General features: G+C 34.3%; 1 protein-coding gene across 1 annotated transcript; it reads right to left on the bottom strand.

The window, feature by feature from the left end:
• Window positions 1-46,503: 46,503 nt before the first annotated feature.
• On the bottom strand, window positions 46,504-47,935 carry LOC139856931 (protein DOWNSTREAM OF FLC-like). Its single transcript, XM_071845640.1, has 2 exons — window positions 47,794-47,935; window positions 46,504-46,907 (listed from the first exon to the last, which is right to left on the bottom strand). The coding sequence occupies exons 1-2, from the start codon at window positions 47,933-47,935 to the stop codon at window positions 46,585-46,587; spliced, it is 465 nt and encodes a 154-aa protein (XP_071701741.1). The 3' UTR covers window positions 46,504-46,584.
• Window positions 47,936-72,089: the final 24,154 nt, after the last annotated feature.

Genomic DNA, 72,089 nt, shown 5'->3' with positions numbered 1-72,089 from the left:
GCGGGCCATCTTAAGTCTCGCCTGAATCTGAGAAATCATCTCCGTCGTTTCATGGACTATCTCGGGTCTGGTGATTTGCACTTCTCCTAACTCGGCCCAACAAATAGGAGAAATTCACTTGCGTCCATACAACGCTTCAAAAGGCGCGGTTTTAATACTCGAATGATAACTGTTGTTGTAAGAGAATTCGGCTAGTGGCAGATGCCTTTCCCAAGACTTTCCGAAGTCAAACACACAGGCACGCAACATGTCCTCCAAAGTCTGAATCGTTCGTTCGCTCTGACCGTCGGTCTGGGGGTGATACGCGGTGCTCATGTCGAGACGAGTTCCCAAGGCTTCTTGCAAAGAACGCCAGAATCTGGAAGCAAAATAGGGATCTCGATCGGAGATAATTGATAAGGGCACACCATGACGGGATACAACTTCTTTGATGTACAGTTGAGCAAGTCTCTCCATTGTATCTATTTCTTTCATTGCTAGGAAATGAGCAGATTTGGTAAGACGGTCAACGATAACCCAGATTGTATCGTATCCGCCCACCGTTTTTGGTAGCTTCGTGATGAAATCCATCGTAATTGCTTCCCATTTCCATTGTGGGATTTCTAGTTGTTGGAGTAATCCAGATGGCCTCTGATGCTCAGCCTTAACCTTCGAGCAAGTCAAACACCTCCCAACATAAGTTGCAACATCCTTCTTAAGATTTGGCCACCAATACTGTTCCTTAAGATCGTGGTACATTTTTATGGCTCCTGGATGAATCGAATATCTCAACTTGTGGGCTTCATCAAGTAAAAGGCTTCATAAATCCCCATAACGAGGTACCCAAATTCTTCTGGCATAACATCGGAGTCCAGACTCCTTAACCTCAAATTTAGAGACCAGGATGTTCAGGTATTCACGAGATATGTTCTCCTCCTTGAGAGCCTCTTCTTGGGCTACTCGGATATGGCTATTGAGGTTCGAATGAATGGTGATGTTCAGAGCCCGAACACGAAGAGGTACCATCCTCTCCTTCCGACTCAGAGCGTCGGCTACAACATTGGCTTTACCAGGATGGTAACGAAGTTCACAATTATAGTCGTTCAGCGTCTCAATCCATCGTCGTTGTCTCATGTTCAGGTGTTTCTGGTCAAAGATGTGTTGGAGACTTTTGTGATCGGTGAATATGGTACTCTTTGTCCCATAAAGATAATGTCTCTACAACTTCAAAGTGAAGACAATGGCTCCAAGTTTGAGATCATGGGTAGTGTAGTTTTGCTCGTGTATCTTCAGTTGACGAGATGCATAAGCAATGACCTTCGTTCTTTGCATCAATACACAACCAAAACCATTCTTCGAAGCATTGCAGTACACAACGAAGTCATCACTGCCTTCAAGAAGAGATAAGATAGGTGCGGTGGTTAACTTCTGCTTCAGGGTTTGAAATGCTGCTTCTTATTCGGTTTCCCAAACAAACTTCTTTCCTTTGTGAGTCAGTAAGGTCAAAGGACGTGCAATCAACGAAAAACCTTCAATAAACCTTCTGTAGTAACCGACAAGACCTAAAAATTGGCGGATGTGAGTCGGAGTAGTGGGTGTCTCCCACTTTCTGATAGCTTCAATCTTGGAGGGGTCAACTTTGATACCTTGATTACTCACAATATGACCCAGAAATTGGACTTCCTTCAGCCAAAATCCACACTTAGAGAATTTGGCATAAAGCTGCTCTCATCTCAAGAGTTCAAGCACTAACCGAATATGTTGCTCATGTTCTTCTTCGCTCTTGGAGTAGATGAGGATATCATCTATGAAGACGATAAAGAATTTATCTAAATAAGGCTTGCAGACACGATTCATGAGGTCCATGAACACGGCTGGTGCGTTGGTTCATCCGAACGGCATCACGAGAAACTCGTAATGACCATAGCGAGTTCTAAACGCAGTCTTCATCACATCACTCTCTTTCACCCTCAACTGGTGGTAACCGGATCGCAAATTGATCTTAGAGTACACGCTCAATCCTTGTAGCTGATCAAAAAGATCGTCAATTCGGGGAAGAGGATATCGATTCTTGATCGTCAATTTGTTGAGTTCGCGGTAGTCGATACACATGCGGAAGGATCCGTCCTTCTTATTCACGAATAAAACGGGCGCTCCCCAAGGCGACGAGCTTGGTTGGATAAACCCTCGGTCGAGCAATTCCTGAAGTTGACTCTGCAGCTCTTGCAGTTCGGAAGGTGCTAGTCGATAAGGTGCGCGAGCTACGGGTGCAGCTCCCGGCACTAGATAGATATGGAATTCCACGGCTCTCGGTGGCAGTAATCCAGGCAGTTCTTTCGGAAAGACGTCGGGGAATTCATTGACAGTTCGCACATCATTCACACTCTTCTCCTCTGTTTCTAAAACCTTCACGTGTGCTAAAACAGCAAGACGTCCTTTCTTCATGATCTTCTGCACTTTTATACAACTAATGAGGTTCAACTTCGAGTTACATCTCTCTACGTAAATAGTCAATGGCTCACCGTCTCCTTGTGGTATACGAAGAGCTTTATCTCCACAGATAATATCGGCCCTTACTTTAGTCAACCAGTCCATGCCGACAATCACGTCAAAGCTTCCTAATTTGATGGGTATCAAGTCAATTTCGAAATACACGCCAGCTATGTTAATAATAGCTCCTCGGCCAATTTGGTCAATTTTCTCAAGTTTCCCATTGGCTACCTCAACTAGCATATTCTCCTCTAAAGGCACTAATGACCAATCTTTCATAGAGCAAAAGTTTCTACAGACATAGCTTCTATCAGCACCAGTATGAAATAGGACAGAGGCTAATAGTTTGTTGATAGTGAATATAAATGTAACCAAGTCGGGGTTCTCACGGGCATCCCTTGCGTTTACATTGAAAGCTCTTCCACGCGGGGGACCGCCATCCTTTCGCTTGTTGGGACACTCATTCCTGAAGTGGCCCTGTTGTCCACACTCATAACACTTTCTTGGTCCATTGGGGTTGGTCCTCACAGCTGGGATGGGAATCTTGCAGTCCATGCCAATATGCCTGGTCCTTTTTCACTTTTCACAGACCATATTACAGTACCCGGTATGGTGCTTGTAGCACCTCTTGCACTGCGGTAGAGTACCCTTGTAGTTGGGGTTCGAGCTAGGGGTCGGGTTGGGGTTCCTTCCGTCGTTATGCCTCTTAGCGGGGGTTTGATCATAGGTTCTCCCTTGTTGTTGTAGTCCCACTTACGCTTCTCACCACTGGCTCCCGATTCGGATTTACCCTTTTCCGGTTCTTTGCTGATAATTTGGTTCATAAGGGTATGCGCCATGCGCTTAGCTACCGGGACGTTGGGTGGATTAGAAGAGGTGACATTTTCTTGAATGGACTTGGGAAGTCCCCACAAGTATCGTTCCATTCTCTTAAATTCCGGGGTGACCATCGTGGGACACATCAGTGCTAATTCCAGATACCTACGGTTGTAACCATCATGATCGTTGCCCACAACCTTTAACTCCCAGAACTCAGCCTCCATCTTCTGTATCTCTGTCTTGGGGCAGTACTCTTTGATTATGGCCCCCTTGAATTCTTCCTACGGAATGGCATAAGCCTCATCAATACCCTTAGCTTGAGCCAGTGTGTTCCACCAGGTTAGGACGCCGTCTGACAGTGTACATGAGGCATACTTGGTTTTGTTCGCCTCTGAGCAGTTGCTGACGCGGAACACAGCTTCTAATTTCTCAAACCACCTAGTCAAACCAACTGGCCCCTCAGTGCCACTAAAGTTGTGGGGCTTGCAGCTTTGAAACTCTTTGTAAATGCAACCGTTCTGGATGTTCTGGTTAACCGGTGGGGCTGGGGGAATAGCATTTGCCATGGCTGCGGCTAATCGTTCCGCAATCATTTCCTCAATTTGTGCTGCCGTGGGCGCTGCTCTTCCGTTTGCCATTGCTCTTCTAAACAGAAATTTTGACTTAAGTCAAAATCCAGCATTTAATATATAATAATATAGTATATGGTAAACAGGGGAATAACGCAACGCATGCCAATTAAGTAACGCAACCAGGTACAAATACCGCAAAACCAACATACAGTAACATAAATAGAACACTGTGCAAGAATTGAACAATACAAAGTTCCATTCATTAATAAAGAGTTGCATACATTCGCATAGGTTCGTAAAATACATAAGTAAAACAAGAACTACAAACGAGATTACATAATGAAATCTATTACAAAGCCCTATGGTGACGGTGGGTAAAGGATGTCCATTACGTGGGACATCTGGTCCTCGAGCTCAGTTACCCGAGCACGAAGGATCTCCACCTCTCTAGTCAGTTCCTCAACAGAGGGAGGGGCTGGCAGAGCATGCGGTGCTGCTGGTGCAGGTGGTGCCGGTGATGCAGATGGTCCAGCACCAGGAGTAGATGCTGCATAGCGGTAAGGCTTACGTACGAAAGGATCAGCAGGGTAAGGCACAACCCGCTTACGGGCAGTAACCCTACGACGCTGACCATGTGCGTCAGTGAACGCTCGAGCTCCGTTGATCCCCGGAATAACGGTGCCGTCGAAACGATACCGCTTCTTTGGCGGGGTGGAGGGTGGCTGTACAGGTGCATCATTATGGTCCTGCTTGTCGGAGTCATCATCACTAGAGTCGTCTATGGATGAGTCGTCGGATGATGAATCGTCAAAAACAGTTGGAGGTGGCGGCGCTCGACGACCGGTAGTCATGATCCGGTATCTGAAAGGTGGGATCGGTATGACACGTCCATCATGTGACTACCCGTCCTAATCCATCCGGAAAAGGTCCATATCGATTATAAACGATTCACAACAGTTGATTACATCGCGAGGTACTTGACCTCTATATGATACATTTTACAAACATTGCATTCGTTTTTGAAAAGACAATCTTTCATTACATCGGAAGTTGACAGCATGCATACCATTTCATAATATATATCCAACTATAATTGACTTAATAATAATCTTGATGAACTCAACGACTCGAATGCAACGTCTTTTGAAATATGTCATGAATGACTCCAAGTAATATCTTTAAAATGAGCAAATGCACAGCGGAAGATTTCTTTCGTACCTGAGAATAAACATACTTTAAAGTATCAACCAAAAGGTTGGTGAGTTCATTAGTTTAACATAAATAATCATTTCATAATTTTAATAGATCACAAGATTTTATATTTCCATTTCTCGTAAACATACGTCCCATGCCTAGAGACAAAAATATCATTCATATAGATTGAACACCTGGTAACCGACATTCACAATATGCATATTAGAATATCCCCATCATTCGGGAATCCTCCTAAGGACAGGATATAAATTTCGAAGTACTAAAGCATCCGGTACTTTGGATGGGGCTTGCTGGGCCCGATAGATCTATCTTTAGGATTCGCGTCAATTAGGGTGTCTGTTCCCTAATTCTTAGATTACCAGACTAATAAGGGGCATATTCAATTTCAATAATTCAACCATAGAATGTAGTTTCACGTACTTGTGTCTATTTTGTAAATCATTTATAAAACCTGCATGTATTCTCAGTCCCAAAAATATATATTGCGAAAGCATTTAAAAAGGGAGTAATGAAACTCACCATACTGTATTTTGTAGTAAAAATACATATGACGATATTGAATAACTAGACAATGCAGGGTTGACCTTGGATTCACGAACCTATATCATTTGTATAATTATCAATACTCATAATCGTGTTCGAATATATATATATATATATATATATATATATATATATATATATATATATATATATATATATATATATATATATATATATATATATATATATATATATATATATATATATATATATATATATATATATCTTATATTCATTTTGGTAAATAAAAATATTAATTTTTATTATGTTTTGTTTATTAAATATGTTGTTAATTATATATATATTATTTGTGTATTAAATATAGTAGTTATGATAATATCAAAATAATATTATTAGTGATAAAAATGATAATAATTATAATACTTAATATTACTAATAATGTAATAATGTTAATAATCTTTTTAACGATAATAATAATGATATTAATAATTATAATTGTAAAAAAAATATTAATTTTTACTGTTAGTGATAGTTATAATACTGATAATAATTTTAACTATAAAGGTAAAAACTTTACTGCTAAACCAAGTTAAGATAATGATATTATTAATGGTATAATAAATATGATAATCATGATTTCATTAATAATGATACTTACAATAATCTGGTTCATATTAGTAACAATAATAATAATAATAATAATAATAATAATAATAATAATAATAATAATAATAATAATAATAATAATAATAATAATAATAATAATAATAATAATAATAATAATAATAGTACGTAATGATAATACTAATAGTTATAGAATGATACCAATACTAAAATTAATGAAAATAATGATAACTCGTATTATTTTCATAATAATAATAATAGTAACAATTATCCTAATCATAATAATAATAATAATAATAATAATAATAATAATAATAATAATAATAATAATAATAATAATAATAATAATAATAATAATAATAATAATAATAATAATAATAATAATAATAATTCGATTATTAGTGTTAATAATAATAGTATTCGTACTTGTAATTATAATCCTATAAATGAAAATCTGTATCATCATACTTTTATTAGTAATGATAATATTAATGATTAGTTTTTCACAATATTAATAATAATAATAATAATTCTAATACATATTGGTAATAATAATAATAACGTTAATGATAAGTGTAATAATAACAATAAGAATATCAATAACAATAATAATAATCAAATTAAAACTTGAAGGCTACCTCAAAAAATTCGATATAAAAAGAATTGTCTCAGCAGGGTCTCGAACCCGAGACCTCTCGAATACCCTAACACCCTCTAACCATTCTGCTGCTTTAGCTTTTCTATTTTTATATCTAACCTATATGTTTATATCTTATCTATCTGTTTATCCCTTCTTCTTCCTCATACCATAATCGACCAAGGATCAATCTTCACCAAAGCTTTAAATTCGTTTAGGATGTGGGGTTAAAACAGAAAATAAAAGGTTTATAACCGTTTAGAATTAACAGAAAGCAGATAAAAAAAATAAATTCATACAGCTTGCTGTTTATCACGAAAAAAAAAACATAAATCATGATTTCGAATTCCAGACACTTACAGGTTGTAATTACAACATGACATAGGTTTTAAATCCATCCTATAACTTTCTGAAATCCTCATTTTAACTTAAAGTATAACAAATAATTCAAATTCGTTCAAAGAGTAATCGATTGACTTTTAAATCAAAAACTTTGACTTCTCAAATTCAAACTCGATGGAACAAATAGGACCCTGGAAACTTACAGATAATTTGAGTATTAGTTTTAAAACACAACCACATTTATAGATTTTCAAAATTCATTCGAAATCAAACTTTTGTGAATTTTGGTCAAGAACAGAGGTCGGCCTATTTTTTTCTGTTTTAATTTTCGAATTTCAGTGGAAATAGGGTTGTATGAGCGGTTGGATGAATTGATGTAACTCTGTGAATGATTGTAGTGATAATTAAATGACAAAAGCATCGGTCTATATATCTTTTATTCGACACACAGAATCAAAGAACAGAAAGGAAAAGTTAAAAAAAATATAAATATATAAAATTTTGTATCGTTCTGTAATAGATTTTTATGTTGAAATCTGATAATGATTCTGTGTTATAATCGATCCAGGGACAAGAAACAATTTTATGCACAGTTTGATAGGAACGTAAGAGTGAATGGAATCCCTTTCTCAATTTATATATATAATAAATATAATAATAATAATAATAATAATAATAATAATAGTAATAAGAATATAATAATAATAATAAATAATAATTAACAATACAGATTTCCTAATATATCTGTATCTATTTTTATATATAAATCAGTAACTGGATTCTATATATATAAGTATTTACATATACCTGATTATTTATAGTTTGTATTAATAAATAAATAAGTATATATTAATACTATTAATAATTATATAGGTAATAATAATAAAATTAATAATAATGATAACTATAATAGAAATAATGATTTTTAATGATAATTGTAATAATAATCTCTACAATAATAATAATACGACTAAACAAATAAGGTTATATACATATATTATATATGTATTTTATATTAGAAGTAATATCATTACAAATATTAATAATAATATTAATAACAATAATGATAAAGGAAGTAATGAAAATAATATTAATATATCAATTATATGCAAACTTGTAATTTAATATAATACCATTTATAAATTATGTAATATTATATTATGTGATGCCATCTACAGAATAGTTAATATTATATATATTTTATGTATTTTATTTAATAGAAAACCTATATAGATTCATAATAACATATATATATATATATATATATATATATATATATATATATACATATATATATATATATATATATATATATATATATATATATATATATATATATATATATATATATATATATATATTTCTTTTAACAGTAACTTAAATATCCTAATTATTACATTCCAATTAATTAAAGTATTCTTTGTTAAATCATAATATTATATATTCTTATATTTATATTTATATATTATATATACATATTTTTATTTTTTTTACAAATAAATGTTCGTGAATCGTCGGAGATGGTCAAAGTCAAATGAATTCATGTAAATAGTTCAAACATTATGAAACTCAATTTAATAGACTTTGCTTATTGTGTCGAAATCATGTAAGATTAAGTTTAAATTTGGTCAGAAATTCCCGGGTCATCACACATCAGGAAGGCGTCGACACCAATGGTTATGCTCATTACGGAACGGAACGTCCCCGTATTCCCCAGGAATCACAACACTACCGGAGCGGGGCTGTGGCTCCGAGGGTCCTGGGGCAAGTAGAGCTGGAATCTCCGGGGGGTCCTGGGTTCCGTCTAAGGTAACCACTGGGGCAGGTGTGACAACCCGGAAATTTCCGACCAAATTTAAACTTTATTCTTATATGAAATCGACACGATAAGCAAAGTCTATTAAACTGAGTCTCAAAATTTATGAACTGTTTACATGGATACATTTAACCTTTGATCATCCTCGGCGATTCACGAACAAATGTATGTAAATATTATGTATATATATATATATAATAAATATTCAATAAATTTTATCATTAATAAATGATGATATTAAATTACAAGTTTAATTTCAATGGTTATCATTATTGTCATTAAAATTATAAAATGAAATTCGTTACATGTATTTATTTATATTAATATTATTTTGATTATTATTATCATTATTGTTATTAACAGTATTATCAAATCATTATTATTATTATCTTTATTAATATTAATATAATTAATATCATTATTAATATGGGTACTGAAAATTTTCATTTTTTAAATTACTTTCATTATTTCTTTTAACATTATTAATGTTAGTATCTCTATTATTATTATTACTAGTATTTCAATTATCATTTAATATTATTAATATAATTATTATTAATTAGTATTATAATTATTAATACCTTTATTAATTAAATTATAATAACATATAACAAGGACAGATATCATAATTTGTTTGATTGTATATGTCTGTTCTATTTTTTTATTCGTTGATTGAAAGCTGGGTAATCCTTGTCTATAAATCGATTCCTGTCAATTTCAAAAATCAATTAGGATCTAGTTTAACTATTAAATCATGTACTAAACATATAATATATGTATACATTATACATAGGCATATGCAGAGGAACACATACATATACTAACACCATCTTCTTTCTTTACTATCATTACCGAGAACACCATTAACCCTTCTTCTTTAACATCACAACCACCATCATCTGTTAAACCACAAGCATAATCATCGCTGTCGAACTCCATTATCAAACCCTTACAACAACACCACCTTAACCACATCCGCCACCCACCTCAATAACTATTACATTTTCTGTTTTGATTTCATTATTTGAACAAATCATAACAACTTCGGATATTTCTTGTTCATGCTACCACCACCGGATTATCAATTACCATTACACCTCAAAGCTACAGCTGCTGTGTATTGTTAAAACGCGAAAGTAATAAATAGAAGAAATGATTAACAGTACTCAACTGTTACTACTACGCCACATGCTTTCTGTTTCAGTTCCATACAGACACAACCCAAACAAACCCATTTCCATTTCGACTTTTCTATTTAATGGAACACCTTAAAACCCACTACGTTTGTTTTCTGTTTACTGCTTTGATAATTAAACCAGGTGATCTTTCTTGTTCCTAACTTGTTTATAAACTGCTGCTACTGTAGCATTTTATTCGATAAATAGCTGATCAAACTGCTATAGCTTTCTATTGGAACTAAAAAACCTAGTGTATTAAAATAGAAAAGAAATATAAAAGGTGGTTTAGGTGACCGACATAGTTAGTGGTGGGGGTACATATATCTATCATGTACATGACTTTCGGGTCATGCTTATGGCTTTTAGGAAGTGGATAAATTAAATACAGACAAAAGGCTTTATTAGCAAACAATATTAAATTGTTAGGACAAAAATTGGATTAGATCTTTTTATGAGTAGAGAACGATAGGATGATGGAAGAATATGTTAATAATGACGATGATGGTTTGATATGGGTTATGATCAAACGTAAACTATGATGATGAATGAAGTATGTTGATGAGGTCATATAAATATAAGATAATGGTACGTAATACAGATAATGAAAGTGAACCGAATGATTAAGGGTTTTAACTCTTTTTATGGCTGTTGGGCTAACCTAGTTGTCGGGCTAAAAGAACTGTTTTGGGTCGTGTGACTGTTGGGCTGAAAGGAAATTGGGCTAAGTTATAGAGGGGATAAGGGTTATATAGTTTAATCAGCGAATTGAAACAGATACAGTGAATTAGAGGAATGGTTAAGGGGTGTTGTGAGGTTAACAAGAGGTCATAGGTTCAATCCTGAACTATGGCGTTTTTTTTTTTAGAAAATGAAGAAGAAGAAGAAGAAGAAGAGGCAACAAATACGGGATATATATATATAAAGCTCACCTGAGTTAAAACAAAAAGTTGATATAGCTCAGATGGTTAAGAGGGGGTTCGGTTATTCGAGAGGTCACGGGTTCGAGCCCTGCAGTGGGCTATTTTTTTCAGAATTCATTTTTAAGAAGGTTCGTGAATCCGAGGCCAACCCTACAATTGTTCAATGTCGTAATACGTATTTTTACTACAAAATACAATAGGTGAGTTCATTTTCTCCCTTTTACTCTTTACATTTTTGGGACTGAGAATACATGCGCTGTTTTTACAACTGCTTTATTAAATGCCTTTGAAATATATTTTTAACTGCGAATACATGAAATGCTTTTATAAATGTTTGAAGAGATAGACACAAGCAAAACATTCCTCGAATGAATTATTATGCAGACAGAAGTTCTGCGGATTATTATTGAATTATGTGGACATGATAATTGCCACCATTGAATTATGTGGACATGATAATTGCCACCATTGAATTATGTGGACTTGATAATTGCCACCAATTGATGTGAATGTTATGTATCGAGAGAATGATTTTTATACACAGGTTATGTGTATTAGTTTTTGTGCACGAGATATGTGTACGGTTACTAAGATTTATGAAAAATGATTTGTGTACACGAAAAAGGTGTACTGTATTTAAAAGATATCGCATGTACATTATAGGTGGGTGTAGGATTCGGGCCCATTTGTACCATGCAGGATTTAAATCTTGTGGTCTATCAAAATGATGAATTTTATTGTTTTATGATAAATTTATGAACTTATCAACCTTCTGGTTGACACTTTAAAGCATGTTTATTCTCAGGTATGAAAGAAATCTTTCGCTGTGCATTTACTCATATTACATGAAGTCGTTCATGGCATATAGAGGTCAGAACCTCGCAATGGGACCAACTGTTGAAGACTTCGTCCAGATGGATTAGGACGGGTCCTTTCAGCAGGCGTATGGCTGCTGGTTCCGGAGGATGAAGCGCCGGGGTCACTGGTGGGTGTCGTCGACGAGATCGGAGGATCGGCAACAGTGGTAGGTGAAGTGGCTGAAGAGTCTGAATCGCTGCCCAAAATGATGACAGGTGGAATATCCGACATCTGAACAAGGAAAAATAACTTTTCCATGTCAGTAAGTCATAAAGCAAGCACGTATTAGGCAATACAGCAACCTAGCATGGCAGTAATAATAACAGTGCTAAACAGAAATAACATGTGAAAGCAGATAGTAATCATGCAATAGCGGAAATAAGCATACAACAAGTTCTCATGGCAGTGAAGATAAGCAATAGCATGCAGTAAGATCATACAGCAGAAAAAAAGTAGACAAAAGCATGCAGTAAGTTTTGCAGAAACAAGTAAACTAGCAAGTTGTAGATTAGTCCTATTAGTGAATCCTACTTAGGTTCGGTCTAGACTCACTAATGCAACATAATTCCCTACAACCAATGCTCTGATACCAAATGTGATGCCCCGTACAAAACCATCGTATACGATTCATCAACAACAGGATCTTCACACGGTCAAACACTATATGCTGTTTGAAAACCAGTTTGCATTCATAAACGATAGCGTTTTACAAAAGATAACGTGCATCCTACGAATAGGAGCATAAACATAAGTATTTGACCCTAAGGTCATTACAAAGCCATTGTTTGAAATTAACATAAACTACGAATGCAAAAGAAAAGTTTCATGAATGAGACATCTCTAGTAATGCAGCGGATAACTAATACAGCAGGTCCTTAACAGCAAGAAAGCAAATCTAACAGCGGAAGCAAGAAACCTCTAGGCACCTGAGAAATACACGCTTAAAAGTTAACACGAATGCTGGTGAGCTAGAGTTTAAGTTGTGACAGTAACGTAAGGTAGGCCACGAGATTTCAGTGTAACAAAATACTATGAAAAGTATATGTATAACCGTGGGCACCCGGTAACTAGACTTAATGTTTATAACCCCCTGAAAGTACACTTGGCGAGTGCGTATGTTCACAAAGTATTAAACACCCATTAAATGCTAGTGCAACTAGCCCGAGTGGGGATGTCAAACCCTATGGATCCATATCTAAGATTCGCGTTCACCGGTTCAAAAACCAATGACTAAACATTACCGTGCTAAGGGGAATGTTTATGCCGTTGTATAACCCACACACATATAAAGTTTAAGTACTCATGCCTAGTATGTAAAACGTAAAAATCACATGTATTCTCAGTCCCAAAATAGTTAAAGTAAAAAGGGATGCTATAACTTACAGTGATAAAAGCGGTAAAGTCGGTAATGGAAATACGCAAGTAGTAAGTCGGTCCGAAAGGTCGTCAACCTAAATAAAGGGTTACTAGGTCAGTAGGTTGTCTTTATAAATTCTAATAGTGCATAAAATAAGTTTAAGTGTCATCATCATCATCGTTCATTATCATAAAAGCTAAGTAAGTTCGACAAGAATAGAGATCGAAACAATAGGCTCACTTCGGTCAGCTGCTACGACCTATACGTAAATCGAAAAGACGCATAGTCAGTGGTTATGGCTCTGTATATGAGTCCCCTAACCGCTGACCAATTTTCAGAACCTAACTCGTCTTCATTTGACCGTGGCGATGGTTTAAGTGCGAGTAGGTCCGAATTTTCAGCACAACGTTACAAAGGAGTATTGACTTTCGGAAGGCCATAGATCATAAACCGTAACTCGGATTAAGACAAGGTCTAAATGGAAAATCATATACTCGAAACGAACTAACTGAAAATCAACTTTCCAGTAGCCCAGGTGGTCTGATCAGATACGAAAAACAGTAGGTAAGTGCTCCGGTGGGGTTCTTAATGCTTGATGCTCATCACAGTTCTCATCCTTGATGCTTGTAGCTTCAAGTGTACAACTCGTTGATGGATTAGCATCACCTTGACTAAGATTCCACCATCAACACACAATATGTTAAGACCAAGTAAGGATACAACTCAATCAAGAGTCTTAGATGGATGATGAACCAAGGTTACATCATATCCTTAGTCTTAACACAAATACAAGTCCTATTTACAAACAAAGTAACAAAATTTACATCAATCAAACAAGTATGAACATGATCTAAGTCAAATGAAGTGATGGAACCCTAAGCTAGAGAGCTTGGATCCCTTTCACACAATTTATAAGGTCACAAAGCTAGAAAGCTTGAACGTTTATTGTTCTTGAAGATCTTGAAGCATAAAGCTTGGATCTTTAAGTTACATGAAGATAACAAACACAAGTTTGAATCTTTCTAATAAAATAACAAGATCATAAGTTAGAAAACTTAGATCTAACAAAAATATATGGAGATTCAAGCTAGAAAGCTTGCATCTTGATTGTTCTTGAAGATCTTGAAGCATAAAGCTTGGATCTTTAAGATACATGAAGATTACAAACACAAGTTTGAATCTTTATAACAAAATAACAAGATTAAAGTAACAATAATCTAGATCTACAAAGTTGGTGAAGATTCAAAGCTAGAAAGCTTGAATCTTCCATGTTCTTGAAGGATTCATGCTTGAATCTCCAAGATCTAATCAAGATCAAAGCTAAAAAGCAAGATCTTTAATGATGATGATGACCACGAATTAGAAAGGAGAAGAAGAAAAAGCAAAACTTACAAGTTTCTAGAGTGAGAAAGACTAGAAAGGAAATAAGAGAGCAAGTGTGTGTGAAATTCAAATGAGAGCAAGTGTTAAATGGATGGGATTAGGCTAGTATTTATAGGCAAATGGGGGAGGGGGAGGCCTTTGTGGCCGTGATTTTGGTAGGGGGAGGGGGGGACACAAAGTTGCTTTTTGGTTAGTGGTTGTCTAAAGTAGGTACTTATGCTAGGATCCCATGTAACATTATGGATAATACTTGACATTTTTGCTAGCATGTTCCCTCTAATTAAATGGGTAATTGTCTTATATATTAATGGGTCACTAGTAATTAATAAGTGGGCTAATTAATTGGGCCACTAGCTAGGGTAGGGTGGGCTTAAGTCCAACAAGGTAGAAAGTCCAACAAGACTAACTAGTAAGCTTAATTAAATTCCTACGCGTAATTAAGCATCCAAAAACCCAGGTAATTATTATTATAAAATAATAATTAATATTTCGCAGTCATAATATTCCGGTGATCATGTTAAGTGTCCTACGTACTCTAAGGCACGTTTTAACATATAATTGGAAGTAAACCACGTATATCAAGTTTCCAGAGTATAAAGTAACACAGTACGCACAAATACGCAGTTTCGCAAAAATACAAGGCACGAAAGCAAGTCGAAAAAGTCGGGTCGTTACAAGACCAGTCCCCAAAACACACACATACCCAATTTTCTGCGAAAATACCCACAAAAACCCTCTTAAAATCACGATTTTTCACCGTTAATCATCAAATTTTTTGCTAAAATCATGCTGAGAAGAATCCTACCAAACAGTTTTTCAAGGAGATCGGTAATTTCTACATCTAAACACTCTTTAATCGAGATTTTTAGTGTTCTTGAGTAAAATTATACCTAATTTGATTTTGATGATTTCTAGTCTAATTTGCTTAGATTGTTTGTATATTATGCTTGTATAGCCTAAATTGATGCTATTTAACATGATTAGAAGCCTTAAACTTCAAATTTTGAATAATCTAGGATTTGTGTTCTTTAGCAAAATTGGGGCTTTTTGATATAAACGGGTTATGGCCGAATTTTGTTGTTAATTCATGCTTAATTAAGTAGTGTAACATGTTTAGGTTGCTAAATAATCAAAAAGCTTAATCATAAACATGATTTTTGAGCAAGATTGTTGACTTTTTGAGTCTAAAGTGCATGAACTTGATTTAATTGACATGAAAAACTTGTTTAATTGCTATAATAATTATTTTTGACATGTTTTAAAAGATGAATGCTAAGAAACATTGTATACATTTTCATATATGTTTATTTGTAAAAGTGTAGAATTGTGAATATTATGAAAATGTGTATAAGTTATTATTGTTAAAACATGTCATTATGGTTATTTTAAGTAATGATTTTGTTAACACTAATGCATATTTGGATGCAAAAAATATTGTGTTTAATATGTTTTGCAGACTGAAAGGGGTGAAACTTCATCCGCTTCCCAGGCTCACAATGCTCCTCCTGAGAATGCAGACGAACAGGAGATTAACGACCAATACAGACAAAATCTACCGCATCAATTCATTTCATATTCAAATATACAATTGAGACAGATTTACACCCTAATTTAAGATTTGACAGATATTGGATAGATTATCCAAAATATCAGAGGAACTTAAACATTCTTCAGTCAAATAATGTTGAAGTACCCAGGGTAATAGATTGGGAACCTTTAGAAATAGTGGGATTGGCCGAGCCAATCAGAGAATTACTTACACAAATGTATGGTAATTCTAGTTTTAATGATTAGGAATGATTATTCAATATACGTAGGCCTGTATATAGAGAATGGTGTGTGGAATTATTATGTAGTGTTGAAATAAATGATCGAGTAGCTACCTTAACCGATCGGAGCTTTATTAGATTTTTGTTAGGAGGTGTGATGGGCCATATGTCTCTATTAGATATGGCTCAGGCTTTGTGTATATATACGCCTGAGGAACTAGCATCTACTAATTGTCAAAGGTTGATAATTAATGGTAGGAGGGTTGATGAAAATTTTGATATGAATGGAATATGGAGTAGAATGTGTAGTGACCCGAACTTTTCCATGTTTATATATATTAAATGAAATTGTTATTTACATGATTAAGTGTTTCCAAAATGTTAAGCAATCAAACTTGTTAAGACTTGATTAATTGAAATAGGTTTCATATAGACAATTGACCACCCAAGTTGACCGGTGATTCACGAACGTTAAAACTTGTAAAAACTATATGATGACATATATATGATTATATATATAGTTAACATGATATTATGATAAGTAAGTATCCCATTAGGTATTTTAACAATGAATTATATACATAAAATTGAGTTTATTGAATTAAGAAACTCGAAACGATATATATAACGATTATCGTTATAACAACGTCTTACTAAATTCATATGAATCATATTAAGATATTGATACACTATGTTTAATCATGATAAATGATAAGTAAACATGTCATTAAGTGTATTAACAATGAACTACATATGTAAAAACAAGACTACTAACTTAATGATTTCGAAACGAGACATATATGTAACGATTATCGTTGTAACAACATTTAACTGTATGTATATCATACTAAGATATATTAATATATCATAATATCATGATAACGTAATAATTTAACATCTCTTTAGATATAATAAACAATGGGTTAACAACATTTAACAAGATCGTTAACCTAAAGGTTTCAAAACAACATTTACATGTAACGACTAACGATGACTTAACGACTCAGTTAAAATGTTTATACATGTACTGTTTTAATATGTATTCATACACTTTTGAAAGACTTTAAGACACTTATCAAAATACTTCTACTTAACAAAAATGCTTACAATTACATCCTCGTTCAGTTTCATCAACAATTCTACTTGTATGCACCCGTATTCATACTCGTACAATACACAGCTTTTAGATGTATGTACTATTGGTATATACACTCCAATGATCAGCACTTAACAGCCCATGTGAGTCACCTAACACATGTAGGAACCATCATTTGGCAACTAGCATGAAATATCTCATAAAATTACAAAAATATTAGTAATCATTCATGACTTATTTACATGTAAACAAAATTACACATCCTTTATATCTAATCCATATACCAACAACCAAAAACACCTACAAACACTTTCATTCTTCAATTTTCTTCATCTAATTGATCTCTCTCAAGTTCCATCTTCAAGTTCTAAGTGTTCTTCATAAATTTTATAAGTTCTAGTTTCATAAAATCAAGAATACTTCCAAGTTTGCTAGCTTACTTCCAATCTTGTAAAGTGATCATCCAACCTCAAGAAATCTTTCTTATTTATAGTAAGATATCTTTCTAATACAAGGTAATACTCATATTCAAACTTTGATTCAATTTCTATAACTATAACAATCTTATTTCGAGTGGAAATCTTACTTGAACTTGTTTTCGTGTCATGATTCTGCTTCAAGAACTTTCAAGCCATCCAAGGATCCTTTGAAGCTAGATCTATTTTTCTCATTTCCAGTAGGTTTATCCTTAAAACCTGAGGTAGTAATGATGTTCATAACACCATTCGATTCATATATATAAAACTTGATGGAATTCAACATATCAACAAGTTCATAATGTTAACTTGATCATAAAACCCATTCATGTAAAGTTATAACAAGCGGAAGCATGATTATTTAGAAAACAAGTTTATATGTTTAACCATTTAAATTGACTTCCATGTTAATATCAAGTCTTGAATATATGCTTACAATTAAGAACAAGAAGAGATGATTCATACCTCTTCAAGCTTGTTGAGGGTTGTTTACAAATGTGCAAGATGATGATGAAGATGAAGGCAAGAAAGCTTCTAACTTAAAGCCTCAAGTGTGTAATACCCCAAGCTATAACCCCAACACTCTTGACTTTAGTTAGGATTTGTTTGACACTTGAATTGAGCTTGTAAAAAAACAAATTAAGAACCCTCCTTTGAGTAAAAAAGGCTACGGCCCTAACAGCATACAGTAGCAGAATTTTGCAGTTTTTACAAGCTCTTATTTTCTAGTTTCACTTGAAAGAATAAGTCAAATCTTTGGTCTAAGAGTTGCCCATGCATATATGGACTTGTGTAGTCTTAAAAGTAACAAAACAAAGCAAGCATGGGAGAGTCTAGGAGTCCCCAAAATCTGCCCAATATTTTTTTATAAAATAATTTTTTTAATATACATATATATATATATCTATATATATATATATATATATATATATATATATATATATATATATATATATATATATATATATATATATATAAAACATGCGTTTGTTATGTTACTTTCACATTTTATAAACCTTTTATAAAATATAACACAATATAATCATTTAAACTTATAAACAATTATATATAAATCATCCAAATAATTTATCTCAAGTGATAACATTTTAGAAAACCGATTTTATAAAATCCAAGTGTCGTGTATTTATTTAACGACCCAATCTTTAAGATTAAATACATATAAAGTGTCGGTAAGCTTGTTATTGGGTATGACCCGACTTGGATCATAACACATTAGCCACATGAATTTAATATGTCTCTCGGGCATTCGAAATACCTTCAATCTCCTACTTGCACGAGAAACATAAGAAATTAATGCAAGTGATGGATACCAACTAACGACCGTCCATCACCCCCAATATGTTATGACTTTGTGCCATTCAATAACATCATCCTTTTCGAGTTCCCATCTTGAATATGAATAGGTGAATCTTTTCATTATATCCTTTCTACCTAGATGTCATGTTAAATCCAAGAGACACAGAGTAATCACTCTCTTCTAGATTTAACTTTATCAGGCCTTAGACATCTGACTCTCAACGAATAAGAGGGACAAATTCCATCTTGACTACATACGTCCTAAATATATACCTTGCATTATACCTGAGCTCTTCCTTATGACCTACCATATTTCATAATAGCGAAGGAAAGAATCAAGGCACAATACTTGGTAAATATCTGAACCCAATATGTATCTCAGGTCAGAGGATACAATGATATTCGCCTTTACTCAAGATTACGTGTGATCAACCACAAAGGCTCCATTTAGTAAATCTTGAGAGCGGGTCTTCCAATATTTGTATCCGACAAATATCTATGAACCTTGGTTGCAACCTTGCCCCACATTCATCCAGTGAATGTATACCAATCCAAGTTCATAATAGTCTAAACCTCACACTTGTTCCTACAAATGTAATCGACTACGAAATTTAGAATAATTACTTATTCATGGATGAAATATGCAAAATAGGAACATGACTCAAGATTAATAAATTAATACCATAATTATATTAATGAGTTTGGACAAATTCATTCCATTACAATACATAAAACAGATCACAACCAATCACTAGAATATCGAAGCCCTAATGCACTAACATGCCCTTGATGTTTTGCACCATGTAAGAGCTTCGTGAGTGGATCAACTATATTAAGATCTGTATGAACTTTATGAATACATATCTTTCCCTTTTCAACTTCATCCCTTATGTAGTTGAATCTCTGCTCAATGTGACGGGTCTTTTGGTGAGCATGAGGTTCCTTGATTTGAGCAATCGCACCCTCGTTGTCACAAAAGATCTCAAGAGGGTCCTGAATGGAAGGGAATACTCCTAAGTCATCGATGAATTTCTTCATCCATGCAGCTCCCTGAGCTGCCAATAAGGCGGCAATGTACTCTGACTCTGTAGTGGATAAAGCAACAACATCCTATTTTGAACTCTTCCAGGAGACCGCACCTCCATTTAATGTGAAGACATAACCGGATTGTGATCGTGAATCATCTCGATCAGTTTGGAAACTCGCGTCCACGTAACCCTTTACTGTGAGTTCTTCTTCACCAGACCCATATATTAGAAACATATCCTTAGTCCTCCTAAGGTATTTCAATATACTTTTAACAGAAATCCAATGATTGTTTCCTGGGTTATTCTGGTATCTACTTGTCAGGCTAAGAGCGCATGACACATCTGGTCTAGTGCATATCATTGCATACATGATTGACCTAATAGCAGATGCGTACGGGACTTTTTTCATTCTCTCTTATTCATCTTTCGTGGTAGGACACTGAGATGAACTGAGAGGCGTTCCTCTTTGAATAGGTACCAAACCTTTCTTAGAGTTGTCCATCTTAAACCTTTTCAAGATCTTTTCAATGTATGTACTTTGATTTAAACCTATCAGTTTCTTGGATCTATCCCTGTAGATCCCAATCCCCAAAACGTATTGTGCTTCTCCAAGATCCTTAATGGAGAAGCATTTACTTAACCAAGTTTTAACTCCTTGCATTGCCGGAATATCGTTCCCAAATAATAATATATCATCCACATATAATACAAGGAACATGATAGTGCTCCCACTAGCTTTCTTGTATACACAAGCTTCATCACCATTTTTAATGAAGCCAAATTTCTTGGCCTCCTCATTAAAATGATGATTCCACGTTCTAGATGCTTGTTTCAATCCATAGATTGACTTCTTTAACTTGCATACCTTTTTAGGATATTTTGGATCAACAAAACCTTCAGGCTGAACCATATAGACATCTTCCTCAAGATGTCCATTTAGGAAAGCGGTCTTGACATCCATTTGCCATATTTCATAATCATAATGAGCAGTAATGGCAAGTAATATCCTAATAGACTTTAGCATTGCCACAGGCGAAAAAGTTTCATTATAGTCAACCCCTTGAGTTTGAGTGAAACCTTTTGCTACAAGTCTAGCTTTATATGTATCCAAGTTTCCATGTATGTCAGTTTTCATTTTGAAAAGCCATTTTCAATCAACTAGCCTGGAGCCAGTAGGTTGTACAACCAGTTCCCAAACTTGGTTGTCATACATGGATTGCATCTCGGCGTTCATGGCTTCCTGCCATTTATCTTTATCAATCCTTGATAAAGCATCTTGGTAGTTTGTTGGTTCATCCAAATCGACCACATAGCAACCATCCATGAGAAACCCATATCTCTCAGGAGGATTACTAATCCTACCAGATCTGCGAGCGTCTTGTATACTTTGATCATCCATTTGATCATTCTCAACACTTTCATGTTGAGCGCTAGTATCAACCAATTGTGTATTATCTACTTGATCTTGAACCTCTTCAATATCTATCTTCCTTTCACTATTTCCTTCCATTAGGAACTTAGTTTCAAGGAATTCTGCTTTCGAAGCAACAAATACATTTTGCTCGGATGGATCATAGAAACAGTATCCCATATCATCCTTAGGATATCCTATGAAGATACACTTCGTGGATCGAGCATTCAACTTATTAGGGACATAACACTTAGGGTAAGCTTCACATCCCCATACCTTTAAGTATGATAGAGATGGAGATTTTCCAAACCACATCTCATGAGGTGTTCGTTCCACTTTCTTGGTTGGGGCTATATTTAAAATATAAGCTGCGGAGCATAGACAATAATCCTAAAATGATAGAGGTAATAAGCTTCTATCCATCATAGATCGAACCATATCCATTAGGGTTCGGTTCCTCCTTTCGGAAACTCCATTTAGTTGGGGTGTTCCAGGAGGAGTAAGTTGCGAGATAATCCCGCAACTTCTAAGATGATCTTGGAAAGCATCGCTTAGGTATTCACCTCCTCTATCGATACGAAGTACCTTGATTGTCTTATTGAGTTGATTATGTACTTCGTTTTGATACTCTTTGAATGCGTCAAAAGTTTCGTCCTTATGTCTTAACAAGTAGACATATCCGAAACGACTGAAGTCATCAATGAAAGTAACGAAGTATCTTTCACCATTCCTAGTTATGGGCTTAAATTGTCCACATACATCCGAATGTATTAATCCCAATAAGTCCTTAGCCCTTTCATAGGTCCCTTTGAAAGGTGCTTTAGTCATTTTGCCTTGTAAATAAGATTCACATACATCAAACGAGTCTAGTTCATTTGATTTCAATAGTCCATTCTTTTGAAGTGTATGCATTCGATTCTTGTTTATGTAACCAAGGCGACAATGCTATAAGTAGGAGTCACTCAAATCCCTTTTGAGTTTCTTGGTGTTTGCATGGAACATTGAGCTATTGTATGATGTGTCATCATGAACCAATTCATAAATACCATTTGAAGGCGAAGCCTTAAAATAGAACACATTATCTAAAGAAACATGGATATCATCATTAATAAAATTAAGATTAAAACCATAATGTTTCAAACGGATACAGAAATAATATTTCGAGACAAATCGGGTGCATACAAAACATTTTTCAAAATAAGCTCCAAACCACTTGGTAGCTTCAAAACAAAGTCTCCTTGAGCTTTCACTTGCACCCTTGCTCCATTTCCCATGAAGAGACTTGTTGTTCCCGCATCCTGATCACTTCTTTTGAACCCCTGCAAAGAATTGCAGATGTGAGTTCCACATCCTGTGTCTAATACCCATGTATTAGAAGAAGTAATACTAAGCTCAATGTATACCATATATACATTACCTGAGGTTTGCCCTGCATCCCTCTTTTCCTTCAACTCCTTTAGGTAGACCGGGCAGTTGCGTTTCCAGTGACCCATTTCACCGCAACCAAAGCACGGATATTCCTTGAGGTTAGCTTTACCGGCAACCTTTTGCTTCTTGTTGTTATTGGTTGGGGTAACCATCTTCCCTTTTCCCTTGCCCTTGCCTTGGTAGGCGGGTCCTTTCCTCTTAGCCACCTTTGGCTTAGAAGTGTTATTGGTTTTGGACCCGCCTTCATTGATCATAAACATGGGTGAAGCCCTTTTACCCATGCTCGCTTCAGCCGTCTTAAGCATGGCGTGTAATTCGCCAATTGATGTGGTAGCATGAGGGTACGAAATAGTATTATTTTTAATACAAAATACTACAAAATATGACACAAGTTTTATTAATTTACGGATGGGATATACCTAAACCTTGCTACAACACTATAGGCAGTGTACCTAATCGTAGAGTAGTGTAGTTTTTAGTAAGTCCGGTTCGTTCCACAGGGAGCTGGTGAAGTTAACGCTATATTATTAAGTTTATTTGTAAAAATATATATATAAATAAGTAGTAGTATTATTATAAAATGGGGGTTTTACCGTTTAATAATCGGTTTGTCGATTTTAAGCGTAAAAATAAATGACAAAAATTAAAGTGCATAAAATAAATTGCGATAAATAAAATGACAGAAAATAAAATTGCGAGTAATAAAATGACAGTAAATAAAGATACGATGAGAAATATAATAAAAGAATTATGCTTATTTAAACTTCCGTAATCATGATGTTTGACGTGTTGATTTTAATTTATTACCATGGGTTAATTGTCCTTTGTCCTGGTTTATTTGATACATCTATCTGGTTTTTATCCATAATAGTCCATCGGTCATAAATATAAAGTGCGAGTATCCTCGTCAAATTACCCTTATACCCGAAGTCAAATATTCCAACTGATTAAGGATTTAAACTGTGACGCAGTTATCACTTCTGTCAACAATTACACCAGTTATCACTGTATGTAATCCACCCCTGTTTTAATTAGTTTATGAATATTAATTCATCCACTTGATCAGAATGAATAATCAATTACCCAACCCAATTGATTAATTAAATGATTATAACAGATTCCATATGAACATCACTAAATAGGACAACCATAATCATTATTAATTATTAGGTTAATTAATTTGAAGATAGGTTCGACAGACTCCAATGAGTTGTCACTCAATTAGACAATACCCCCCATCTATTAATAGTCAATAGTTCAATTTCCACAAGTGTCGGTCTTTTGCCCAAACCTTAATTATGGTACAAAGCCCAATTACCCAATTTTAGTAATTAGCCCAACATCATGATTACTTCGTTTTAAATAAGCATAATAATAACTTAGCTACGAGACATTAAATTAAAAAGGTTGAACATAACTTACAATGATTAAAAATAGCGTAGCGTTACATGGACAGAATTTCGACTTACACACTCAAACGATCTCTATCATAAATCTTATTATTATCATAATTTAAAATTAAAATTAAGATTATTGTTATATCTTATTAAGTTAACATTATGATAGAGATATAGAATATAGATATTGATATTTGATATTAAGGATAGAAAAAAAAAAATCGAATAGAAAAAGGTATCGATTATTTCATCGATTTACATAGCCTTTTATAGGCGAATTGTAAATTGAAATTTTCACTTATGACCCCTTAACTATGCTCAATTAACAACTTTTTATTATTTAATATTATTCTTATTATGAATTATTTAAATATTATATTTTATTCTTGTGCATAGTTGACTCGTAATTTTTACACCGTTGCGTCGAGCGCTGAAAGTTGGTTCATGCCCCGGTTCCGGATTTTCGAACGTCCTTTCGTATAATTTAATATCTTGTACTTTGCGTTTTGTAACTTGTACTCTTGTCATTTTTAGACGTTCTTCATCAATAATTTGAACCTTTTTGATTGTATCTTGTACTTTTGAGCTTTTTGGACCTTTGCGTCTTCAAATCTTCGTTTTCGCCTTTTGTCTTCGCACTTATTTAAAATAAACGAATATTACTCGAAAATGGAACAATTGCAACTAAAATCTTGTCTTTCTTGGGGGATTTTGCTATGAAATATATGTTCCTTTTTAGCCTTATCAATATCCCCACACTTGAGCGTTGCTTGTCCTCAAGCAATACAGAACTTGAAATAAAAACATACATGAATCACTTTTTTATTCATCACACTTTGTACATCAGTGATTTTGATATAGCGGTATAAACAATGACAGTAATGATGGTTAAAGGTGGGTGTGTCATCCACAGTTGCCTCGGGTTTAGGTCAACGACACTTGCAATCAAATAGCCGATTTACTTTCGGTTTCCAAAGCAAAGTGCACATTTGAAAGGCGGTTTACAGTCCCACATGACTATAAAAATTTAGATCCTTTAGGAAATAGGATCTTTATGAAAACATTTGATCTTTTGAAAATTCAATCTAGCTTTTACCCTAGATAAGTTTTCTGATTTGATCCACCATTGGTGTTGCAAAATATATTTGTGGATCAATATTTTGGCTAAAAACATTTAGGTTCGTGTAATCCACTGCTATCCCGGTATCGGAAAGCACACATCCAGTTTACTTGTTCCGTATATTACCTTTCGGTAAACTACCGTCCGGTTGTAAAGGAAAGCGATGAACAAGAAACTGTTAAGGCAATGTCCCGTGACATGCAGATGATTATGGTCTTTTAACGTGTCGGATGCTAGAACTATCCTTGGTAGGAGCGATAGTAAAGATCATCCTATGATTTTTCGGTCTGGCACAAGGTCCTGTATTTGACCATGCTATGCAACCACCGTTCTTACGGTTGACACCCGATTTGGTTCAGGTGACCTAATGAATTCTGATGAATTCTTAGGATTTTACGTTCAATGGTAATGAACGCATTGAAAATGGGTTTTCAGAAAACAAATCGGTTTGTATTTTTGATCAAAATATTTTCTCGTTCAAGCTCGAGTTTAGATATCATTGAATTCCATGAGTTTGAATTCTCAATCTTTAAGGTCAATCTCTAGGATTGAGTAATATCAGTCTTAAAAGCTGATTTTTAATCTTTAAGGAGATTATCCTTTCTGGGGATCTGATTCATTAGTCTTATCAAGCTAATTTGCACGGTGCCCTCCCCAATTTACAAGATAAATCCTTCTCATGGTTAGGATAAATCTGACCACATGGCGACCCTGTTTGATGCTGAGGTCCGTGGATTTCCTGCTGATTTTAGTGATGACTTTTCTAGGTTTTTCGTCAACCTACAGCTGGTCTGGACGACAACTTCATGACCTAAATCAAGAAGCGCGTGTCTTTTTCGGAAGACTTTACTTCCTTTTAATGATGGAATTGATTCATCGTGTAGATCCATCTTTCTTTCAAATGTATTACAGTAAACCGGGTAAAACTGATTAGTATCGTCCAAAGCAAAAGTACCTGCAATAATCTTGTACAAAAATATGTGATATATGTTTTAAATTGAATAACTTGGTACATTCTTCCCACACTTAGTTTCTTTCTTTGCCTTTTTATTTTCTTTTATTTCATTTTAAATGAATTCAAGCGTTTTAGGGTGTTTCTCAATTTATGTCCTTTTCGAGGTAACGATAATTTCGGTATTATCACCTAGTTTTCACCGTTCATAAATATGTATAAACATGATTTTAAATTCATTTAGTTGAAAATTTTTCAAATTTTCACAAAATTTGGCAAATAAACTAAGTGCAAACCCGAGAGAATTTATAACCCTTCCCCACACTTGAGATCATGCAATGCCCTCATTTGCATGAAATCTGACTATAATTATAAATTCATGAGGGTGATTAGTGTAGAAAAGTGATTAAAAATACCCAGTTTGTAAGCATATTATTTTACATCACATTTGATATTTTGCTTATTGTCGTTAAAATCAGTAGCTATTGCTGAACTTAATGTTAGCCTTTGAAAGTGCGTTGTTCTACCCTGTTTTGTACATAATATAAAATACAAACATATATATACATATTTTTGAAGTTGGGTATATTACCCCACGTTTAAAAATTTATAAAGTCTAATATCTTTTTGGCATACTTTAGATCAATAAAATTAAAAATAATGATAACAAAATTTGTCGTCCCACCCTTGGGTAAAGCAATTTCGGCTTAATGACCTAGTCTTCAACTCACGACGAATTTTAGAAATCATTTTTTCAACTTAATGAATTAAAGTAAATTTTGTTTTTAAATATCACACAAAACTTAAAAGCATATTAATTTCATATAAAACCTAAAAAAAAAAAACAAAAATTCAGAATGGGGGGAGAAAACTAGTTCTTTAGTGTCTGCTAGCGGAAAAGACCAATCGGATTCCATTCTCGGAACTACACGAGAACAGAACAACTAACTCTAGATAACATTTTCTTAGAACATTTGAATCTCCCCACACTTAGGTAGCTGTGGTGTCGAAATTGTGATTAACTTCATCGTCAATTTCTTTTGGTCCATAATCAACTTGCCTATCTGTGACTTTTTCTTTAAGCCAGTGCCCGGCTTCTTCCGTAATATCCCAAAATTCAACTAGTTTCGCCTTTTCTTTAGGCGACAGATTGGATACTAACCGGTTACATAACTTAAAGTTCCCCTTACTTCTAGCATCGATAGCCCGTTTAAAAAGTTTCTTCATTGAACTGTTAATAACGGGGTCATTTAATTTCGTATCAACAACGGGGTTCTTTATTATCAAGTCATCATTAGGTTTTACTTCATTTTCCCCACACTTAGGCGTTTTATTATTGCTAAGCACTACCGTTGGAGTTGGTAAAACAACATGGTTATTACCAATCGTTTTTACTGGTTCAACGGTTTTAGTTGGTGGAGATTTAGACTTTCGAATCATAAAGGTGATTGATTTGTTACCACTTTTAAGTGTCATTCTTCCATTTCCTACATCAAATAACGCCCCGGTGGACGCTAAGAATGGTCGACCTAAAATTAGAGGAATGTTTGGGTCCTCTTCTATGTCAATGACAATAAATTCGACTAGAAAGGTTAAATTGCCTACTTGAACGGGTAGGTTGTCAGCAATTCCAACTGGGTGCTTAATGGTTTGATCAAAGAGTCGAACACTCATATCCGTTGGATTTAACTTACCTACACCTAATCTTTTATATAATGAAAGAGGCATAACACTTACACTCGCACCTAAATCTGCTAGTGCATCATACATGACACAATCACTAAGTAGACAAGGAACAATAAATTCACCCGGATCACCTACCCTAGGTGGAGGTTTTGGTGGAACTGTCTTCACCGGGTTTATATTTACGGCTTTTATTTCTTGCACTTTCTTATTCTTTTTCTTCTTCTTCTTTCCAGAGGTATCACAATCTTTATTACCTATCACTTGCTCATACTCAACTCCTTTTCTTGGAAACGGGATGGGTGGTTTGTATGGTGCCACCACTGGCTTTACATACTCGGGTGGTGGTGGTGTAACTTCTTCATTGTTACTCTCATCTAAAACCTTCCCATCTTCTGGTGCTGGTTTTTCAGAATTCGTTGAAACCATATTAACATTCTCATTCCGAGGATTTACTTCAGTATTACTCGGTAGCTTTCCTTGTTCCCTCTCACTCATCATGCTAGCAAGAGTACCTACGTGTTTTTTAAGATTCAAAATGGAAGCTTGTTGAGTTCTTAATGACTGATCAAACCTCTCGTTCGTTTGGGTTTGAGTTTCAATAAATTGTGTTTGAGATTCAACTAGCTTGAATACCACGTCTTCCATATTTGACTTTTTCTCTTCGGTTTGTTGTTGTGGTTTATATAAGCCAGGTATTTGTTGATTGAAAGTGTTGTTTTGAGTTGGTTGGTTATTCGGACCTTGTTGGTTATACCAGTTATTTTCGGGTCCTTTTGGATTGTAAAGAATGTTTTGATTTCGATTGAAGTTTAGCTTTGGCGGTTGATAATTATTTTGATAATTATTTCCAGGCCTTTGGTTCATATAGGAAACATTCTCTCGTTGTTCCAATGTTGGTTCAATGTGACAATCTTTCAATAAGTGTGGTCCACCGCATAGCTCACAACTGATTCGTATTGCGTGAATATCTTTATTCATCTTTTCCATTCGTCTTTCGAAAGCATCTATTTTTGCGGAAACGGAATCAAAGTCATGGCTAGAATCGGCTCTAGCCACTTTAGATGAACGAAAAATATCTTTTTCTTGGTGCCACTCATGCGAGTGGGAGGCTGTGTTATCAATAATTTTGTAAGCTTCAGTTGCGGTTTTCTTCATAATGGAACCACCAGCTGTTATGTCGATGTCTTTTCGTGTAGCAACGTTGACACCTTGGTAGAATATTTGTACTATTTGGTAAGTGTCTAAACCGTGTTGAGGACATCCTCTCAACTTCCTTCCGAATCTTGTCCACGCCTCATATAATGTTTCATTTGGCTTTTGCGCGAACGTAACAATTTCTCCTTGAAGTCTCACGGCTTTAGATGCCGGAAAGAATTGTTTAAGAAATTTTTCAACTAAAACATCCCATGTGTCAATCGCCCCTTCAGGTAACGATTCTAACCAATCTTTGGCTTCTCCCTTTAAAGTCCAGGGAAACAACATGAGATAGATCTGCTCATCTTCCACTTCTCGGATTTTGAATAGTGTACAAATTCTTTTAAACGTACGAAGGTGTTCGTTAGGATCTTCATTCGGTGCACCACTGAATTGGCATTGGTTAGTTACCATGTGTAGGATTTGTCCTTTAATTTCATAATCTGGAGCATTAACTTCTGGTTTAATAATGGCGTGACCTTGGCCCGTGCGTGTGGCTCTCATTCGATCTTCCATACTTAGAGGTTCCGTTACTTCCATAATTGAATTTGTTGAATACGAATCACTAGAGGATTCTGATTTAATGGTTTGTGGCTCAGGAGGAATAATTAGTGGTTCAAGATCTTGGAATTGTCCTTGAATATGCTCCGGGTTCTTAATTGTGAAGTCGGGTTCAAAAGATGGATTATCGGAAATTTGAGTTGGAGTTCTTGTTCGACTAGATGACGATTCTAAAGAAAAATCAACTGCGACAATATTTGCTAGATGTCTTGATCGAGTTACAGGTGGTGAACGTATGACCGGCGGCGAACGTCTTGCTCGGTGCATTCACTGAATATCCTATTAGTTTTTAAAAAGGAAAGAAAAATTATAATAAGTTATCCAATTAATAGACTTTTCTGATTTTGCCCACGTTTCGAATAGCCAAAAGATGCAGCAGAGGGGCAGGATTCGTTTGGTCTCAATATAATTGAGTACTGTTTGGCTCCAATAACCCGGTCCACGTACAAATCCAACTATTACTACGAACCAGAAAATTTTGATGTCTATCAATTTAACCACTTAAAATAAATTTTCGTAATTTTAAGAAATTTAGAGAAGAAGTAGAAAAAATTCTAAGTCCTAAAAACTAGAATGGCGAGAAATAAGAGAGAAAAAGAGTGCGCGTCGAAAAGTGTCGAAAAATGAAAAAGACGAAGAGTGGTTTGTAAACACGCGGTTAATCCAACCTTATAACGATCACTATCTTAAAATTAAAGCTACAAATGGAGATCACTAATTGAAATTGTAATTGATACATAGGTAAAAGGCATCGAAAAATAAAAATAAGAAAATAACTATGGCAAAACTAAACTTAATATTAAAAGTTGCGACTATAGTCTAAAAATCTAAAGGTAATAAAACTATAAAAACATTTTTTTTTATAGACAAAATCTTAAAAAATATATTTTTTTTTAATAATTTTTTTTTTTTTTTTTACGTTTTTTTTTTCTTTTTTTACGTTTTTTTTTTTTTTTTAAATGATTTTTTTTTTTTTTAACTCATTTACTATTCATGAATAGTAAATGAAAAGAAATTAATTAATTTATTATTCACATGAAAGCGACATGATAGTAATTATTAATTACAAGTTACATAATATACCCCTGAAGTATTTAATAAATACGACTTTTTTAAAACTTTTACGATTATATTTTGATTCTAAAATATTATTATATTATTATATTCTATTTCAATATTATTATATTATTATATTCTATTTCAATATTATTATATTATTATATTTTATTTCAATATTATTATAATTAAAAATATAGCGTTTTAGCGCTCCCCGGCAGCGGCGCCAAAAACTTGATGTGGTAGCGTGAGGGTACGAAATAGTATTATTTTTAATACAAAATACTACAAAATATGACACAAGTTTTATTAATTTACGGATGGGATATACCTAAACCTTGCTACAACACTATAGGCAGTGTACCTAATCGTAGAGTAGTGTAGTTTTTAGTAAGTCCGGTTCGTTCCACAGGGAGCTGGTGAAGTTAACGCTATATTATTAAGTTTATTTGTAAAAATATATATATAAATAAGTAGTAGTATTATTATAAAATGGGGGTTTTACCGTTTAATAATCGGTTTGTCGATTTTAAGCGTAAAAATAAATGACAAAAATTAAAGTGCATAAAATAAATTGCGATAAATAAAATGACAGAAAATAAAATTGCGAGTAATAAAATGACAGTAAATAAAGATACGATGAGAAATATAATAAAAGAATTATGCTTATTTAAACTTCCGTAATCATGATGTTTGACGTGTTGATTTTAATTTATTACCATGGGTTAATTGTCCTTTGTCCTGGTTTATTTGATACATCTATCTGGTTTTTATCCATAATAGTCCATCGGTCATAAATATAAAGTGCGAGTATCCTCGTCAAATTACCCTTATACCCGAAGTCAAATATTCCAACTGATTAAGGATTTAAACTGTGACGCAGTTATCACTTCTGTCAACAATTACACCAGTTATCACTGTATGTAATCCACCCCTGTTTTAATTAGTTTATGAATATTAATTCATCCACTTGATCAGAATGAATAATCAATTACCCAACCCAATTGATTAATTAAATGATTATAACAGATTCCATATGAACATCACTAAATAGGACAACCATAATCATTATTAATTATTAGGTTAATTAATTTGAAGATAGGTTCGACAGACTCCAATGAGTTGTCACTCAATTAGACAATACCCCCCATCTATTAATAGTCAATAGTTCAATTTCCACAAGTGTCGGTCTTTTGCCCAAACCTTAATTATGGTACAAAGCCCAATTACCCAATTTTAGTAATTAGCCCAACATCATGATTACTTCGTTTTAAATAAGCATAATAATAACTTAGCTACGAGACATTAAATTAAAAAGGTTGAACATAACTTACAATGATTAAAAATAGCGTAGCGTTACATGGACAGAATTTCGACTTACACACTCAAACGATCTCTATCATAAATCTTATTATTATCATAATTTAAAATTAAAATTAAGATTATTGTTATATCTTATTAAGTTAACATTATGATAGAGATATAGAATATAGATATTGATATTTGATATTAAGGATAGAAAAAAAAAATCGAATAGAAAAAGGTATCGATTATTTCATCGATTTACATAGCCTTTTATAGGCGAATTGTAAATTGAAATTTTCACTTATGACCCCTTAACTATGCTCAATTAACAACTTTTTATTATTTAATATTATTCTTATTATGAATTATTTAAATATTATATTTTATTCTTGTGCATAGTTGACTCGTAATTTTTACACCGTTGCGTCGAGCGCTGAAAGTTGGTTCATGCCCCGGTTCCGGATTTTCGAACGTCCTTTCGTATAATTTAATATCTTGTACTTTGCGTTTTGTAACTTGTACTCTTGTCATTTTTAGACGTTCTTCATCAATAATTTGAACCTTTTTGATTGTATCTTGTACTTTTGAGCTTTTTGGACCTTTGCGTCTTCAAATCTTCGTTTTCGCCTTTTGTCTTCGCACTTATTTAAAATAAACGAATATTACTCGAAAATGGAACAATTGCAACTAAAATCTTGTCTTTCTTGGGGGATTTTGCTATGAAATATATGTTCCTTTTTACCCTTATCACCAATGCTCTTATCCCATCCATTCATGTTGTAATTCATACAAATGTGTCAAACCTCTTTGACAAGGAATTAAGGATAAGGTCCGTGGCTAATTCATTAGACACGTTGCAGTTTAGACGGTTCTCTCGATCAATTAGGCTTTTCATCTTAAGGACATAAGATGAAACGGATTGGGAGTCGTCCATCCGACATGCATGAAGCGCTCAGACCGTTTCAAAGCGCTCGACACGAGCTTGTTGAAGGAACATCTCCTTCAACTGTGTGATCATGTCATATGCACTATGATGCTCGAAGTCCTTTTGGAGTTCGGGTATCATAGTCCCAAGCATGAGGCAAGAAACTTTCACCGAATCGGTGCAATATTTCTCCCAATAAGCCATGCCTTATGTATCATCCTCATCCGGTTGATCAGGAATGGGGTCTTCCAACACATACGCCCTATCCTCTAGTTTGAGAACAATTCTTAGATTGTGGAACCAATCCATGAAGTTCGTATGGTTGAGTTTTTCCTTTTCGAGGATTGACCTCAACGATAGGTTGTTAAAGTTGATTGGTGCGTTTGGAATGTTGTTGTTATTGGCGGCCATCTACAAAATTTAACAAAGTTGTTTAAGTATTAATTTTAATTTAACAATCAATACCCTTTAAATCCAATTGATATTTATTAAATTTTAGAATCCAACGGTAAACCAAATTTCGGTTAGGTGACCTTTATCCCTTCATTTGATTTAGCTAGGTAGTCATTGTATGACAATTACAATCCTTTTGCAACTTCTAAGTTATGGGATCATGCAATCCTTTTGCATGGCATATTTATCCCGTCAACGCCTATTTGTTCCTCATGCTTCGGTGACCCTAAGTTCATGATTCCCAAATCAAGTCGTCCTACTTGTGTAAACGTGTAAATTTAACATACAAGTGGTTAGGTGACCTTTATCCCACAAGTGTGCGAAATTCACCTTAATCATATTAGTTTGCTCATAACGGTTAGGTGACCTTTATCCCATTATGAGTTCCCTAATATTTTTAAGTGTCACACAAAAGGATGGCGTTTAACTCGTTTGCCTTGTTAATAAGGGATTTTAAGTTTTCATTATTTCTAGTTTAAGAAAACTTCTATGCCATACACCAACATGCATTTAGTGTGTGGTACTTATGAAAAACCATTTTCATGTCTTGTAATTAAGCCAATTACTTGATATAAACCATTATATATATATTATCCTTATCATGTTCTTAATAACCGTTTATTAATGTCCTCTTAGCCATTTTTAATTTAACCAATTAAATTGTCATTTTGCATGTCGTTAATTAATGTCTAATTTAACCAATTAAATTGCCATTTTGCTTGTTGTTAACTTGTGTGATTAACTTGTAGCATACAAACATACAATCCACATTCATACAATAAACAACCATGCATGCAAAACAAATATGTTCACAATCAAGCCAATTTGGTAGATATTTGTTTAGGCGAAAACAAATGCCACCGGTAAGGGTTATAACACAAAGTAGGAGATTTCAAATCTCCCACTTAATCTTGCATCTTCCTTGTCTTCATCTTGCATCTTCATTTTTACAAAAAAAAATATATCCTAATACATTTTTCTAAAAAATGAAAATACAACCTAATCTATTTTACATATCAAATATAAAATAAATTGCATAACCAAAATAATATTATTACAAACCAATTGAATAAATATTATTACAAACCAAATGAATAATAAATAATCATCAAACATGCAACCAAACAAACACAAGGTATAGGCATTGATTGTGAACATTAACATACAACAAAATATGAAAAAATAGAAGCACCCAAAACCATTTTGTGGTCTCCAAATTTTCGGCCAAAATTAGATACCCACCCAAACCCGACAATTTTTGTATTCCATTTTCATGCATGTACTTGGAATGCAAATATAGAGGGTTTAAAGACAATATAAGAAGCATAATCCATAGACCTCGGCTCTAGATACCATTGATGGAATTCAACATATCAACAAGTTCATAATGTTAACTTGATCATAAAACCCATTCATGTAAAGTTATAACAAGCGGAAGCATGATTATTTAGAAAACAAGTTTATGTGTTTAACCATTTAAATTGAATTCCATGTTAATATCAAGTCTTGAATATATACTTACAAAAAAGAACAAGAAGAGATGATTCATACCTCCTCAAGCTTGTTGAGGGTAGTTTACAAATGTGCAAGATGATGATGAAGATGAAGGTAAGAAAGCTTCTAACTTGAAGCCTCAAGTGTGTAATACCCCAAGCTATAACCCCAACACTCTTGCCTTTAGTTAGGATTTGTTTGACACTTGAATTGAGCTTGTAAAAAAATAATTAAGAACCCTCCTTTGAGTAAAAAAGGCCACGGCCCTAACAGCATACAACAGCAGAATTTTGCAGTTTTTACAAGCTCTTATTTTCTAGTTTCACTTGAAATAATAAGTCAAATCTTTGGTCCAAGAGTTGCCCATGCATATATGGACTTATGTAGTCTTAAAAGTAACAAAACAAAGCAAGCATGGGAGAGTCTAGGAGTCCCCAAAATCTGCCCAATATTTTTTTATAAAATAATGTTTTTAACATATATATATATATATATATATATATATATATATATATATATATATATATATATATATATATAACATGTATTTGTTATGTTACTTTCACATTTTATAAACCTTTTATAAAATATAACACAATATAATCATTTAAACTAATAAACAATTATATATAAATTATCCAAATAATTTATCTCAAGTGATAACATTTTAGAAAACCGATTTTCTAAGATCCAAGTGTCGCGTATTTATTAAACGACCCAATCTTTAAGATTAAATACATATAAAGTGTCGGTAAGCTTGTTATTGGGTATAACCTGACTTGGATCATAACACATTAGCCACATTAATTTAATATGTCTCTCGGGTATTCGAAATACCTTCAAAACTACCTTAGTTAATTCTAAACTTGTTCGAAAACAAAAGTTAATCCTTCTAACTTGACTTTTAAAATCAACTAAAAACATGTTCTATATCTATATGATATCCAAACTTAATGATTTAAAACCTGGAAACACGAAAAACACCGTAAAACCGGACATACGCCGTCGTAGTAACACCGCGAGCTGTTTTGGGTTTGATAATTAAAAACTATGATAAACTTTGATTTAAAAGTTGTTCTTCTGGGAAAATGATTTTTCTTATGAACATGAAACTATATCCAAAAATCATGGTTAAACTCAAAGTGGAAGTATCTTTTTTAAAATGGTCATCAAGACGTCGTTCTTTCGACTGAAATGACTACCTCTTACAAAAATGACTTATAACTTATATTTTTGACTATAAACCTATATATTTTATTTTTAGATTCATAAAATATAGTTCAACATGAAACCATAGCAATTTGATTCACTCAAAACAGATTTAAAACGAAGAAGTTATGGGTAAAACAAGATTGGATATTTTTTGATTGTTGTAGCTACGGGAAGTATTGTAACAAATCTATATTAATCATATCCTAGCTAACTTATATTGTATTATACATATATTCTAATATATTATGTAATCTTGGGATACCATAGACACGTATGCAAATATTTTGACATATCATATCGACCCATCTATATATATTATTTGGAACAACCATAGACACTCTATATGCAGTAATGTTCGAGTTAGCTATACAGGGTTGAGGTTGATTCCAAAAATATATATACTTTGAGTTGTGATCTAGCCTGAGATGTGTATACACTGGGTTGTGGATTGGGTCAAGATAATATATATCAATTTATTTTCTCTACATCTAACTATGGACAACTAGTTGTAGGTTACTAACGAGGACAGCTGACTTAATAAACTTAAAACATTAAAACGTATTAAAAATGTTGTAAATATATTTTGAACATACTTTGATATATATGTACATATTTGTTATAGGTTCATGAATTGACCAGTGGCCAAGTCTTACTTTCCGACGAAGTAAAAATCTGTGAAAGTGATTTATAGTCCCACTTTTAAAATCTAATATTTTGGTATGAGAATACATGCAGTTTTATAAATGTTTTATGAAATAGACACAAGTACATGAAACTACATTATATGGGTGAATGATCGAAGCCGAATATGCCCCTTTTGCTTAGTAACCTAAGAATTAGTAAACCGATCTACTAATTGACGCGAATCTTAAAGATAGATCTATTGGGCCTAACGAACCCCATCCAAAGTACCGGATGCTTTAGTACTTCGAATTTGTTTTTATCATGTCCGAAGGATTTTCCAGAATGATAGGGGATATTCTTATATGCATCTTGTTAATGTCGGTTACGAGGTGTTCACCATATGAATGATTTTTATCTCTATGTATGGGATGTATATTGAAATATGAAATCTTGTGGTCTATTATTATGATTTGATAATATATAGGTTAAACCTATAACTCACCAACATTTTTGTTGACGTTTTAAGCATGTTTATTCTCAGGTAATTATTAAGAGCTTCCGCTGTTGCAAACTAAATTAAGGACAAGATTTGGAGTCCATGCTTGTATGATATTATGTAAAAACTGCATTCAAGAAACTTATTTTTGATGTAATATATTCTTATTGTAAACCATTATGTAATGGTCGTGTGTAAACGGTATATTTTAGATTATCATTATTTGATAATCTACGTAATGCTTTTTAAACCTTTATAGATAAAATAAAGGTTATGGTTGTTTTAAAAATGAATGCAGTCTTTGAAAAACGTCTCATATAGAGGTCAAAACCTCGCAACGAAATCAATTAATATGGAACGTTTATAATCAATATGAACGGGACATTTCAGAATGACTAGCCATAACCGATTCCTTGGGGGATATTACTCTTATACTGATATTAATAGAGCTGAGCTAAGAGTGATCTGTAGGTTTTTAGCAAACTCGATTACATAGCGAGGTAGGAACAAAGAGAAGGTAAATGAAAATGATTTATTTTACCTCATGTGAATTCGAGACCCACAGAGCGTTGTGAGTATACCTTATTGTGTGGGTTATTATTTATCAGTAATTGTAACAACCCAGAATTTTCCAACGTTTATTATTAATATTTATTATTAATACTTGCGCTTTAATAAATGTATTTATATACATTTACTTGTTATCGTATTTAAATTTTCATGGCCCGACTAGTCTTTGTGACACGCGTACTTTTCACGAATAATATTTTTGAATATTATTTACATTCATGATTAATTAATATTAGTCATTTTTTTTAATTAACCAAGGTTAGTGGTTAATTACTTGGGCTTTATGTATTTAATTGCATTCTTACTTGGACTTGGGCCTCTAATTAATAAACTTGGACTAGTAAGCCCACCCTACACTTATAATGGACTTGTAAGCCCATTTATTATACTAGTATTACATTAGACATAAGCTTGGATTAATTAAGGTAATTATGGGACAAACCTTTCAAGCATGCAAGACCATTCTCCCATGCATTTAACTTACTATCCTTTCCTAGCATACTACAACATCCCATACTTGAAAGTGGCTTGTTGACTCCCCTCTTTTGCCTCCAATACCGACGGTTTCCAAGCAAGCAAGAGGAGATCATTTTCATTTAACTTTGTTACATATTTGCTTGCATTTCACTTCCATTTCACACACACAAAAATACTCACAGCTCTCTCTCTCTCAACTTTTCTCTCTTTTTTTTGTAAGTGAAATGTTCATTTCTTCCTTTCTTTCTTGAATAAAAACAGAACCATGTATCTACATCATCATCATTTTCTTATCTTGTACTTGTTGTTGTTTGTTGATTATTATTCAAGATCAAACTTCCTAGTTTGAATCTTCATATATCTTGGTTTCTTCCATCTCTTTTGTTGAGTAAAACCAAGAACAAAGAACCTAAAACTTACTAGTTTATTTTTCTATACTTAAGTGTTTTCAAGACTAAAAGTTCATAAGTTTATAATCTTCTTTGTTTTCATGTTTGTAGACTTGAACTCTTAAGATTCAAAACTTTAGTTTGAATCTTCTCAAGTATGAAGCACATATAAACATAATACTTGTAGATCTAGTTTATTTCTTCATTTTTACTTACTTTAAATTTGTGTTTGATTGTTCATGGTCAAATATTACTAGTTAAAACTTGATCTCATACTTCTTGAAACCAAAATTAACTTTGTAAGTTCAAGAACATGGAAGTTTAACTTTCTAGTTACAACTTCATATACTTGTGTTGGATTTAACTTAAGAACTTTAGGTCTAGACTTTTAGGTCTACAATCTTCAAGATCTAACTAAGAACTATGTTCTACAACCTAAGATCTTGTTTGCTTAAGTTTAATTTCAAGTTGTAACTTAATATTACTTGTATAACTCTTGTATGTGTTGGATCTAAGATTTGGATGTAACTTTGGTTCATCAAACTTCATACAACTCTTAAGTGAGTTGTGCTACATGTCTTAGACTTACATTGTGTCATGATAGCCAAAACTTGGTTAATATTACTTTTAGAGTTCATGTATGTGTCGGATATAAGATCTTGATGTAACTTTGGTTCATCAAACTACTTGCAACACTTAATTGAGTTGTGCTACTCATATTAGAGTTACACTTGTGTTATGATGGTCAAAACTTGGTAAAGATGATGCAAACACATCAACGAGTTGTACACTTGAAGCTATATGCATCAAGGATGAGAACCGTGATAAGCATCGAGCATCAAGAACCCACCAGAACACTAAACCTACTGTTTTTCGGGTCTGATCAGAATACCTGGGCTACTGTAAAGTTGATTTTCAGTTATCCCTGTTTGAGTAGATAATTTTTTGTTTAAGACTTGTCTTAATCCGAGTTACGGTTTAGGATTTATGGCCCTCCGAGTGTCACTATGTTCTTTTAACGTTGTGTTGAAATTTCTGACCTACTCGCACTTAGACCGTCGCCACGGTATAACGAAGATGCGTTTGCTTCTGGAACTTTTACAGTAACTAAAGGACTCATATACGGAGCCATTACCACTGGTCTCACCTCAATTCAGTAGGTATAGAGGCCGTGGCGGCTGATCAAAATCAGCCTTTGTTTTAAACTCTTTTCTAGAATGAAACTTACTTTATACGTTTTGTTTGATGATGAATGATGATGACCCTTAGGACCTAATTTACATACTTATAAACCTATTGGGACGATTTACTAACTTAGTAACTTTTGACTTAGGTTGAGGACCTTCCGGACCTACATACTTGCTTACTTTCCCGAGTCAACTTTACTACTACTTTACCACTGTGAGTTATAGCATCCCTTTTTACTTTAACTATTTTGGGAACTGAGAATACATGCGCATTTTACATTTTACATACTAGGCACGAGTACTTAAACTTTATATATGTGTGGGTTATACAATGGCATAAACATTGCCTTTAGCTCGGTAACGTTTAGTCATTGGTTTTTGAACCGGTGAACGTGAATCTTAGATATGGATCCATAGGGTTTGACATCCCCACTCGGGCTAGTCGCGCTAGCATTTAACGGGTGTTTAATACTTTGTAAACATACGCACTCACCAAGTGTACTTTCAGGGGGTTATAAACATTAAGTTAGTTACCAAGAGCCCACGGTTAAACATATACCTTACATACTGTTTTGAAACGCTCTTTGTAGCACTGAAATCTCAAGGCCTACCTTACATTACTGTTATACTTAAACTATAGCTCACCAACCTTTGTGTTGACGTTTTTAAGCATATTTTTCTCAGGTGCTTAAGGTTAGCCACTTCCGCTGTTGTACAAGTCTTGCTGTAGACACCCGCTGTTTTAGAGATGTCACATCATGAACATTTATTTGCATTCAAACTTTATTACATTTGAAACAATGATTTGTAACGACCTAAGGGTTACGTACTATTATTACTTGCTTCCATCCATAGAAGCATACTTATGGTTGTAAAACATTTGACGTTGGTTAAGACGTCACCTTTTATCACGAATGCCAACTTGTTTTGAAAACGCATATAGTGTTTGACCTTGTAATGATCCTGTTGTTGATGGTCCGTACATGTTGATTTAGTACGGGGTGTCACATTTGGTATCAGAGCATTGGTTGTAGGGAATTAGGTTGTATTAGTGAGTCAAGACCCGACCGAGTAGGATTCACTAATAGGACTAATCTATAACTTGCTAGTTTACTTGTTTCTGCGAAACTTACTGCATGCTGCTGTTTACTTTTACTACTATATGCCATATGCTATTACACGATTTCACTACTGCATGCTATTATCTGCTTTCGATTGCATGATACTTGTCGTTATTGCCATGCTACTTACTGTTACACATGATCTAGACTGTCGTAGTTAATTTTCCTAATATGTGCTTGCTTTATGACTTACTGATATGGAAAAAGTTATTTTTCCTTATTCAGATGTCGGATATTCCACCTGTCATCATTTTGGACAGCGACACAGACTCGTCAGCCACCTCACTGACCATTGTTTCCGATTCTCAGATGCCGTCATCTACACCTTCCAGCGACTCCGGCGATTCATCCTCTGGAGCCAGTAGTCATGCACCTTCCCCAATGGTTACCTCTGATGGAGTCGAGGACCTCCAGGAGATTCCAGCTCCACTTGCCCCCGGACCCTCAGCGCCACAGCACCATCTCGGTGGTGCTGTGATTCTCGCGGATCTTGGGGAAGGTCCAGTCCGTAATGAGCATAACCATTGGTGCCGACGCGCTCCTGATGGACGTCTCGTGCCGATCGGACCCGCCAGATACCGACAAATGATGACAGGCCCGAGGAGAACCAGTACAGCAACCCGTGCAGCCACCTCCACATGATTCGGACGACCCATCCTCCGCTGACTCTTTATTCGACGACACCTCCTCAGACGACTCCAGTGGCGATGATTCTAATGAGGACCCTGATGATGCACCTGTACAGCCACCCTCTACCCCGCCGAAGAAGCGGTACCGTTTCGATGGAACCATCATTCCACGGATTAACGGAGGTCGAGCATTCACTGACGCATATGGTCGGCGTAGTAGGGTTACCGCCCGTAAGCGGCTTGTGCCGTACCCTGCTGATCCTTTTGTGCGTAAGCCTTACCGCTTTGCAGCCTCTACTTCTAGAGTCGGACCGTCTGCACCACCAGCTCCACCAGCACCACCCGTACCGACTGCACCGCCTGCCCCACCATCTCCTACTGTCGAGGAACTGACAAGGGAGGTGGAGATCCTCCATGCTCGGGTAGCTGAGCTCGAGGACCAGATGTCTCATGTATTGGACATCCTGCACCTACCTTCACCATAGGACATTTGTAGTAGATTTCATTATGTAATCTCATTTGTAGTTTTATGTTTTACTTATGTATTGTACGAACCTATGCTGATGTATGCAACTTATTATTAATGAATGGAACTTTGCATTATTGTATTCTTGCACGGTGTTCTATTTACGTGACTGTATGATGATTCTGTGGTATTTGTACCTGGATGCATTACTTAATAAATATGTGATGTGTTAATTCCATGTTGGTTACCATATACTGTATTATTATTTATTGAATACTTGATTTTGACTTGAGTCAAAATTTTTGTTTAGAACATCATGGCCAACGGACGATCAACACCTACCGCAGCCTAAATCGAGGATATGATCAATGAACAGGTCGCCGCAGCTTTAGCGGAAAGAAACCTCCAAGCTCCACCGCCACCGGTTATCCAGCCCATTCGTAATGGGTGCACATACAAAGAGTTTCAAAGCTGCAAACCTCACAACTTTAGTGGAACGGAGGGGCCAGTTGGTCTCACTAGGTGGTTTGAGAAGTTAGAATATGTGTTTCAAGTTAGTAACTGCTCAGAGGCAAACAAAACCAAGTTTGCTTCATGTACGCTATCTGACGGCGCACTAACATGGTGGAACACGTTGGCTCAAGCAAAGGGTATTGATGAGGCGTTTGCTACCCCATAGGAGGAGTTCAAAGGGGTCCTGATTGAGGAATATTGCCCTAGGACCGAGATCCAGAAGATGGAGATTGAGTTTATGCAGTTGAAGGTTGTGGGAAACGATCTCGATGGTTACAATTGTAGGTATTTGGAACTAGCCCTGATGTGTCCTACCATGGTTACCCCGGAGTTCAAGCGTACGGAAAGATATTTGTGGGGACTTCCTAAGTCCATTAAGGGAAACGTCACCTCGTCTAAGCCACCCAATGTCCCGGAAGCAATGCGCATGGGGCATACCTTAATGAACCAAATCATCATCGATGAACCGGAGAAGGCTAAGTCTGAAGCGGGTAGTAGTGATAAGCGTAAGTGGGATAACAACAAGGGTAGAGCCTATGATCAAAACCCGGCGAAGCGACATGAGGGTTTCAAAGGAAACAACAACGGTGGAAATCCCAACCCAAACACAAGCTCAAACCCAAACTACAAGGGTACCCTACCACAATGAAAAAGGTGCTACAAGCACCATACCGGGTATTGTAATGTGGTTTGTGAAAAGTGCCAACGGACTGGGATATCGGTAAGGACTACAAGGTCACCACCCTTAATGTGAAGGCGAACCCCAATAGACCGAAAAAGTGCTACGAATGCGGACAGACGGGCCACTTTAGAAATGCGTGTCCCAACAAAAGAAAGGACGGCGGACCACCGCGTGACAGAGCTTTCAACGTGAATGCAAGGGACGCCCGTGAGAACCCCGACTTGGTGATAGGTATATTCACTATCAACAATCTATTAGCTTCTGTCTTATTTGATAATGGTGCCGATAGGAGTTATGTATGTAGACACTTTTGCGATAAGATAAATTGGTCATTAGTTCCTTTAAAAGAGAGTATGCTTGTCGAGGTAGCCAACGGAAAACTTGAGAAAGTTGACCAAATTGGCCGAGGAGCTATTATCAACATAGCTGGTGCGGATTTTGAGATTGACTTGATACCCATTAAGTTGGGAAGCTTTGATGTTATTATTGGTATGGATTGGTTGACCAAAGTAAGGGCTGACATTATTTGTGGAGATAAAGCTCTTCGTATACCACGCGGAGACGGTGAGCCATTGATTATTTACGGAGAGAGATGTAGCTCGAAACTGAATCTCATTAGTTGCATGAAAGCACAAAAGATTATGAAGAAAGGACGTCTTGCTGTTTTAGCACATGTGAAAACGTTAGAAACTGAGGAGAAGAGCGTGGATGACGTACGAATTGTGAACGAATTTTTCGATGTCTTCCCGGAAGAATTGCCTGAATTACCGCCACCGAGAGCAGTGGAGTTTCATATCGATTTAGTACCAGGAGCTGCACCTGTAGCTCGCGCACCTTATCGACTCGCACCTTCCGAGATGCAAGAATTGTAGAGCCAATTACAAGAACTATTAGACCGTGGATTTATCCAACCAAGTTTTTCGCCTTGGGGCGCACCTGTTTTATTTGTGAAGAAGAAGGATGGGTCATTCCGCATGTGTATCGACTACCGTGAACTCAACAAATTGACGATCAAGAATCGGTATCCCCTTCCCAGAATTGACGATCTTTTCGATCAGCTACAAGGATCAAGCGTTTACTCTAAGATCGATTTGCGATCCGATTATCACCAGTTGAGGGTGAAAGAGAGCGACGTGATGAAGACTGCATTCAGAACCCGTTATGGCCATTATGAGTTTCTCGTGATGCCATTCGGTTTAACCAACGCACCTGCCGTATTTATGGACCTCATGTGACGATCGCTCTAAATCCATATGGACGAACACGTCATTCATTGATTTCATTGCGAGGTATTTGACCTCTATATGATACGTTTTGTAAACATTGCATTCTTTTCAAAAGGTACACAATAAATGAATATCAATTTCTAAGGTTTTCAACGTTTGATGATTTCTACATATAGACAATCACCATAAATAATAGTTTACCATAATACATCCGTTGACAATGAAGTCAAAATAAGATACACGGTGATGATTTTGTGAATGCAAAGTTTTCTTGAATAAAGCATGTATGACTCCATGCACATAGCTTGTATCACATATAAGCAAACAGCGGAAGACTTCTAGAAACCTGAGAATAAACATGCTTAAAAGTGTCAACACAAAGGTTGGTGAGTTCATAGTTTTAATGTTGCGCATAATCTGTATATAAAGGTGAATCACAAGTTTTCAGTTGTTTCATCCAGAAACGTTTATCAAAATATTCTACGAAATTGAGCACCCTGGTAACTAAACTTAATGTATATATAATTTATACCCTTTGTATAATCATCTTAATAATACACGCAAACCAACGTGTACGCTTCTCAAATAGCATACGTCCGTTAAAAGGCTAGTGCTCTAGCTCGGACGGGGTTATCAAGCCCTATGGATCCATATACTACTACTCGCGCCCACCAGTTCTTATAACCGGCAGTTACTAGTTACCAAAGCTAAGGGATTTTCGGTTCAAACTTGGTGTAGAATTTAGTATGTACTTGAATCCATTGCGTTTAAAATAAAGTGCATGTATTCTCAGCCCAAAAATATATATTGCAAAAGCAATTAAAAAGGGAGCAAATGAAACTCACCTTAGCAAATGCCAATTTGGCCGGTTGCCCAGATACTCAAAGTTTTACGTTTGGTTAGTGTGCCTATCTTGGTGATAATCTTATCTCTTGGTCATCTAAGCGTCAACCCACTCTCTTTCGTTCAAGTGCTGAAGCGGAATATCGTGATGTGACTAATGTTGTTTCGGAATCTTGTTGGTTGCACAATTTGCTTCTTGAGCTACATCGACCAATTCACAAGGCTACTATAGTAATTGTGATAATGTGAGTGCTATTTTTTCAGTCTAGCAATCCTATTTAGCATCGACCTATTCACAAGGCTACTATAGTATATTATGATAATGTTAGTCCTCATGTACCGTTGCGCTATCAAGTTGCGGATATTTTCAGCAAATGACTACTACCGGTACTTTTTTATGAGTTTCGAGACAGTCTCAACGTTCACATTCCTCCCATTTCGACTGCGGGGAACTATTAACCGTATATTATTATAGTTTATACAAATATACAATATTGTGATATATATTGTAGAGATTGAGTAGGATTTATATTCATAAGGAGAGATGGTTCGGGTTACTCTTAGTATAAATTCTCATCGAATTAATGAACGAAACTCAGAAGAGTTTATACACTTATATTGAACGACCTAGAACGCCCAACTAGGGACGTTGTGAAAGAGTTGTAGAGACAAAATATAAAATATTGTACTAAATGAAACAGTGTATTTATTATTTAGCAAATGAGCATTTTACCATAATCATTAAAAACAAATGACAACTTATAATTACTATAAGATCGAAACACATCTAGTTATCAGCAAAGTAAGATTTAATGAGCTCGGTGCAGCCGGGCAATGGAGTTTTCGCCAAGAAACCCATCGCGTTAGCGAAACGTGTATCCTTGTTCATACCATTCTCACGAGTAAGGATGACGGTAGCACGGTGACGACCGATGTTGGGTTCGGCACACGTGGGGTCAGGGCTGCTCACGAGGGCGCACTCACATTTTTGATCACCATGATCAGTTGGTACCTCCATTTCATAGGTTCCAGTTGAGTCAGTTGTTGCAGATAAGGTGTATCTGCGTTGCAATGTACTCCTATCCATGCACTCTACTTGAACCTTTGCACCTACACACATCATGTAACACATTGTATAAATATTACTGTAACAGTTTGTTAACAAAAAGTAGTAATGTTCTAATTTAACTGTTACATTATTCTAGAGTTATCCAATCAAATGTTTTTTTTTATTCCTTTATTAAGATAGCCTATTTAAATATATCGTCAATGACTATCACTTATACTAGGGGTACTTATGCTAGGGGACACTAGGGGTGTAAACGAGTCGAACTCCGATTAGGCACAAGCTAAGTTCGTATAACTAAATAAAAGAGAGCTTGATCTTGTCTTGTTTTGAGCTTATTGTATTATGTTCGAGCTCGACTTGTTTGACAATATACAAGCTACAAGTTTGAGTTCAACTCGAGTTTGACTCCTATTATATTATAAATCAAGGTCTATACCTATATTAGTATAAAATTGTAAATTAAGTGATACTACCTCCGTCTCATTCCAATAGTCCACAGACAAAAAACACGCAGTTTTAGGAAATCCCACTAACTTCATTTCTCCACCAATGAAATATCTTCTCTCTCCAAATCCACCAATGAAATATCATCTTTCCTTTCTATTAATGGAAGTGGACTATCAGAATGGGACAACCCAAAATGGAATACTAGCGAGACGGAGGTAGTAATAAAGTGTATATAAATAAAGGTTTGTTTATGTTAGCGAGTTGGTCGAGCTTGATACAAGAAGTTTGAGTTCAAATTCGTATACTATATGATGCTGATCACGCTCGGTCTGAAGCTCGTTTAAGCTTAACTCGAATCACGATTTTTATTAGTCGAACTAGTGTACCTCACTTAAAACTCGGCTAAGTTACACTCCTAAATAGGACCATTTAAAATATAAATGATTAAATGAAAAAAAGTAATTTGGGGAAATTAAGTACCAGCCAAGTATTTGGTGACCGAAGTTTCGAAACCAGCACGGCAAGTGTCGCAATAGACCCGTCCTTGGAGACGGAATGGATTATCGGCTAATGAAAGAGCTGGAAGGAGGCAGAGAGTGAAGATGAGCAACAAGTTGGCCATTGTTAAGTTGAAGAAAATTATAAGCAAGTTATGAAAGTATGAATGATGATAGTTATGATTTGAGTTGTGCAATTGGATGAAGTAGTTATATAGTGGGGTGAATATTTGAATGTGTAGGAGCAATTTGAGATCTGGTCACGTGCTATTAAATGAACGCGAGTCATGCGCCACTAACTTCATTAATTACGACTTAATAGATCTTGCCCTCGATTATAAATTATTTTGTTGTGTGCTTTAATTTCCTTAGGTGGTGTTAAGTTAGTAATCAAGTTTTTTTTTTTTTTTTTTTTTTTTTTTTTTTTATATGTATTTCATCTAATGAATCTCTCTAATGTTATGCAAGTTATTGTTTTTGCTCTAAAAAAAATCGAATATGAATTTATATATTTTGTAGACTTATACACTTCTGAATGACTACATCCTAACGATCTACGGAGTATATGATTTTAATTAAGGTTGATTATGTTTGAACAAACAACCAAACCCCTAACAGAATTAAAAATCAACCAATTGAAAGAAATACTATTTGTATTAGACCCTGAAGTTTTGTCGGTCTGATTTATATCATGGGATCTACAATTATGTAAGTATTTGGGTCCGGGTTCAAAGGCGTACATTTGCTATTCCTTTAAGCGTGCTTCGCACATGATGCAGATGCTTTCTTGATTAACTACGAGGAACCAACGAAAACACTCCAATCTAAGATTTACACGCTAACACCATATGATAAAGTTCAAATATAATAAACTATCATACATATTACGAGTACATATTACATGTTACATATAATTTGTAAATTGCATATTACATATAATTTGTAAATTACATAATTTGTAAATTACACGTTACATATAATTTGTAAAATTACATGTTACATATAATTTGTAAATGGAATTATTCATTTTTAACAACAAAGTTTTATTGAAAGGCTAGCAATAAGTTAAAGCTATATAGAAAATATTACAAGGAATTACAATGCAAGAGAACCGGCTAGAGGCATTTTTACATCTAATCTTAATCTAGAAAAAAAACATAAAGTCTAATATTATCCAACACATCGTTTTCCTAAACAATAAAGAATCATATAAGATATCGTTTTCGAAACCTCCAAAGTCACCAAAGAGAAGTACCCACAAGCCCACAATGCAATAAAGAATATTCTTGGTTGAGTTGAACGTTTTAAACTCTCCTACCCATTCATTCGAGGATCTCGCCCGTAGAAAAGAACGAGGGCCATGACAGATTAAGCCAAGTGCATATTCAATTCGATGTAGCCTTGTTACAAAAAAAAAAAAAAAAAAAATTGAGATCCCAAAAGTCATCACCATCACATAAAGGACATAAGATGGAGTTAATGTCAAAACTCGAAAAGCAAGATTTACTCGAGTAAGAAGACAGTCATAAGAAAGACGCAAAATGAAAATGTTCACCTTCAGTGGAAAAAGTTTGTTCCACTTAGTGTGAAACGTACCAGTAGGTAATTATGAGTCATCCAGATGCTTTCGAGTTCCACAAACAATGTATGAGTCATCCTCTTCTTGCTTCCACTTTCTTGAGTCTTGGTTGTCGTTCAAAGATACCTCACGCCTTACACGAGTTATGAAGTAATTGGGTCAAACTGAACGTACCAGGAAGCTGGAAAACTGGACTGTAAGGGTGCAAAACAAAGTCACACATTGTTCACGGGACAAAACAAATGTACACATATAAGTCTAAGGGGAACTCCCTCTACTACCGATTGGTTTTAGAAAAGCGAAGACTCTTGGACTTATATTGTAGGACGTGTTGTTAGGCTCTACGATCCTATTAGTGGTGGACAGCGCAGTGGGCGCACCCCGAACGTGGTGGACAGCGCAATGGGCGTACCCCTGAGCGCATGGTGCGACGTGGCGCACCCCTCAGTGTAGTCAACGATGAGGGGACCCAACTATCGTTCGAGGGGAGGCCTAAGAGAGGGACTTAAGTTTGAGGGGAGGTTGTAAGGGTGAAAACTAAAGGTCCACATTGGTCATGGGACAAAAAAATGTATGCATATAAGTCTAAGGCAGTGACGGTAAATCCTAAACCGAATTATGTTACATTTGACGATGATTCTATAGATGATCTTGCAGGTTCTAGTGGGAGTTTGGGTAACAATCTATTGCCGAATAATGGTGAGGTGCCAATGAGATATTTTCACTGGATTACTATTCGATTGGTGCGTATAGTTGCATCCAAGGACTTAAATCTATAACAATTAGTTGTAAAGTCTGCATTCTTACATAGATATCTTGATGAGGAGATATATATGAAGCAACCCGGGGCTTTAAGGTAAAAGGTAAATAGAAGTGAGTTTGGAAGCTACGAAAAAGTTTATATGGATTGAAGCAAGCACATCAGTAATGGTACTTGAACTTCGATGATATTATGAGAGGAGTGGATTCACGAGATGTGAAATGGGTCGTTGTTGTTACTTAAAGAAATTCAAGTCCTCTTGCATAAACTTATTGTTTTACGTTGATGACATGTTACTTGAAGGTTTCAACATGTCTAAGATCAACAAGTTGAAGGGATTGCTTTCCTGTAAGTTCGAGATGAAAGATTTTGGTGGTGCTAGGCAAATACTCCGTATGAGTATTGTGAGCAATCGTGTGAAAGGTACTCTATACTTTTCTCAATCGAAATATATTGAGAAAGTCGTAGAGAAGTTCAAATTGGATAAAGCGAAAGATTGTTCTATGCCTTTGGTCAGCACAATGAATTAATCGAAGAGTAAATCACCTAAATCGGAGAAGAGAAAGCAAAGATGGATATGGTATCATATGCTTCAGTCGTGGGTAGTGTTATGTATGCCATGGTTGGTACGAGTCCGGATATTGTCCATGTAGTGGAAGTTATCAACCGTCATATATCGAAAGAGCACTAGGAAGCAGTTAAATGGTTACTTCATTATTTAAAAGGAACTTATAGTATGGGGGTTGTGCTTCTCTAAAAGTAATGTCATACTTAGGAGTTTTGTTGATGCTAATTTGGATGGATGTGATGATTCGGGTAAAAGCACTACGAGCTATGTGTTCACAGTGGTGAAAATGGCGGTTAGTTGGATGTCTCGACTATAAAAGAGGGTTGCTTTGTTGACCATCGAGGCCGAATATATGCCCGTTTCGGAAGCTTCTAAAGAGCTTGTTTGGTTGAATAACTTATTTGGTGAGTTGGATCAAATCCAGACTTATTATATCTTATATTGTGACAACCAAAGTGCGGTTCATCTTGGGAAAAATATGGTGTTTCATAGTCCTACAAAGCACATTAATCTAAAGTATCATTTTATTCGAGAACTCATTAATGATGGTACTTTAATATTGGAGAAAGTCATTGGTACAAAGAATCCTGCTAATATATTTACTAAGGTGGTGACGACTGACAAGTTGAGATTTTGCACTGCCTCAACCGTTCTTCTCATGACTTGATGAGAAAAGACATTGACTAGAGAATTAGAAGGTTGTAATTTCGATTCTAAAAAATAGTGTTGAAGACTGATAATGCTAAAAACGAACATATATTTCATAGCATTATCCCTCAAGAAAGACAAGCTTTTGGTTGCAATTATTCTATTTACAAGTAATATTCGTTTAAATAATAAAATGTGAAGACAAAAGACATATTCGACGAATTGAAGACGCAAACGACCAAAAAGCCAAAAAGTACAAAGTACAATCCAAGTTGTTCAAATTATTGATGAGAAACGCCTAAAAATGACAAGAGTACAAGCCGTGAAACGCAAAGTACTAGATATTAAATCATACGAAAAGGCGTTCGAAAATCCGAAACCGAGACATGAACCAACTATCAACGTGCGACGCAACGGACAAAAAATTACAAGTCAACTATGCACAAGAATATAATATAATATATAATTAATTATATATATATATATATTATATTATAAAATATTAAGCAGCCCACGTTCAAATTACCTGGATGAGCTGGATACAAGAGCACCGCGATCGCGGAGATATAAAGGAGAAAAGCTTCGAGATCGCGGAGTAAACCAGGACACAATTGGCCTATAAAAGCTCGAGCATTCTGCCGAATCCTTCACCCCTTTTTCTTTCTTTCCTCTTACGTAAAAATATATATATATATATATAATTTTAATTTTAATTTTAATTTAAGTTTAATAATAATAAGGTTATGTTAGCGAGTGTTTAAAGTTTCTAAGTCGAAATTATGCCCGTGTAAAGCTACACTATTATTAATCATTGTAAGTTATGTTCAACCTTTTTAAATTAATGTCTCGTAGCTAAGTTATTATTATGCTTATTTAAGGCAAAGTAATCGTGATGTTGGGCTAAATATTAAAGACGGGGTAATTGGGCTTTGTACCATAATTGGGATTTGGACAAAAGAACGACACTTGTGGAAATTAGACTATGGGCTATTAATGGGCTTTATATTAACTAAATGATACCTCATCAATTTAATATAAAAGTTACAATTTGATGTATCTATATATAACCACATACGCTTAATCGGGTACGGTGGGCGGGATATCTATAAATACGAATTATCGTTCATTTTACCGGACACGGGAATGGATTAATAGTTAATGAACTCATTAAAACAGGGGTGGATTACATTCAAGGGTAATTGGTGTAATTGTTAACAAAGTAGTAAAACCTTGAATTACACGCAGTCGATAACCTAGTGTATTCATTAAACAAAGTACTAAGACCTTGTTACAGTTCGAATCCCCAATTAGTTGGAATATTTGACTTCGGGTATATGGATAATTTGACGAAGACTCTCGCACTTTATATTTATGACTGATGGACTATTATGGACAAAACCGTATGGACATATCGAATAATCCAGGACAAAGGACAATTAACCCATGGTAATAAATTAAAATCAACACGTCAAACATCATGATTACGGAAGTTTAAATAAGCATAATTCCTTTATTTCATATTTCATCGCACTTTTATTTACTGTCATTTTATTTATTGCATTTTTAATTATCGTACTTTTAATTATTGCAATTTCATTTATCGTCATTTTATCGCAATTTCATCATCGTCATTTACTTTACGCTTTAAATTAAGTTATTTTTATTTTTAATATTTTACATTAGGTTTTAACTGCGACTAAAGTTTTAAAATCGACAAACCGGTCATTAAACGGTAAAAATCCCCTTTTTATAATAAAAATACTACTTATATATATATATATATATATATATATATATATATATATATATATATATATATATATATATATATATATATATATATATATTTATATTTATATACAAATATAGTTTAAAAAAAATATAGCGTTAAACTTGGCTAGTTCCCTGTGGACGAACCGGACTTACTAAAAACTACACTACTGTACGATTAGGTACACTTCCTATAAATGTTGTAGCAAGGTTTAGGTATATCCACTCTATAAATAAATAAATAACTTGTGTAAAATTGTATCGTATTTAATAGTATTTTGTAGTAAAAATATAACTATTTCGTACACTACCTCGCATAACATCAAGTATTTTTGGTGCCGCTGCTTGGGACTCTTAAACGCAGAAAGCAAAACGCTATATATATAAAAAAATAATAATAAAATAAAAATAAAAAATCCTGCACGAAATTCAGCCTACATCAGATTCTGAACCTGCACATCTCCGCGATCTCGGAGAAAACAAAGCAAAAAACTACATGATCGTGTAGCCTGCACCGACAAGTCTGATCCTTGATCTGCACAAATTAGGGTTTAATTTAAATTTAATTATTATTATTAAACCTAATTAGGGTTTTTAATTAATAATTAGTTTTTAACTTTAGTTTTTAATTAATGTTGTATTTTTAACTTTTAAATAGTTTTAATACTTTATAAAGTTAATACTTTTCAAATAAAAATATAAAAATTATATTTTTATAAAAATTATATTTTTATAACTTTAAGTTTTATTTTTATATTTCGTATCTTTTGTAATATTTGTATATTTTTCGTTCGTAATTAGTTCGTAACTTAGTATTTTGCCGTAGTTATTTTTATTTCTAGATTTTTAAGATTTGCCGTAAAATCCCTTAAGTACTTTTTCTTTAGACTAAGACTTAGGCGCTTTAAAGTTTTATGACGTTGTTTATCGCTTTAGTATTTAAATAAATTTTAGTACCTTTTTAAGTAATTGCCGTTTTGGATTTAGAATTTCTTTTAAGCTTTAATACCTTTAGACGCAACTTTTAGACTTAAGTTTTTAGAATTCTAAGTTTCGACGCTTTATTTTCTTATTCTTATTTTTCGACCTTTTATTTTTCGACGTTTTTCGACGCACTCTTTTTCTTTCTTATTTCTCGCCGCTCCAGTTTCTAGGACATAGAATTTTCTTTTCTTTAAAATTTCAACGAAATTTTTTTTAAGCGGTTAAATTGATAGACATCAAAATTTTCTGCTTCGTAGTAATAGTTGAATTTGTTAGTGGCTGAGTTGTGAGCTTCCGATTTAAAGGGTTCTGGCTCCCTGCTACATCTTTTGGCTATTCGAAACGTGAGCAAAAGCAGAAAAGTCTATTAATTTGATAACTTATATAATTTTTATCTTTTATAACTAATAGGATATTCAGTGAATGCACCGAGCAAAACGTTCACCACCTTTCATACGTTCACCACCTGTAACTCGATCAAGACATCTTACAAAATATTGTCGCCGTTGATTTTTCTTTAGAATCGTCATCTAGTCGACCAAGTACTCCAATTCAAATTTCCGATAATCCATTTTTTGAACCCGACCTCACAATTGAGAATTCGGAGGATATTCATGGACAATTCAGAGATCCTGAACCACTAATCATTCCTCCTGAACCACAAATCACTCATCTAGAGATTGTCGAGGAAGAAACCATTAAGTTAGAATCCTCTAGCAATTTAGATTCAACAAATTTAATCATGAAAAATCTGGAACCTCTAAGTATGGAAGACGGAATGAGAGCTAAACGCACTGGCCAAGATCATGCAATTACTCAACCAGACATTAATGCACCAGATTATGAAATCAAAGGACAAATCCCACACATGGTAACTAATCAATGCCAATTTAGTGGTGCGCCGACGGAAGATCCAAATGAACATCTTCGAAACTTTAATAGGATCTGCACTCTATTTAAAATCCGAGAAGTTGAGGATGAACAGATCTATCTCATGTTATTTCCCTGAACTTTAAAGGGAGAAGCCAAAGATTGGTTAGAATCGTTACCTGAAGGGGCGATTGATACATGGGATGTTTTAGTTGAAAATTTTCTTAAACAATTCTTTCCGGCATCTAAAGCCGTAAGACTTCAAGGAGAAATTGTTACATTCACGCGAAAGCCAAATGAAACTTTATATGAGGCGTGGACAAGATTTAGAAAGTTATTGAGAGGATGTCCGCAACATGGTTTAGACATTTATCAAATAGTACAAATATTCTATCAAGGATGCGACATCACTACACGAAAAGACATCGATATAGCAGCTGGTGGTTCTATTATGAAGAAAACCGTAACTGAAGCTTACAAAATTATTGATAACACTGCTTCCCACTCACATGAGTGGCATCAAGAAAAAGATATCGTTAGATCATCTAAAGCAGCTAGAACCGATTCTAGCCATGACTTTGATTCCATTTCCGCAAAGATAGATGCTGTCGAGAGACGAATGGAAAAGATGACTAAAGATATTCACTCAATACGAATTAGTTGTGAGCAGTGTGGAGGACCACATTTGACAAATGATTGTCTCAGTATTGAACAAACAATGGAACAAAGAGAGAATATTTCATACATGAACCAAAGGCCTGGAAATAATTATCAGAATAATTATCAACCGCCAAGACCAAACTACAATCAAAATCAGAATTATAACCGAAATGTTCCATACAACAACCAACAAGGTCCTAGCAATCAACAAGTATTCAATAATACTTACAACCAGTAAAGACCTATTTTTCAAAATAAACCACCACAAACCGATGATAAAAAGCCAAATTTAGAAGATATGATGTCGAAGCTAGTTGAATCTCAAACTCAATTTTTCACATCTCAGAAACAAACCAATGAACAAAATGATCAAGCATTTAAAAATCAACAAGCTTCTATTCAAAATCTGGAACAAGAAATGAGCAACCTAGCAAGGTTGATAGGTGATAGAAAACCGGGAAGTCTACCTAGCAATACAAATGCTAACCCCCGGAATGAAACAGCTAAAGTCATTACCACAAGAAGTGGTATTACACTTAAACCACCTGAAATACCTGTAATTTCTGATGACTCTATTTCTACTCCACAAGAACCACAATCTGAGCAAGATAAGGAAACAGAACCGGTAGTTGAAAAGGTTAATGAAGATAACACAGTTAAAGCTAAACCTTATGTTAAACCATTCCAACCACCGCTTCCTTACCCGAGTAAAATGAGAAAAGAAAGACTTGAAGCCGAGCAATCCAAATTCTTGGATATGTTTAAACAAATAAATGTCAATCTTCCTTTCATTGATGTAATTTCAGGAATGCCAAGATATGCTAAATTTCTGAAAGATCTAATCACAAATAGAAAGAAAATGGAAGAACTCTCGGCTGTTACTATGAATGCTAATTGTTCTGCAGTGCTGTTGAATAAGATACCAGGAAAATTATCAGATCCAGGAAGTTTCACAATTCCATATTTTCTGGGTAGTCTTAGTTCAATAGAAGCATTGGCAGACTTAGGTGCTAGTATAAATTTAATGCCGTAATCACTATACGCTAAACTAGACCTTGGAGAATTGAAACCAACAAGAATAAGCATACAACTAGCCGATCGATTCGTAAAATATTCTAGAGAGATAATGGAGAACATGCTAGTTAAAGTTGGTACTTTAGTATTTCCAGTAGATTTTATTATTCTGGACATGGAAGAAGATTCTCGAGTCCTCTCATATTAGGAAGACCATTCTTAAACACGGCTAAAGCAATAATAGACTTGTTCGGTAAGAAACTAACCCTAAGTATAGAGGACGAGAGTGTTACCTTTTCTGTTGATAGAGCCATGCAACAACCGCAATCTGCAGATGATACATGTTATTATACTCAAACTATAGATTCACATGCAGAATTGTTAGAAGAATTTCCAGAATTACAAGGAACGGGAGAATGTTCTTTAGGAGAAGGGACTAAACCAATTGATGAAGCTGAAATGTTAGCTACACTCATGGCTAATGAATATGAACCAACAACAGAAGAACTTCAAATGCTAAAAGAGGAAAACAGATATCGATATAAATCAATAGAAGAACCACTGACATTAGAGTTAAAGCCACTTCCAAACCATTTGGAATACGCTTATTTACATGGTGAATCTGAATTACCTGTAATAATATCGTCTTCTCTTACGAAAAATGAAAAATCTCGACTCATTTCTGTGCTAAAAGCTCATAAACCAGCTATTGCATGCAAGATTCATGACATTAAAGGCATAAGTCCTTCGTATTGCACACATAAAATCCTTATGGAAGAAGGTCATAAAACGTATGTGCAATGCCAACGAAGACTAAATCCTAATATGCAAGATGTTGTTAAGAAAGAAATTATTAAACTGCTTGATTCAGGTTTAATTTATCCAATCTCTGATAGTCCATGGGTAAGTCCAGTTCAATGTGTACCTAAGAAGGGTGGCATGACTGTCATCACAAATGAAAAAAATGAGCTTATTCCTACTAGGACTGTAACAGGATGGCGTGTTTGTATTGATTATAGAAAATTAAATGACGCCACCAGAAAAGATCACTTTCCATTACCTTTCATTGATCAAATGTTGGAAAGATTAGCCGAAAATAGTTACTATTGTTTTCTTAATGGTTTTTCCAGATATTTTCAAATTCCAATAGCACCCGAGGATCAAGAGAAAACCACGTTCACGTGCCCTTATGGTACTTTTTCTTACAAAAGCATGCCATTTGGACTTTGCAACACCCCTGCAAACTTTCAAAGGTGCATGATGGCGATTTTTCACGACATGATAGAAGAATGCATGGAAGTTTTCATGGATGACTTTTCAGTCTTCGGTGATACATTTGAATCATGTCTAGTTAATCTTGAACGAATGCTTATTAGATGCGAACAATCAAAGCTAGTTCTTAATTGGGAGAAATGCCATTTCATGGTTAAAGAAGGCATCGTTCTTGGTCATAAAATTTCAAAGGAAGGAATTGAAGTGGACAGAGCTAAAGTAGATGTAATTGCTAAACTTTCACATCCCACCAATGTTAGAGGAGTTAGGAGTTTTCTAGGGCATGCCGGTTTTTACTGACGTTTCATAAAAGATTTTTCTAAAATTGCCACTCCTATGAATAAACTCCTTGAAAAGGATGCTCCATTCATCTTTTTGGATGAATGCATCAAATCTTTTAATATTCTTAAAAAAAAAAACTCACTAATGCGCCAATCATGATAACTCCAAATTGGAATCTACCATTTGAACTCATGTGTGATGCAAGTGATTTTGCAATGGGAGCTGTTTTAGGACAAAGGATTAAAAAATGATTTCAACCTATCTATTACGCTAATAAGACATTACAAGGAGCACAAACAAATTATACAACTACTGAAAAAGAACTCCTTGTTATTGTCTTTGCTTTTGACAAATTTCATTCATATCTCGTTCTTGCTAAAACGGTGGTCTATACCGACCATTCTACTCTAAGATACCTATTTTCAAAACAAGATGCCAAACCACGATTAATTCGTTGGATCTTACTCTTACAAGAGTTCGATATTGAAATCCGAGACAAAAAGGGAGCAGAAAATCTCGCCACTGATCATCTTTCTCGTCTTGAAAATCCTGAATTAGAAGTTCTAAATGAATCGGCTATACAAGATAACTTTCCTGAAGAATATCTGTTAAAAATAAATTATAATGAAATTCCATGATTTGCAGACTATGCAAACTACTTAGTATGTGGATACCTTGAAAAAGGGTTGTCGTACCAAAAACGAAAGAAATTCTTTAGTGATATAAAACACTATTTCTGGGAAGATCCACATTTGTTTAAAAGATATCCCGATGGAATAAACCATTGTCACACAAGACCAATAGGAGGGCATTATGGGCCTCAGCTCACAGCAAGAAAAGTCTACGACGCTTGATTCTATTGGCCTACAATTTTCAAAGACGTGCACCTTCTTTGTAAATCCTGTGATGCTTGTCAAAGTACCGGAAAAATAAGTCAAAGTGATGAAATGCCACAAAATGTCATTCAAGTAAGTGAAGTATTTGACGTTTGGGGTATTGACTTTATGGGTCCATTTCCAAAATCTCATAATAATCTCTACATTCTCGTTGCCATTGATTATGTATCTAAATGGGTGGAAGTACAAGCTCTCCCAACTAAAGATGCACGAGTTGTAGTCAACTTCTTAAAACGTCTTTTTGCAAGGTTTGGAACACCGAAAGCTTTAATAAGTGATCGGGGTACTCATTTTTGTAATAATCAACTTGAGAAAGTTCTCAAAAGATATGGAGTAACTCATAAAATCTCAACCGTTATCATCCACAAACAAGTGGACAAGTTGAAAATACCAACCGAGTATTAAAACGTATTCTAGAGAAAATCGTAGGATCAAATCCGAAGGAATGATCTATGAAATTGGAGGATGCACTATGGGCTTTTAGAACAGCCTACAAAACTCCAATTGAAACCACACCTTTTAAACTCGTTTACGAAAAAGCATGTCACCTTTCAGTAGAAATTGAGCACAAAGCATTTTGGGCTTTGAAGACATGTAATCTTGATTTACATGAAGCTGGACGTCTACGGTTAAGTCAGGTAAACGAATTAGAAGAATTAAGACATGAAGCATATGAAAATTCGTTAATCTATAAGGAAAAAACGAAGAAATGGCATGATAAAAGAATCAGAAGTTCAAAAAAATTTAAAGAAGGAGACAGAGTTCTTCTTTTTAATTCAAGATTCAAGCTATTTCCTGGAAAATTGAAATCAAGATGGTCTGGACCATTCATAGTCAAAAGAGTTTTCCCATACTGAACAATAGAGTTAATAAATTCAAATGGGACTGAATTTAAAGTTAATGGTCATAGAGTTAAACATTACATACATGATCCAATGGAAGTTGACAACGAAGTTAATCACAATTTCGACACCATAGCTAACTAAGTGTGGGGAGAATCAAGTCTTTTAAGGATAATATTTATTTCTGTTAGAGTTAGATATTCTGTTTTTGTGTAGTTTTCGAAAATGGAATCCGCATGGTCTTTCCCTAGCAGACCCTAAAAAACTAGTCTTCTTCCCCCATTCTGAATTTTTATTTCTTTTAGGTTTTACGAGATGAAGAATTTCTTTGATCTGAACCATGGTCTACTACTACACGCTATGATTACTAAACGTAATAATGACACCCTTCCGAGTGAATTGGTATCATTCATAAGAGGCAAAATGGACGGAGTAAGAAAAGAACTCAGGAATAATCATCATAAGATACATTTTGGTAAAGGACAATCAAAATCCGCACCAAAAAGAAGAGCACGATACCTTGAAAGATGTTATAAATGCGGAAAATGGTCACACGAAGGTAAATGTTCGAATAATCAAACATATTCAAATACCGAATTTGTTACTCTATGCAGAGAAGGACAGTTCATATGTTTAGAAGAAAAGTTATTGAAAAATCGAGGTTACGCTTATGTAGCTATGGAAAACCAAATCACACGACTCTCCTATGAGTCAGCTAAAGCGGGTCTCTGAGAATTCTATCTCATAGGTAAGTATGTACAGTTTTTATTTTTGTTTTTATTTATTGCTGTTAACCTTTTGATAATAAACGCTAAATCGTTCGCTATAAAGTATTAAATTGGTATTCAATAAAATTAGGTATGCGAAACCGAAATTATTGATATCATACAAAAATTTATTACATCACTGCGAAATTTACCGTTTATTCTTAAGGTATAAATATCTTTAATCAATCAATCCAAAATATTTCAGAAATTCGTCATGAGTAAACCTAGGTAATATAGCCGAAATTACTTTACCCAAAAAAGGGACGTATATTTTTGATAATATTTGATTGATTAAAGTGGGATAAAAGACCAAAAAGATTTTTAATTTTATCTTTACCATATTTTTAAATTAATATTAAATTATTATTGTAAATTTTTAAAACCAATATATTTAAGTTTTTAAATATTTTAATTAATATTTTCAATATAAGTTTGTAAAACTAATATATTTAAATATTAATGATATGTATCTGAATTTTTAATTTTATGCATTTTAAATATAAGTTTGGTGTGAATTTAAAAAAAAAAATTTACTTTATTTCATTAAGTTAAAAATTTGATATTTAAAATTCGTCGTGAGTTGAAGACTAGGTCGTTGAACCAAAATTGCTTTACCCAAGGGAGGGACGAGAAATTTTGTTATCATTATTTTTAATCTTATTGATCTAAATTATGCCAAAAATATTAAAAAACCCAAAAATCTTTGCCTTTAAAACAACGCTTAAAAAATGACAAATTTTAAAATTTTGTTGTGGGACGGACTAGGACAACGATCCGAAACAACCTCGTCCTAAATAACAAGGAAAACAAAATTTCAAAATTAATTTAATTATTTGTTTTAATTAGTTAAAGATTTTTATAAAAAAAAAAAAAACCACTTCGAGATCGCGGAGCTGTAAGCCTTCGAGATCGCGGAGTTACCAAATTTCAGAAAGGATAAACTGGTCGACAGAACAGTTTCTACACACACACCATACAAAATTTCTGCGAAAACCCACGAAAAAAACACACCAAAAATCGTAATTTTACACCGTTTTTCATCAAATTTGTTGCTATATAACGATGTAGAGATTCCTACCTAGAACCCTTTCAAGAAGAATGGTAATTCCTACATCCAAACACCCTTTAATTTCGAATTTGTAGTGTTCTTGATAGAATTTTTACCTAATTTGAATTTGATGATTTCTAGCTTGATTATAGTTAAATTGCTTGTATATTATAGTTGTATAACCTGGATTGATGCTATTGAACATGATTTGAAGCCAAAAACTTCAAAATTTTTAGAAATCTAGGGTTTATGTTCTTGAGTAAAATTGGGGCTTTTTGATATAAACGAGTTATGGCCGATTTTTGTTATGAATTGATGCTAAATTAAGTAGTGTAACATGTTTGAGGTGTTAATTGATCCAAACTTTGATTACAAACATGATTTTTGAGCCAATTTGTTGACTTTTTAAGTCAAAATTGAATGAACTTGATTAATTTGATATGAATGCCAATTGAAACTTGTTTAATTGTTATAATGATTCTTTTTGACATGTTTTAGAAGTTACATGCTTATGGACATTGTATACATTCATAAGTTTGGTAAAAAGTATAGAATTGATAAAAATATGAAAATGTATAAATTTGATTCTAATTAAACATGTCATTTTAGTTATTTTTATTTGTTATTTTGCTAAAACCAATGCATTTTTTGATGCACAAATTCCTTTTTGTTTAATGTGTTTTGCAGAATGAACGAGGTGAATCTTCATCCGCGCCACAAAACTTTAATACTTATAATGAATATGACGAGGATCAAGATTTCAGTGAACAATACAAATAAAATCAACCGCACCCCTTTATTCCATTGTCACGAGCAGTTGAAGCAAATCTACACCCGAACTTAGTTTTTGATAGATTTTGGACAGAGTATCCAAAATTCTAGCGGAACGTAAACATTCTGCAACCCAAGAGTGTTGAAGTACCCAGGTTAATAGATTGGGCACCGTTAGAAACAGTGGGATTGGCCGAGCCAATAAGAGAATTACTTACACAAAGGTATGGTAATTCTACTTTCAATGATTGGATTAGTCTATTCACTATACGTAGACCTGTGTATAAGGAATGGTGCGTTGAGTTATTAAGTACTATTGAACTAAATGATGAAGTAACTAGTTTAACGAATAGAAGTTTTATTAGATTCTTATTAGGAGGAATAATGTACCGTATGTCTTTATTAGATATGGCTGAAGCTTTGTGTATTTATACGCCTGAAGAACTATTAACTAATGATATTAGACAGTTGATAAGTAATGGTAGAAGGGTTGATCAGGATTTTGATATGAATGAGTTGTGGAGTAGAATGACTAGCCATAATCGTTTTCGTGGGGGTCATTATTCTTATACTGATATAGATAGAGCTGAACTTAGGGTAATCCATAGATTCATTTCCAACTCTATTACACAAAGGGGTAGAAATAAAGATAAAGTGAATGAAAATGATTTATTTTATCTGATGTGTATTAGAGACCCACAAATCTTTGTAAATATTCCTTATTATGTAGGTTATTATTTGTCGGAAATGATAAAGGGAATGCGAAACAATAGTATTATAGGAGGTGGTATTTTTGTGACTTTAATTGCCGAGTACCTCAGTGTAGATATTACTCGGGGGAGGGAGTTAGTACAAGTACCCCTTCTTCGTGATCCGATTGATATGCGGGTATATGTTGGTGCAAAGGTTTTATTGAAAAGAAATAATGTTGCACAACCATATCAAGGGAGTCATCCACAGGTCGAAAGAGATCAGCAGCAAGGTAATGCGGGAGGGGGGAATCAGATGACAGAAATGCAAATTTTTATGGCTCAACATGAGTATGAAATAGCTAGACAACGAGCATTTCAAGATTGGCAGTATCATCAAAACCAAATCATAAGTCATTGTGCACACATAAATACAAACTACATTCCTACTCCAATGCCCGTATTTCCTCCCTGGACTATACAGACCCGACCACCGTACCCAATATATGACCCAACTCAAGCATTCTACATCACATACAACTATGAATGGGATCCCTACTGGCACCATCCTCATCAACCCTAATTTTCTTTTATGCCTATTTTTATTTATTTGGTAACTTGTAATTTTATACTTTAATATTTCTTTTGATACTATAATAGTTTTTATAAATTTCTAACTTTTATTATTAGATTTTTAATAATTTTTGAATGTGGGGTGATATACCCGACTTCAAAAATATGTATATATATGTTTGTAGTTTATCTCATGTAAAAAACAGGGTAAAACAGCGCATTTTCAAAGACTGAAATTAAATTCAGCAAAAGCAACTAATTTTGACGACAAGATGCAAAATATATGTGAAATAACAACTGCAGAAATGAACAAATGATGTGCACCATTTATCATTCAACAAACAAACGCCAATATGTTTGGAAACTTTGGTAAAAATTTAATCATTTTTCTACGCTAATCACCCTCAATAATTTAAAGTGTACTGATTTCTTGCAAATGAGGGCATTGCAAGATCTTAAGTGTGGGAAGGGGTTAAATTCTTTCGGATTTTTAAAATTTTTGACTTATACACTTGGTTACCATTAAAAATACTAGTAACGCAGTAGTTGTATTAGAATCTAGTGCTCTCTGATAATAAAGGACAACCCTAGTCTTATATAGTGACTACCCAATTCTAGTAAAAAAATTTATAATTTTCAACTAAATGAACTCAAAATTATGTTTATACATATTTATGAACGATAAAACTAGGTGTTAACACCGAAATTATTGTTACCTCGGAAAGGACATAAATTGAGAAACAACTCAAAACGCTTGAATTCATTTAAAATGGAATAGAGGAAAATAAAAAGGCAAAGAAAGGAAAATAAAAGCCAAGTGTGGGAAAAATTTACCAAGTTATTTAGAACATATATCACATATTTTTGTACAAATAATTGAAGATACTTTTGGTTTGGACAATTTTATCAGTTTTACCCGATTTCTTATAATATATTTGAAAGAAATGTGCCACTTGATTTAAAAGAAAGTAAAGTCTTTCGAGAAAAAGACACGCGCTTCTTGATTTAGGTTAGGGAGTTGTCGTCCAGACCAGTTGTAGAGTCCATGAAAAACCTTGAAAAGTTTTCTCGAAAATCAGCTGAAAATCCACGGACCTCAGCATCAAACAGGGTCGCCAAGTGGTCAGACTTATCCTAACCATGAGAGGATCTGTCTCGTACAATGGGGGGCACCGTGCAAATTAGCTTATAAGACTAATGAATCAGATCCCCAGAAAGGATAATCTCCTTAAAGATCAAAAATCAGCTTTTAAGCCTGATATTACTCAATCCTTGAGATTGACCTTAAAGATTGAGAATTCAAACTCATGGAATTTGATGATATCTAAACTCGAGCTTGAACGAGAAAATATTTTGATCAAAATTACAAACCGATTTGTTTTCTGAAAACCCATTTTTAATGCGTTCATTACCATTGAACGTAAAATCCTAGAAATTCACCTGGAATTCATTAGGTCTCCTGAACCAAATCGGGTGTCAACCGTAAGAACGGTGGTTGCATAGCATGGTCAAAGACAGGACCTTGTGCCAGACCGAAAAACTATAGGGTGATCTTTACTATTGCTCCTACAAAGGATAGTAATTGCATCCAACACTATATAGACCATAATCAAAAGCATGTCACGGGACATTGCCTTAACAGTTGCTTGTTCAACGCTTTCCTTTACAATCGGATGGTAGTTTACCGAAAAGTAATATACGGAGCAAGTAAACTGGACGCGTTGCTTTCCTAATACAAGGTTAGCAAGTGGGTGACACAAAACCGCAAGTTTTTGAGCTAAAATTTCAAATCTGAAGCCCACAAAACCCACAAAAACAATTTCGCAAACACTGGTGAAGGGTTATTCCGGAAAACTTATCTAGGGTAAAAGCTAGATTTAATTTTAAAAAGATCAAATATTTTCATAAAGATCCAATTTCCTTAAGGATCTAAATTTTCATAGTCATGTGGGACTGTAAACCACAACGTTACTATCATTGTTCATACCGCCAAATCAAAATCACTGATGTACAAAGTGTGAAGAATAAAGAAGTGATTCTTGTATTTTTATTTCAAGACTATATTGCTTGAGGCCAAGCAACGCTCAAGTGTGGAAATATTTGATAATGCTAAAAACGAACATATATTTCATAGCATTATCCCTCAAGAAAGACAAGCTTTTGGTTGCAATTGTTCTATTTACAAGTAATATTCGTTTAAATAATAAAAGGTGAAGACAAAATACAGATTCGAGGAATTGAAGACGCAAACAACCAAAAAGCCAAAAAGTACAAAGTACAATCCAAGTGGTTCAAATTATTGATGAGAAACGCCTAAAAATGACAAGAGTACAAGCCGTGAAACGCAAAGTACTAGATATTAAATCATACGAAAAGGCGTTCAAAAATCTAAAACCGAGACATGAACCAACTATCAACATGCGACGCAACGGTCAAAAAATTACAAGTCAACTATGCACAAGAATATAATATAATATATAATTAATTATATATATTATATTATAAAATATTAAGCAGCCCACGTTCAAATTACCTGGATGAGCTGGATACAAGAGCTCCGCGATCGCGGAGATATAAAGGAGAAAAGCTTCGAGATCGCGGAGTAAACCATGACACAATTGGCCTATAAAAGCTCGAGCATTCTGCCGAATCCTTCACCCCTTTGTCTCGTAGCTAAGTTATTATTATGCTTATTTAAGCCAAAGTAATCGTGATGTTGGGCTAAATATTAAGGACGGGGTAATTGGGCTTTGTACCATAATTGAGGTTTGGACAAAAGAACGACACTTGTGAAAATTAGACTATGGGCTATTAATGGGCTTTATATTAACTAAACGATACCTCGTCAATTTAATATAAAGGTTACAATTTGACGTATCTATATATAACAACATACGCTTAATCGGGTACGGTGGGCGGGATATCTATAAATACGAATTATCGTTCATTTTACCGGACACGGGAATAGATTAATAGTTAATGGACTCATTAAAACAGGGGTAGATTACATTCAAGGGTAATTGGTGTAATTGTTAACAAAGTAGTAAAACCTTGAAATACACGCAGTCGATAACCTGGTGTATTCATTAAACAAAGTACTAAGACCTTGTTACAGTTCAAATCCTCAATTAGTTGGAATATTTGACTTCGGGTATATGGATAATTTGACAAAGACTCTCGCACTTTATATTTATGACAGATGGACCATTATGGACAAAACCGTATGGACATATCGAATAATCCAGGACAAAGGACAATTAATCCATGGTAATAAATTAAAATCAACACGTCAAACATCATGATTACGGAAGTTTGAATAAGCATAATTCCTTTATTTCATATTTCATCGCACTTTTATTTACTGTCATTTTATTTATTGCATTTTTAATTATCGTACTTTTAATTATTGCAATTTCATTTATCGTCATTTTATCGCACTTTTATCACAATTTCATTATCGTCATTTAATTTACGCTTTAAATTAAGTTATTTTTATTTTTAATATTTTACATTAGGTGTTAACTGCGACTAAAGTTTTAAAATCGACAAACTGGTCATTAATCGGTAAAAATCCCCTTTTTATAATAAAAATACTACTTAGATATATATATATATATATATATATATATATATATATATATATATATATATATATATATTTATATTTATATACAAATATAGTTTTAAAAAAATATAGCGTTAAACTTGGCTAGTTCCCTGTGGACGAACCGGACTTACTAAAAACTACACTACTGTACCATTAGGTAGACTGCCTTTAAATGTTGTAGCAAGGTTTAGGTATATCCACTCTATAAATAAATAATTTTGTGTAAAATTGTATCGTATTTAATAGTATTTTTTAGTAAAAATATAACTATTTCGTACACTACCTAGCATAACATCAAAGACCTTGTATCGAAAGTTTTCTTATTCTAAGAATGTGATGAGAGTGTGTGTTCCAATTAGTGTTTGGCGGTATAATGTTGGTTTAACGTTCTTGGTTAGATTGTTTGGTTGACAGGTTAAAGTGATTGGGTTGTTTAAAGTCTATTTCAAGTGGGAGATTGATGGAGTGTGTGAAGGAGATTAAACAAAAATATAGATGCTGCTGGTGACTAATTTTGCGACAGGGAAAGATCAGAGTCATAGTCGTGAGGATACAAGTAGAAGAATCATTAGCTTCGATCACTATCACACGAATGGGAGAAGGCTTGTCGCGATCGCGAGGGTGACAAAAGGCATGCTCGTGACCGGGACTATATGTCTTGCAGTAGCGAGATTGTGCCGAGGCACAAAAAAATTGAACGCGATTAGGAGTCCTTGTTGCATTGTGATTCTAACTCGTTTAGCACAATAAATAGAACCTCATATAACCTGTAACAATGTGCAAACAATTTATGGTAGAAAATCTCTGGTTTGCGCCTGATGTGCAGCGGGGTGTATATAAAATAGTTATTAATTTTAGCAGGAAATACTATTAAATACGATACAATTTTACACAAGATATTTATTTATTTATAGAATGGATATACTTAAACCTTGCTACAACACTTATAGGCAGTGTACCTAATCGTAAAGTAGTGTAGTTTTTAGTAAGTCCGGTTCGTTCCACAGGGAAATCTTTAAACAAAGCTTAACGCTATATTAGTTTACTTTTATAAAAATACAAATATATATATATAAGTAATATTATTATTATAAAGGGGGGTTTTTACGGTTTAATGACCGGTTTGTCTATTTTAAAACTTTAGTCGCAGTTAAAACCAAATGTAAAATATTAAAAATAAATACAAGACTTAAATTAAAGCGTAAAGTAAATAACGATAATGAAATTGCGAATAATAAAAGTGCGATAAAATAAACTTGCGATAATTAAAAAGGACGATAATTAAAAGTGCAATTAAATAACAATAAATAAAAGTGCGATAATTAGAAGTGCAATTAAATATAAAATAAAGGAAATTAAATATGAAATAAAAGAATTATGCTTAATTAAACTTCCGTAATCATGATGTTTGACGTGTTGATTTTAGTTTTATGCCCATGGGTTAATTGTCCTTTGTCCTGGATTATTTAATATGTCCGTCTGATTTTTGTCCATAACAGTCCATCAGTCATAAATATAAAATGCGAGTGTCCTCGTCAAATTATTCTTATACCCGAAGTTAAATATTCCAACTATTTGGGGATTCGAATTGTAACAAGGTTTTAATAATTTGTTTAATGAATACACCAGGTTATCGACTTCGTGTAAACCAAGGTTTTACTACTTTGTTAACAATTACACCAATTACCCTTGAATGTAATTCACCCCTGTTTCAACAAGTTTATTAACTATTAATCCATTTCCGTGTCCGGTTAAATGAACGATTATTCGTACATATAAATACCCCGCCCATCGTGTCCGATTGAGTGTATATGGTAATTTATAGGGACGCCCAATTGTAAATCTTTATATTAACATTAACAAACTATCATTTAGTTAAACAAATATAAAGCCCATTAATAGCCCATAGTCTAATTTCCACAAGTGTCGTTCTTTTGTCCAAACCCCAATTATGGTACAAAGCCCAATTACCCAATTTTAGTAATTAGCCCAACATCATGATTACTTTGTTTTAAATAAGCATAATAATAACTTAGCTACGAGACATTAATGTAAAAAGGTTGAACATAACTTACAATGATTAAAAATAGTGTAGCGTTACACGGACAGAATTTCGACTTACACCCTTACAATATTCGCTAACATACCCTTATTATTAGAATTATAATTAAAATTAAAATATAAATTATAAATATATATATATATATATATATATAATTTACGTATGAGAAGAAGAAGAAAAAGATGATGAAAATGATCAGAATTCGGTTTGCTTTATAGGGAGTTTCAAAACTGGGGGCTCCGCGACTCGCGGCCATTTTGGCCTTCAAACTCCGCGAGTCGCGGAGAATGAAATTACAGCTCAGTCCCTTGGAGTCTTTCTCTGACGACGGTTTTTATTTATAAATATAATATATATATAATTAATATAATTAATTATATATTATATTATATTTATATACATAGTTAACTTGTAATTTTTAGTCCGTTGCGTCGAGCGTTAAGAGTTGACTCTGGTCCCGGTTCCGGATTTTCGAACGTCCTTGCGTACAATTTAATATCTTGTACTTTGCGTTTTGAATCTTGTACTCTTGTAATTTCGAGACGTTTCTTATCAATAATTGGAACCTTTTTGATTGTCTTTTGTATTTTTGAGCTTTTTGATCGTTTGCATCTTCAATTCGTTGAATCTGTCTTTTGTCTTCACCTTTTATTATTTAAACGAATATCACTTGTAAATAGAACAATTGCAACTAAAAGCTTGTCTTTCTTGAGGAATAATGCTATGAAATATATGTTCGTTTTTAGCATTATCAAATATTCCCACACTTGAGCGTTGCTTGTCCTCAAGCAATATCGTCTTGAAATACTAGAATCACTTCTTTATTCTTCACACTTTGTATATCAGTGATTTCTATACGGCGGTATAAACAATGGTAGTAACGATATGGTTTACAGTCCCACATGACTATAAAAATTTAGATCCATTAAGGAAATTGGATCTTTATGAAAACATTTGATCTTTTGAAAATTAAATCTAGTTTTTACCCTAGATAAGTTTTCCGGAATAACCCTTTACCGGTGTTTGCAAAATATTTTTGTGGGTTTGGTGGGTTTCAAATTTGAAAATTTTAGCTCAAAACTTATGGTTTTGTGTCACCCACTTGCTAACCTTGTATTTGGAAAGCAACACGTCCAGTTTACTTGTCCCGTATATTACCTTTCGATAAACTACCGTCCGGTTGTAAAGGAAAGCGTTGAACAAGCAACTGTTAAGGCAATGTCCCCTGACATGCTTTTAATTATGGTCTATAACGTGTCGGACGCAATTACTATCCTTGGTAGGAGCAATAGTAAAGCTCACCCTTATAATTTTTCGGTATGGCACAAGGTCCTGTCTTTGACCACTATGCAACCACCGTTCTTACGGTTGACACCCGATTTGGTTCAGGTGACCTAATGAATTCTGGTGAATTCTCAGGATTTTACGTTCAATGGTAATGAACGCATTGAAAATAGGGTTTTCAGAAAACAAATCGGTTTGTAATTTTGATCAAAATATTTTCTCGTTCAAGCTCGAGTTTAGATATCATTGAATTCCATGAGTTTGAATTCTCAATCTTTAAGGTCAATCTCTAGGATTGAGTAATATCAGTCTTAAAAGCTGATTTTTAATCTTTAAGGAGATTATCCTTTCTGGGGATCTGATTTATTAGTCTTATCCAGCTAATTTGCATGGTGCCCCTCCATTGTACGAGATAAATCCTTCTCATGGTTAGGATAAATCTGACCACTTGGCGACCCTGTTTAATGCTGAGGTCCGTGGATTTCCTGCTGATTTTAGTGATGACTTTTCTAGATTTTTCGTCAACCTACAGCTGGTCTGGACGACAACTTCATGACCTAAATCAAGAAGCGCGTTTCTTTTTCAGAAGACTTTACTTCCTTTTAATGATGGAATTGATTCATCGTGTAGATCCATCTCTTCTTTTCTTTCATCGGGTAAAACAGTTTAGTTTAGTCCAAAGCAAAAGTATTTTCAGTTATTTGTTACAGATATATGTGACATATGTTTAAGATAACTTGGTAAATTTTCCCACACTTGGCTTTTATTTTCCTTTTTATCGTCCTCTATTCCATTTTAAATGAATTTTAACATTTTGGTTTGTTTCTCAATTTATGTCCTTTTTGAGGTAACAATAATTTCGGTGTTAAAACCTAGTTTTATCGTTCATAAATATGTATAAACATGATTTTTAGTTCATTTAATTGAAAATTTTGAAAAATTTTACTAGAATTGGGTAGTCAGTATATAAGACCAGGGCTGTTCTTTATTATCAGAGAGCACTAGATTCTAATACAACTACTGCTTTACTAGTATTTTTAATGGTAACCAAGTGTATAAAGTAAAAATTTTTAAAATCCGAAAAAAAGAATTTAACCCCTTCCCACACTTAAGATCTTGCAATGCCCTCATTTGCAAGAAATCAGTAACAATTTAAATTATTGAGGGTGATTTGTGTGAAAATGATTAAATTTTACCAAAGTTTCCAAATATATTGGCGTTTGTTTGCTGAATGATAAATGGTGCACATCATTTGTTCATTCCGTCTTGTTGTTATTTCACATATATTTTGCATCTTGTCGTCAAAATTAGTTGCTTTTGCTGAACTTAATGC

The sequence above is a fragment of the Rutidosis leptorrhynchoides genome, chromosome 7, assembly GCF_046630445.1.
Source record: "Rutidosis leptorrhynchoides isolate AG116_Rl617_1_P2 chromosome 7, CSIRO_AGI_Rlap_v1, whole genome shotgun sequence".
In the NCBI taxonomy this organism is placed as follows: domain Eukaryota; kingdom Viridiplantae; phylum Streptophyta; class Magnoliopsida; order Asterales; family Asteraceae; genus Rutidosis; species Rutidosis leptorrhynchoides.
Note: the sequence above shows the minus strand (reverse complement) of the source record. Positions and strands in the feature narration are given on the sequence as shown.

Bases quoted from the DNA above. Each gene is read 5' to 3' on its own strand.
- LOC139856931 (XM_071845640.1), bottom strand. From the start codon at position 47,935: ATGGCCAACTTGTTGCTCATCTTCACTCTCTGCCTCCTTCCAGCTCTT. The intron at 46,908-47,793 runs GTACTTAATTTC...TGATGTGTGTAG, and splicing joins GGTCACCAAATACTTGGCTG to GTGCAAAGGTTCAAGTAGAG.